The sequence below is a fragment of the Gobius niger genome (assembly GCF_951799975.1).
Source record: "Gobius niger genome assembly, chromosome: 1".
Taxonomy (NCBI): domain Eukaryota; kingdom Metazoa; phylum Chordata; class Actinopteri; order Gobiiformes; family Gobiidae; genus Gobius; species Gobius niger.
The window spans coordinates 33,707,858-33,762,009 of NC_136852.1; the positions used below are offsets into that span (position 1 = coordinate 33,707,858).

At 46.7% G+C, this 54,152-nt stretch overlaps 1 protein-coding gene across 1 annotated transcript; it reads left to right on the top strand.

Annotated features, from left to right (window-relative positions):
* Nucleotides 1-2,746: 2,746 nt before the first annotated feature.
* Nucleotides 2,747-52,888, top strand: LOC306965335 (leucine-rich repeat and fibronectin type III domain-containing protein 1-like protein). Its single transcript, XM_079559668.1, has 11 exons — nt 2,747-3,625; nt 34,068-34,317; nt 35,096-35,296; nt 36,487-36,653; nt 38,041-38,281; nt 40,827-41,039; nt 41,673-41,986; nt 44,593-44,776; nt 49,330-49,540; nt 49,884-50,054; nt 52,506-52,888. The coding sequence occupies exons 2-10, from the start codon at nt 34,075-34,077 to the stop codon at nt 49,994-49,996; spliced, it is 1,887 nt and encodes a 628-aa protein (XP_079415794.1). The 5' UTR covers nt 2,747-3,625; nt 34,068-34,074; the 3' UTR covers nt 49,997-50,054; nt 52,506-52,888.
* The last annotated feature ends 1,264 nt before the right edge of the window (nt 52,889-54,152 follow it).

Consider the following 54,152-nt stretch of genomic DNA (forward strand, 5'->3'; position numbering starts at 1 on the left):
AAGGTGCTGTGTTGATAAAGGTGCTGTGTTGATAAAGGTGCTGTGTTGATAAAGGTGCTGTGTTGATAAAGGTCTGTGTTGCTAAAGGTGTGTGTGATGCGGCTCCGTTAACGTGGAGCCGGTTGCTTCCCGGTGATCGGCCGCTCTGACACGTGGCCTGAGACATGAGGCTGAGCTGATACAGATCTGTCGTCGCTGAACAAGTGTAATGGCTCTGTGCAGGGGATGTGCTGTGCATACATGAGCTGTTGTTTTCTCACATGAGTGTGCTCTCCTGTATGACTGTCCCCCGCCCACGCCTTTATGGTGTATGCTAATGCATGTTGTTTATTTGTAGCCTGTATCTCTGTCCTCATTTACAGCTGTGTAGGAGCTGACAGAGGAGACCCTCCTCCTCTGCATACACTCACTCTTCCTCCCCCTCTCAGAACGTGGAGGAGCAGGTGTGACAGCAGCAGCCGGCACGAGTCTCTCCTCATGCATTTACACTGTGGCTGCCTTTATTATTCCCCCTGTTCACTCTCAAACGGAAGGTAAAGGTCCCTGTGCTTTAGGCCTTGGTACAAATGAAGAATAATGTACGTGTCCAGGAAACACCTCGCTGTTGCTTTGAAATAAATGAACCCCAGCAGAGAGTGTGGAAGCAAATGAAGCCAAATAAAGGCTGATACAGTGTGATGAAGTGGGTGAGCCGTAGTGCAAGTCATTTGAGCACAGACTAACCCGGCAAGAGCCAGATTGATCAATTAGCACTGATATCAGTCCTGGATCGCTCCGGCTTCAATCGTTCCAAATCCATTCAATATTCAGTTTTGATGAAGGTCACATGTTCTGCACCTGAAGATGTTGTTATTAGTCGCTACAATCCCGATTGGTTGGATCTAAACAATTTTCCAAGTAGAACTTCAATATGCAACAAGAAGAAATGGGAGTGAGACAACAAATGTAAAGCTTTTATTGAAAACAACAAATAAACTGAAATAGTCCACATTTTAAGACCACGTGCCTTTAAAAGGCCAATCTGTGCAAAAATGTGGATTCTGTGTCTTTTTCTGTCAGGTATTCACATTGTCATGACATCCTGATGGCAAAGGCAAATAAACATTCTGGTTTTGAACATGTTTTTGAGTTGCACAAGCAGGGCCTCTCACAGCGCTGAGGTAGGACGCACAAACAAAGTTATTTTTGAATTTCTTAGAAGATCCTGAGGGTTATGGGGAAAAAAAGTCAAGTGGAACACCTCAAAAAGATGTCCCCAGTTCTGAGCTGGAGGATCTGATTTGCTGGAGGATCCTCGACCCAAATGAAGCTGTTACTGGAGTGACTGAAGCCCATGTGACTGAACGGCTTCAAAAACCAAACCCGGCTCCAAAGGCCTCGTCTCCTTGAGCCTCAGAACTGTCCGATGGACTTTGCAGAGAGCACCAACCATGGGACACTGAAAGGTGGAAAGTTTTATTCTCTAATGAGAAAAAACATAACTTCATGGTTGTGATGGTTTCCAATGTTAATGAGATGTTTTCTACGAGCCACAGAGAGGGGGCGCCATAATGACCTTCAGTGGAACATGGCCTCGTCTGTAGGAACCACTGGTTATTGGGCTGCTGTCATTCCAGTGACTGCTTCAATTGGGTCCAGGATCCTTCGCCCAATCGGATCCTCCGGTTCAGAGCTAGCCTGGGGACATATTTTTGTGTCTTCCACTTTACTATTTTGTTCCATAACCCTCAGGGTCATTTCAGACTTTATAAATGACTGTCTTACTGCGTCTCACCTCAGCAGCGACGGCGCGCTGCGAGAGGCCCTGCTTATGGAGCTCCACAACCCAAACATACTCTATGACAATTTAGGCATCAGGACGTCATGACAGTGTGAGTACCTGACAGAAAAGGACACTGAAAGCACATTTTTGAACAGACTTGGCCTTTTAAAGACACGTGGTCCTACATTTTTAATAAGCTGCAAAAACAGCCTTAAACTGTTTAATTTCTTCTTTATTGAAGTTCTACTTTGAACCAGCTTGTTAAGATCCAACCATGCAAAGTGTGAAATTTTAGACATTTTTCAACTGGTCTTAAACTTTAGATCAGGGCTGTATCTATTTGGCCCAAACCAGTTTTAGTTTGGTTCCAAACGGTGGCGGTGGGAACAGTTCATGATGGATTCTCATGTGTTTGTGAACGCACAAATATGCAGAGAATTCAACTTTATTTACAAAGCATCTAAAGAACTTTACAACACTTTAAAACACAACATACATTATACAAAAATATTTACGTCTGTCTATAATCAATAGTCCACAAGATTAAAGCTTTCCAAAGGCAACTGAAAAATAATTGCATTTAAGAATTGACTTAAAACAGGTCGAGACTGAGCCTGGCGAATCTCTAAAGCTTTGATCAAAACCATCAGACACTTGTGTAACTATGGGCCTTAGGAAGAGTTCACCCTGCGTCTGAGATATTTCAACAGAATGAAAGAAAATGGCTTGAAGTTTGCCCCTGTCCTTTACTTTATTTGCCTCATTGGCGCAGATTCTGCTCAAAAGGTTCAGAACAAAAAGAAAATGGTCTCCACAATGACTGAAAAAGGTGACTTCAAAGAATGTAGAAATGTGAGCAGCGTTTGGCGACTGGCCAAAAGAGAGAGAAGTGTCCTTTAAGGTCACTGACGCCAACAGTGTCCGTGCGTCCTGGGGAGCGCCCTGAGGTGAGAGGGCCATGACTTCTCTGAGTAGAGCCTCTGCTCCTCCTCGTGTTTCTCTGTGCGCGTGTCTCTGTGCAGTGTGCGGAGGGAGATGCAAAGCGCCATTTCTCTGATACCGCAGCACATTCTTGCACATTCCGCGCACGTCTGTTCCCGCGCAGCTAATTCTGATTCCGCTGCAGCGGCGCCTCTGAGCCTCCACTTTTATATCTCTTCATCAAAGGCTCTTCCATGCGTGATGGACACGCGCCGCGCGTGACCGTGGCCAGTGAGAGTCCCGTCTGTGAGTCCCGTGCGTGCGTGCGTGTTCCTGTGGGCCGGTGCTGACGGGACATGACCCAGGTGCTGAGCGGACACAGGCCGGCTCTGCTGAAGGGTGTGTCGGCTCCTGGCTCTGTCTGGCTGTGAGAGTGCGCCCGCGCGGAGGGACAGGTGTGGGGAGGATGGAGGGATCTGCTCCAACTGTCGCTGCTGTGAATCAGGTTTCACGCATCCATCTTTTCCTCTAAAAATAGTCCCGTTCTGACGCACAGTCAGATGCTGCAGCCGCACGCCGCTCACCGAGCCTCTTTATCACCGCTTCACAAAAGCACAATGGCTTCTATTGGTGGCTTTATGGCGCTGAGTGGATTATCAGACGTGAGCCATCCCTGAGCCAGCTCCAAGTCTCTGTGGACAGACCGGGACACCGCCCGGACTCGCGTGAGAGCGGAGCACGGAGCCCTGCGCTGCGGCCACTGCTGACACTGCACACGTTTATTTAAGCACATCTTCCTCCTGGATCCGGGCTGGACCCCGCGCCTCGCCTCCGCACGGTGCCGGCCCGTGCGCGCCTGTGTCGGGATGATATGGACCTGACCGAGTCCGTAGTAGGACGTGGTGCGAGAAGGCTTGGCGGAGCAGCAGCACATCCATGAAGGTAGGATGCCGCCTGGGCTGCTAGGTGTGTGTGCGTGGCTGCGCGTGAGCGCGTGCGTGAGAGCTGGCGAAGGATAATGTTCGTTTTTGTCTTGATGAAACGCAGCGGGTCATGGATACGGTGATCGCTGCGCTCGGCCAGGGGCGTTTCAGAGCGGAACGGGGGGAAACTTGCACTTTACTCGGGGTCCACAGCGGACCCGGCTCACGGCACATCATCACTGCCTCCCGGGGCTCCGAGGAGGCACAGGCCCGGGCCGAGGAGGAGCACACTGTGTCCCTTGTGCCGCTTTGGACCGAACACTCAACCCCCCACCCCCTCTCCCCCATGCCAGCCCGCTCAGTGTTGACTTGTCTCGGGCGCGTGCACGGGGAGAGATGTGTGCGTACGCGCGCGCATGCACCGGGAGCAGATAAATAAACATTTAGAGAGGCGGCTCTGCTCTCTCCTCCTGTCTGCGTGTGTTTGTACAGCTGCCACCGCGTTCGCAGCTCTCCCGGTGTAGAATGCAGCAGCAGCAGCAGCAGCAGCAGCAGCAGCTATGGGCGGGGGCGGGCGCGCGCACAGCGGGCTGAGCGCGCGCAGAGAGGAGCAGATCAGGACCATCTCACTGTCAACAAAGAGCAGATGTTGTGTGGAGGAGATAAGGGAGGATGTCTTCAGCTGTGCGCACTGCTGCCCTCTGTCCCGAACAAGTCTGGATTCTCTGACTCTCCAAAGGACAGGCCGGTGTCTCAGTCACAGCTACATACATGCAGACAGTCTGAAGCTTATAACGCTTTCACATGACACAAGTCTCCCAAAGCGCCTCACACAGTTTGAGGAGATTTAAGTCTCTCCACATGCTGCTGAGAAGCTGCGTATGTTTCCCCTGGGGCAGACTGACATAGAAGCGCGACTGCACTTCTGTGCCAACGGTCGTCTGCCCACTACCACCATTAACTCTCTCTGTCACATGCACACACACACACACACACACACACACACACACACACATCATTCATCCCTATTGTACATGTTTTTAGTGATAGGGGAAACCGATGTACCGGAGGAAACCTACACACGGGGAGAACATGCCAACTCCACACAGGAAAGGCCCCGAGCTGAAGAAGCGACACAGCAGACACAACTCCAGGTGTTGTACTTACAATCATCTGAAGAGCTTTCAGAAGCTTTTGTTCATATCTACAACCCCATCAATAAGTGAAAGACCCTCAGCCCATGTTTATACATGTTCTGTTCCATTTGATCACACTGGTTTACCACACACGGTCTACTATTCATGAGCTGATTGAAGAACATGTTGATGCTGGTTTTTGTCCAGTGTTGCTGAAGAGGATTGTCTTCATCATGTCTCGGTCCTGGTGCCTCTGTCCACAGTTTGGGGGAGACTGAGGTCAGTTGGAACAGCATTTACATTTGTGCACTTATTTGGGTAAAAGCAGCTGTGCTTACAGAAACATACTGTATATGCAGGCTCTTAAATGATTTGATCCGTAAGTTCAGACCTTAGAGACCCGTAGTGTGATGTCCTTAGAGTTGGTCTTAACAGTTGGTCTACAGAGAGTCCAAACCTGAGCCTCATGGAGAACAGAGATCGGAAAAACCACTCAGCCCAAAACCCTGACCTGAGAGATGAACCCTGACCACCACATCTCGTATTACGTCTTTCTTTTATAACCCAGTGTAATATTGACAGGAAACTATTTTTCTTCCTAAATCATGTAAATAGAGTGGGGAGAGTCGGCGCATTGAGTCGCCTTGTGTGCGAAATGCGTGGTATAAATATAGTTGCCTTGCTTGTCTTTTTAGATATGGCAAACCCGGAAGTCTCTTGCTCTGAAAGAAGTGACACTCACGTAGAAACTCCTCCCTGCAGAGAATCAGGACGTTGGAAGTGCATTAAGGACGCTTTAGAAAAGTGCTGCTTTACGAAGGACATGTGTCTCATTAGATCCTGGTTCTCTCATGTTTATTCATCATTAGCTCGTTGTTAGTCCATTATGATGATTATCCTCAGGAGAATTGACTTATTTCAAGAAAATGTGACCTATTTCTTGATGACGTTGTGTCTGCGTACCACTAAAACATGTACAATAGGGTGTGCTGCTCAGTAACGTGCTCTGTCCTGGCTGAATGTACAAAGAAAGGAATAAAAACAGTGGAGTAGTATTTTGAAATATCCGATGTGAAACGCTGAGGTCCCAGAGACCCTGCCCTGCTGGAGTGTACGCTGTGTGTGTGGACATATCAGTCTCACTGTGAGCGAGAGCAGCGACTGAATGATGCAGGGCCCGGAAAGCGAGCGTGAGTGTCTCTAAAAGCATTATAAAAGACTAATGTAGATTAGTTTCCATGAATAAGAGAAGGTTTGAGTGTCGGGGGATGTGTGCGTGCGGCAGAGACACACCGGCGAGCGGCGGCACGGGGAGGTGGCCCATCCGTCCCCGTTTGGGGCCGTGTGCGCCCAAATGAATTTGAATGCATGAAAAATAAATACGGCATCATCACGACTCTCCGACCTGCAACGGAGGAGCCTCTTCTCCCGCCTGAGCTCACATGTGGGCCGGGCGGAGATCGTGATGAATTTTAGAACGATGTTGACGTAAAAGAGACGCCAGTGTTTCACTGTGGGCGTGTTTCACTGTGGGCGTGTCTCACTGTGGGCGTGTCTCACTGTGGGCGTGTTTCACTGTGGGCGTGTTTCACTGTGGCCGTGTCTCACTGTGGGCGTGTTTCACTGTGGGCGTGTTTCACTGTGGGCGTGTTTCACTGTGGGCGTGTTTCAGTGTGGGCGTGTTTCAGTGTGGGCGTGTTTCACTGTGGGCGTGTTTCACTGTGGGCGTGTTTCAGTGTGGGCGTGTTTCACTGTGGGCGTGTCTCAACGTGGGCGTGTTTCACTGTGGGCGTGTTTCACTGTGGGCGTGTTTCACTGTGGGCGTGTTTCAGTGTGGGCGTGTTTCAGTGTGGGCGTGTTTCACTGTGGGCGTGTCTCACTGTGGGCGTGTTTCACTGTGGGCGTGTTTCACTGTGGACGTGTTTCACTGTGGGCGTGTCTCACTGTGGGCGTTTCCTTTAGTGTAAACTCACTGTCATTTAAAGCTTTTGGAAGAATTCGATCAACATTTCTGTGACAGTGACCCGGCCGACAAACTTGTTCCTGTGAAGAATTTGGGATCAAGAAAGAGTTCGAATGCTGCTGGGACGACCAGGGTGGGCCGGTTCTCGGGGACCCATCTCCAGATGTGGAGCCAGGCTGCTCAGAAACACCTGGCTGGAGGATTAAAGGAACAGGCCACCATTCTTCCACACTGAGATATGTTCTTACCTGAGCTTAGACGAGTTTAACGTGTACATGTCTGGTCTTTGTGCCTGTGGAAGAGCTTGGTCGCTTCTAACTTCACCCCCGTTAGGAGCTATGGGAATACATTGAGAGGCTAAATGCTAACAACATCTTTGGTCATTGTGTGTGACTGAGCGCACGCACAAAGACCAGACAGGTACACATTAACTTGTCTAAGCTCAGGTAAGAGCATATCTCAGTATGGAAAAACGGTGGCCTGTTCCTTTAACCTATTGTACATGTTTTTAGTGGTAGGTGAAACCGGAGTACCCGGAGGAAAATGCAAGCTCCACAGAAGTGCTCTGACCAGGTGGGAATCAAACCTGGGACCTTTTAGCTGTGAAGCACGAGCGCTACACTGCAAAAAGTCATCTTGAAAGAAGTTCAATTTACTTAAACCAAGTAAATGTGTCCTTGCTTTGAGTCTGATTTCAAGAAATGTGTCCATGGGGCAAGACATTTGCAGGGGCAGCAGTCTCAGCAGAGATGCCCAGACTTCCCGATCCACGCACCCCTCCTCCAGCTGTTCTGGGGGGACCCCGAGGCGACACCAGGCCAGCTCAGAGACATAGTCCCACCAGCGTGTCCTGGGTCTTCCACGAGGCCTTGTCCCACTAGGACATGCCTGGAACACCTCCCAAGGGAGGCGGCCAGGAGGCATCCGGAACAGATGCCCTAGCCACCTCAGCTGCTCCTTTCGACGTGAAGGAGCAGCTCCTCCCGGGTAACTGAGCTCCTCACCCGATCTCGAAGGGTGCGCCCAGCCACCCTGTGAAGGAAACTCATTTTGCTTTAACCACGATGACTGAGAATTTACATCCTTTCATTGTATAAAGTTGTATTTAGAAACAAACCGAGTCAATGAGCCAAGTTTGCACCAGGTCCAGACCCAGTCCTAATTTTCCTACTCATTTTGATATCACCATATTTTCTAAGCAAAAGTTGAACTTTACTCTTATGATGATAAAAAAAATGTCTTTCCCCCACACATCTGCGTTTACAGTATCCTGAAGGACAAACATAGCTGGTACAGGTTCTTTAATCATGAGCGTGCTCTTCTTTCTTCAGTGTTAAAACATTTACAAAGCTTCCCCATCATTGCTATTCATTTACCTGAATAGTAATGACCTTTATTCTTGGAACTATGGAACCATGGAAATAATTGGACCCTATAAGACCAAATCTAAAAACCAGACACAGGGTTGGTGCGCACTGTTACTATGGCAACTATAAAAGTGGCTATCAATTATTAACGGCCAAACAACTCCTCTGTCAGGTCCCGTTTTCCCGGCTCCTGATTGGCGTTTGGTTTCAGTCCGACACACGTGCTGAGTCCTGGTCTGGACCCGGCTGGCAGCAGATCCGCTCTCTTAAGTAAGTGTTTGTGATGTGACTGAAGGCGCGTGAAGGAGCTGTGGTGGCGAGCTCTTCAGTGGACGGTGTGTGAGGGGAATGGATTTTGAAATGCAGTATCACCAGTCTCCAGCCTGCCTCAGAGCGTTGCGACGGCGCTCCAAAGAAAGAGCCGCACTTTGTTGTAACAGCCTTGGCCTCATTGTGTGATAATGTGCTGTGTGTGCGCCGCTGTGGGTTCGTTCCTCCACACGCAGCAGCGAGGTGTTGGGGGGGAACTCTTTGCTCCGTTAACTCCAGGTCTGGGCTCTCTGGGATTGGTCTCTGAGATTGCGGCTGAGAGCAAGAGTTTTTCTGAGGCTTCCACAAGGGCTCATTGGCGCCTTTGCAAACTGCCTTGACCTGAGCGGCTGATCATTGTATAGTTCTTTATGGTGGAATAATGTACTTTCCACTTCCGGATTACCGCCCTCACAGCGTGTGGGTGTAGAAATCCTTCCAATGCAGACAGGTCTCGGCCGGTAAATGACTCAGGGCTTTGTGTGTAAAGTAAGTTTGTCCTGGGGGGAAATGGAATTATCACATTTATCGTTTGGGGACCTTTGTGTCATCTTCTTCCATGTTAGAGCCGTATGAACCTTCTCAGCTCCGAGATCCTCAGACAGTGGGCTGCTGGTGGTGCCCAGAGTCAGGACTAAACGTTTGGGTTTTACATCAGTCTGAGGGAATACGTGAGACAGGCGCGTAGTGTGGCTGTGTTAAAGACCGGGATCAGAACACTTTGACTTAGAGCTGGGCGATATATCCAAGATACTGTATGCATATTCACGATATCCAGTTGATCTCCAATGTCAAGAAACCAACACAACTTGCAAAAAACTGCTGCTATATATTTGTATAACCTACCTGATGTGTGGTCTTGTAAACAAAAAAGGGCATTAACAGTTTTTTTCTGCACTTTCGTAGTAATTATCGTTTTCAGCCACAAAGTGATCTAGATTTAGATACAGTAATCATCATCTGACATTTTTCTTATGATTTACAAAAATATAACTTCATGATCGAGAAAGTCCCCAAAATATTGAGATACTAATTTTTGTCAATATCCCTAATGGGAACACGTTTTCTTTGATTCAATTTGTCCATTTAAAGGACTTTATCCGCTTTATCCAAAGCGCTTTACATCAAAGAACCACTCCTCCATTGACTCTCATTCACACGCCAGTGTAGGCGACACTGTGTGTGTGTCTCTCTCCTCTGCCCTCGCCACCTCCCCAGTCCTCCTCCCCTCCTCTCCCTCTCCTCTGCCCTCCTCTCCTCTGCCCCTCCCCTCCTCTCCCTCTCCTCTGCCCCTCTCCTTTCCTCCACTCATCTCTTCTCCTCCTCTCCTCTGCCCCTCCCCTCTCCTCCTCTCCTCTGCCCCTCCCCTCTCCTCCTCTCATCTCTTCTCCTCCTCTCATCTCTTCTCCCCTCTCCTCTGCCCCTCTCCTCCTCTCCTCCTCTCCTCTGCCCCTCCCCTCTCCCCCTCTCCTCTGCCCCCCCTCTTCTCCTCTCCTCCTCTCCTCTGCCCCTCCCCTCTCCTCCTCTCCTCCTCTCCTCTGCCCCTCCCCTCTCCCCCTCTCCTCTGCCCCCCTCTTCTCCTCTCATCTCTCCTCTGCCCCTCCCCTCTCCTCCTCTCCTCCTCTCCTCTGCCCCTCCCCTCTCCTCCTCTCCTCCTCTCCTCTGCCCCTCCCCTCTCCTCTCCTCTCCTCTCCTCTCCTCCTCTCCTCTGCCCCTCCCCTCTCCTCCTCTCATCTCCTCTCCTCTGCCCCCCCTCTTCTCCTCTCATCTCTCCTCTGCCCCTCCCCTCTCCTCCTCTCCTCCTCTCCTCTGCCCCTCCCCTCTCCTCTCATCTCCTCTCCTCTTCTCCTCTGCCCCTCCCCTCCTCTCCTCTGCCCCCCCTCTTCTCCTCTCCTCCTCTCCTCTGCCCCTCCCCTCTCCTCCTCTCCTCTGCCCCTCCCCTCTCCTCCTCTCCTCTGCCCCCCCCTTCTCCTCTCCTCCTCTCCTCTGCCCCTCCCCTCTCCTCCTCTCCTCCTCTCCTCTGCCCCTCCCCTCTCCTCCTCTCCTCCTCTCCTCTGCCCCTCCCCTCTCCCCCTCTCCTCTGCCCCCCCTCTTCTCCTCTCCTCCTCTCCTCTGCCCCTCCCCTCTCCTCCTCTCCTCCTCTCCTCTGCCCCTCCCCTCTCCCCCTCTCCTCTGCCCCCCCTCTTCTCCTCTCATCTCTCCTCTGCCCCTCCCCTCTCCTCCTCTCCTCCTCTCCTCTGCCCCTCCCCTCTCCTCCTCTCCTCCTCTCCTCTGCCCCTCCCCTCTCCTCTCCTCTCCTCTCCTCTCCTCCTCTCCTCTGCCCCTCCCCTCTCCTCCTCTCATCTCCTCTCCTCTGCCCCCCCTCTTCTCCTCTCATCTCTCCTCTGCCCCTCCCCTCTCCTCCTCTCCTCCTCTCCTCTGCCCCTCCCCTCTCCTCTCATCTCCTCTCCTCTTCTCCTCTGCCCCTCCCCTCCTCTCCTCTGCCCCCCCTCTTCTCCTCTCCTCCTCTCCTCTGCCCCTCCCCTCTCCTCCTCTCCTCTGCCCCTCCCCTCTCCTCCTCTCCTCTGCCCCCCCCCTCTTCTCCTCTCCTCCTCTCCTCTGCCCCTCCCCTCTCCTCCTCTCCTCCTCTCCTCTGCCCCTCCCCTCTCCTCTCATCTCCTCTCCTCCTCTCCTCTGCCCCTCGCCTCCTCTCCTCTGCCCCCCCTCTTCTCCTCTCCTCCTCTCCTCTGCCCCTCCCCTCCTCTCCTCTGCCCCCCCTCTCTTCTCCTCTCATCTCTCCTCTGCCCCTCCCCTCTTGCACTCCTCCTCCCCCCTATGCCTCCTCTTCTCTTCCTCCTCTCATCTGTACTCTTACAGAGAGTGTCCTGTCACAAAGTGCGGCTACCACATCCTCCCATGCCGCCTCTCCCTCTTCGCTGTGGTCATTGTGTTGACAGTGGACAGTGCAGCACATCTTTATGCTGCGGGAGTCGAAACATCACAGACACAGAACAGTTCATTCAATCAAGTCGTCTTTTTGTCTCGAGAAGGTTTAATAAATGAAGGCGAGACACAGAGCATGAAAACAAAAGGAATGTGGAAATATCCATTTTGGCTGCAGATGATTGGAATATATGTTTAATCATAACAAATAAATAAATGTTACAAATTTTGGACAAAATCTGAAAAATGAAAAAGTCAGGTTCAAATGAAAGGGCTCTGTGGTTCCATATTACACACAAACCCATTTCCAGAGACCTTTGTCTGACCTGTCACACACATCAGGGATATGTTCATGTGGGAGATTTACAAAATCACTATTGCTTCCTTTGAAACTCTCAACACTTTTTCAGAACCAATACCAAAGTGAAAGAAGCAGCAGCACAAAAACATGGTTTTCCTTTTCTGAGAAGGAAAAATATGCTTAGAGTTTAAAAGCACGACGAAGGTTAACCAGCTCTCACCACCACACGGATATGTTACAAGAAAGAAAACACCAAATACATGAAAATACGACAAAAAGCTTTTATAACGTTTCAGTTGATAAAGTTTGTGATAAATGTAAACCTGTGTGTTTTGTATCTGTGAGTTTCACAGACTGAGAGCTGCTCTCTAGTGATGTTTAAGTATGTTCATGAATGGTTGGACTTACGGGAAACTGTCACAGCTCAGGAGCCAAACCACTCACTGGTAAAGACTGAAGACAGAGTTCCAGAGTTCAATCCAGAAAACACATGAGGTCAGCGGCAAATTCAAAGGAAGAGTCCCAAAAGAAGCACGTGCAGCGTGGGGTTTGCTATGTAAAAACAGACGTGAAACAGGACATCAGCTGATCGATTCATTTGTTTAGGAACGCTTTTGTAATCAGTGAGTTCATGAAACACAGATCAGAGGAATCATAGTCTTATGGAAACATTTACCAGTTTAGTTTTCCTTTAGATATGGCTAATAATTATATTCTATGGGCACTGTATTAGAAGAAGAAGAACTTTATTTATATAGCGTCTTTCACAGACAAAGTCACAAAGTGCTTTACATGAGACAATTTTACATTCACTCCACACTTGTTCAGTTTCACACATCTGCACCACCATGCATTCACACAGACACATCATTTACCCTGTGCTATTGTACATGTTTTTAGTGGTAGGGGAACTGGAGAAAACCTACAGACACGGGAAGAACATGCAAGCTCCACACAGAAAGACCTCCTCGCTGTGAAGCACGAGCGCTAAGCACTGCGGCACCGTGTTAAAATCACTATTTTATTTCTTCTTTTTGTTGTTGTTGACATAAGGGTATAAAAGCATAAAGATAAAATAAGGTCTCATTTAGAGACAGCACTGTAAAGGATTGATGGATTTGGATAATCGTGGGCGGGACTGTTGCTCTATAGTGCCCTGTTAAGATAAGATCATCTTGGCGATGAATGATTCAAACATTGCATTTCCGTGTCGCACCATAAAGAAGATTCCAAACTTGTCTGTTCCTTAGCTCTGGACGTGAGACGTGAGTACATCCCACCAGTGGCCTGTCACAGTGCGTACAGTGTAGGTCCAGTCTTGAATGATCGTTCGGAGGGGGGACAGAATTAGATTGTCACTCTTGACAAAGCATCATGTGCTGGTTTGTAGCGGCGAGAGTGAAACAGCGTCAGCTAATCTGATTTTAGGATCGTGTGCTGCCAAACTCTCGGCGTAAACTTTATCGTCTTGGGCGACAGTGTTCTTTCCCAGGGACGGAAAACGGTCATTTGTAACATTTATAACCTGACTGCACTGACACTCACTCACCGCCTCCGAGTCTGAGCTGGTTTGATGTCACGCTGTGGTCTGGGCTGTAGGTGGCGCTGTGCTGTGGGCCCTGGTATCTGTGCTTCATTGTGTCAGCTCTATGGGATATAAGTGCACCGTTTGGAATGGCTCACATTTCTGCCTAAACTGGTCACTAAATGTGCTCTGATCTTCATCAAAATCACAGGAATGAGTAAACAGTGTCTGCTAAAACTAATACCACCCAAACATTTACATTTGATCAGATTTTTATTGGCCGTAACATGTAAACATTCACAGGAGAGAGGAATAAGTAAGTACACCCCCTGAATCTCACTGAACTGCAGCAGTTTTGTAAAGAGGAATGATCCAAGATTCATCCTGATCATTGTGAGCGTCTGATCTACAACTACAGAAAAGCTGTTACTGCTTCAAAAGAAGAATCAGCAGATGTTTAATACAAGGGTTCACTTACTTCATCTTTATAAACCTGTGAATTAATTTTTCTAGTGATGACATCATGTCGTCCAGGCCCTGAGGAAACAAAACAGCCCCAGACCATGATGCTCCTGCTCCAGACTTCACTTTGGTTGGTGAGAGAGCTCTTGGATGCTCCACAGCACTACTAAAAAAATATTCAGTGGACTGATGGACCCTAAGATGAACAGTTTGGGAGGAACACACAACGTCATGTGTGGAGGACAAATGGAACAGCACCAACATCTAAACCCTCTCCTCACTGTGAAGTCTGGAGCAGGAGCATCATGGTCTGGGGCGGTTTTGTTTCCTCAGGACCTGGACAACGTGATGTCATCACCAGAAAAAATAATTCACAAGTTTATCACGATATTTTGCAGAAAAACCTGAGACATTCACAACAGTGTGGAATAAGGAAGTGAACCCCTGTCTTGGACCATTCCTCTTTATAAAACTGCTGCAGTTCAGTGAGGTTCAGGGGGTGTACTTACTTATTCCATGTTCTCCTGTGAATGTTTGCATGTTATGACGAAGATGAAGATCAGACCACATTTAGTGACAAATTTAGGCAGAAATGTGAGAAATTCCAGACGGTGAACTCACTCACTCTTCCCACTGTATGAAAATGAAGATGAAATGATTTCCAAAAGGCACAAGGTTACAGATAAGACATTCCCATGCAAATCTGGTCTTAATCCCATCATTTCAAATTTCAAAATCATATTAATGTAAGAAAGGAGGATTAATGCCTCATAGCCCCAGATATGGCAAGTATCAGAAGTCTTCCAGAACTGAGAGATCTCTGGGCTGTCTGTCACTCCCTGCTCTTTGGAGGTCCATCCACAGATCTTCAGTGATGTTCAGGTCAGGAGACAGTGAAGACCCCGGCTAAACCTTCAGGCTGCAGCTCTGGATCAATCTATGGTGGATTTGGAGCTGTGTTTACCATCATTGCTTATTTGTACAAGCCATCCACTTTTTAAATTCAGCTTTGGAACTAAACATAATCCATTCTTCGTTTTGCTCCCTGTGCCACTGGCTGGAAGCTTTTGTAAGGAAGAAAGAGTGAAAATTCAAGAATAAACAAGACTTGAAAGACTCTTGGCATCTAGAAAAGTGTTTAAAGCTGTGATTCTTGCCAGACTCGGTGTCTGCTCTGGCCTTTTATACTTTCATTTTATTCTCATCATTAGACATGTTGATCTGGAGGGACAAAACTTTCGCCCCCCACTTCCTCTTTAAGTTTTTCTACAGCAGATGCACCTTTTATTTGACATGTTCTGAGCCTGACTTACAACTTGTTCAACAATGGGAACCCCGTTTTTGCTTTGTTTAAATCGGCTCTGTGGATTTTTGGGAATAATTGCCGAGGGATCTGACATTGCCAACACACGGATTATTGGACGGCAATCCAATTTCTTTTTGGCAGACGGGAACTTCTACAAAAAAAAAAGAGAAGAGAGAAGTAAATGCGGTTTGGAGTAAGAGACCTGTGCTGGGTTGAATAACACGACGGATCCTCACGACACCGAGCGCTCGGTAAACCCGGAAGTGTCCGTTTATTCCAGTCGGGCTGTGAGCGTCTCTGTTTGGAGTATGCATAATCTGCGCGTTAATCTGTGCGGATAGGGCCCAATCCGCGAGCATCTGGCCCCCTCCTGCCCATTACCCCACCCCCTCAGCCCCCTCATCCATCTGGGACACTCGCCCGCCCGCCGCTGCACCTCCTGCTTAGCCCGGCCGCACAGCCGAGAGGAGGAACAGTGTGTTTACTCCAGGGGAGCAGGGAAAACATGGAGTCGCAGAGTGGGATTATTTCACTTTACTTCTCACGAGCAACAACCGCCGTGTGTCCAAATGATACTCAGCCGGCGGTCAAGGGCGGCACGGGTCAGGGGCGGCACGGGTCAGGGACGACACGGGTCCGGCACTTTGTCAGGACAAAGGATGGCCTGTATTTCGAGCCACTGATGGACAAAAAGTACTGGATTTCATTTCTTGAGCAATAACAATGGGTCACTTTGAACACTTTCCCAGACTTCATGTGGTAAGACACTTTTCTGAGGTCACTCCGCATGTTTTAAAGTGATACTTCAGTGAAAACTGGACTCAGAGGGCCCGACCTTGTGTTTCTAAACCCAGGCTATAGTGTAACCTTTTGCGCTCCTACCAAACACAAAATGTTACGCTGCAGTGTTGCGTTTAGAAACACAAAATCGGGCCCAAAAACTGTGTCAGTTGACCCTGAGTACCACCTGAAGAAGCCCAAGTTCCACCAGAGGGACACGCACCACAGTTTGAGAACCACAGCTCCCTAAGCAGAAACATCTGACGGTGCCCCCCAGGATGAAATGGATTGAGTTTAATAGTTGTTTCAGCTTCCTCAGCTCTACACTGCGTTCCAAATTATTATGCAAATGACATTTTTCTAAGATTGTCTAAATTGTCAACTCAAATGAGAGTCAGCATAATTTTCAAGTCTTTACCTGGTAGAGGATCATTTAAATGTGGTGGAAAACATTTCCTAGTGATAACAGTATTTATTTCAAAAATAAATATAGTAAAAACCTCAAAATCCACTGTTCCAAATTATTATGCAACTCATCGTTTCAATACATTTTAAAGCTTGTAATTAACTGAAAATGGTCATTTGTTGAATTTGTAGCATTAGGAGGTCATACTTACTGAAATCAAAAGCTATTTCAATCAAAACAATATTAACAGGTCAAGTTATATTTTACCATAGGAGCCCTTGTGTGATAGCAGCTTCAAAATTCTTAAATCCATTAAACTTGTGAGTTTTTGGACAGTTTCTGTTTGGATTTCTTTGCTGGATGTTAGAATAACCTCCCAGAGCTGCTGTTTGGATGAAAACTGCCTCCCAACCTCATAGAAGTTTTTTTTGTTGAGGCTCCAAAGGTTCTCAATAGGGTTGGGGTCAGGGGAGGAGGGGGTCCACATCATGAGTTTCTCTCCTTTTATGCCCATAGCAGCCAGTGATGCAGAGGTATTCTTTACAGTAGGACATGGTGCGTTGTCATGCATGAAGAGGATTTTGTTCGGGAAAACACGGCTCTTCTTTTTGTAGCATAGAAGACAGTGGTCAGTCAGAAACTCCACATATTTTTCAAAGGTAATTTTCACACCTTCAGGGAGCCTAAAGGGCCTAATGGGGCCGACCAGCTCTCACCATGATTCTGGTCCAAAACATGACTCCGCCACCTCTTTACTGACGTCAGAGCCTTGTTGGGACATTGTGGCCATTCACCAACCATTCACTACTCCATTGAGTTGACCATCCAGGGTTACACGGCCTCATCAGTGAACAAGACTGTTTGAAAATGAGTTCTCATGTATGTCTGAGCCCGTTGCAGCCGTTTCTGTTCACCAGCTTCAATTAACCGTTTAGGGGAGGCCCGGATAGAAGGTTTATGCACAACTGCAGCCTCTGGAGGGTCCTACACCTTGATGTTCGGGAGACTCCAGAGGCACCAGCAGCTTCAAATACCTGTATGCTGCTTTGTAGCATCTGTTCTCTTAATCTGATGTGTTTGTCTGGCAGAAACCGTCCATATTGTGCCTTTATCTGCCAAACCGGAGTGTGCTCTGAATCATCCACAAATCTCTTATCTGTATGATGATTACGCTTAATCTTTTATGAAATATCGAAGGTTTTCATACCTAGACCAAGGCATTCAACTATTTTACGCTTTTCATCAGCAGACAGACCCTTTTTCTTTCCCATATTGCTTGAAAATGATGATCTGCATAATAAAGTGGAACACCATTTTTCAGTAGTTTTTCCCTTAACTGGGCTTAACCTGAAAACTAATCATCCCAGGTCTCTGAGATTAATGTCAGTGATTCATAGAGCCCCAACACACGATACCATCCATGAGTTTCATTATTATTGTTTTTTTTTTTACCTTTTTGACACAAAAATCCAATTTGCATGATAATTTGGAACGCAGTGTATGTTCCTTCTATAGCAAACTGGTACTTTATCCGTCTGATCCGAACCAGAGATCCCACCAAAAATGACCATTCCCTTATCTCAAAAGAAGTTTAAAAAAAAAAGTAACTTATATATAAAATATCAAACCTCAGTGGCTGAAGAAACAAAGTCAGATTTTTTTTTTTAGCCATTGTAAGTGAACAGATTCACGACTTTTCCCCCGCTTCATTCGTGCAACATGAAACATAAAACACATAACTTTGATAAATAATAAACTATTAAAACTTTCAAACTATAGACTATAAGGCCATGCATAAGGAAGATTAAAATAAAAATATGACTTTGACAATCTCCATAGAACAACACAACACAATGTCCCCGGGCCCCGGACCCCTCTTTGGGACATTTATGCTCGTAGTTGTATGGAAAGGGTTTAAAAACCCAACAGAGCCACTCAAGCCCATTTTCCTGCTTCCCGCTGAACTGGATGACGTCATGTGCATACCCCCTGTACCCGCCCGTTGGGGAGGGGTCAGACTGTCCACACGGAGCTCTGAAGTGTGCGAGCGAGAGCAATGTGACACACCCGTTAATCTGCCATTACAGGAGACCTGTGAGAGAGCGGGGGCATCAGAGTGTGACCATGATGTTCCAGGTCAAAGGTCCGTCTGTGAGAGTGGGCTGTGTGCCGGGGAATCCTGCCCCCTGCTGGTGCATGGCTGCATCAGAGTGTGAAGAGAAAACTGAACCATTGTGTGGTTTTAAACTGCAGTGAGCGCTGTCTCTCTGCATATTCAGTCTGTCTCCTGGCCGTGATGTCATGGCGTAGAGCCCTCCTTCTCCAGGAAGTGCTGCTCCATGTTTTTAGTCGCACATATGCACATGACATTACAACCTGCTCCCATCATGCACCTCTGTCCATCAAAACACAAACGTTCCTGAATAAAACTTTCAGAGCCATAACATAGCGTCACTGCCCTATATCTGCCACAGGTTGCGTCCTTGGGCAAGACACTTCCCCCTTCTTTGCCACACTGGTGTTTACGGATGAGGACCGGTACATTTTTCAATACGGGTCCTTTAACAATGCCAATCCCTGAATGATACTTTTCTTGATACCTTTATTGAAATATTTGTCTAGAGCCACAAAACAGAACAATAATGTGAGACATATCTGGAAATGTACAACATCGGTTCATCTCCAATGTTAAGAAATGTGTAAAAATGTGTGAATAATTAGGGGTGAAATGGGTGAAATTGTGGCACAAATAAGTAGAACTTGTGTAGAATAAAAATAAATAGGATTTTTTTTTATTATTTGAGCTGAAACGGCAAGTCACTTCCTTTAATGCTGTCTCTGGAACAAAACCATCAAAACTTGGAACTAAAGATCAAAGATTTTTTTCCCGATACTTTCATTTTTTCTATACCAACTAAACTGGTATCGTTTAATGGTCCCCAGCCCTGCTGGTGTATGAATGAGTGTGTGACTGGGTGACTGGTTCCTTCATGTAACGGGCTTTGAGCCAAATGGTGATAGAAAAGCGCCGTATAAATGTGACTGTTTAAAGTTGTTTACTTGGCACAGTGATTCACAGCCAGAGCGCTCAGCAGGGGACCTTCGGAAGAAAAACTGAAGCTAGAAATACTATTTCAATGTCATTTTTATTCCCGTCATGTTTCTCAGTCAAAGGTCTTGTAAATACAAATACATCTGAAATTCCATTTATCTCTGTCTGAATAATCGTCAGAGAGGATATCAAACTACAGCCATCAGTGAAACTTTACCATCATTTGTACCAGAGCCTTAAATGTGTCTATACACGTGACAGGCCCGGCCTTTGAAAAACACTACCATTTTCTCATTTTAATTTTTCTAATTTGACTTCCATTTTCAATGGCCGGGCGTCCAAGCGCATCCTTCTCTATAAGTGTCGATAAAGCAGTAAAGACCCGCCAGTCCTCGCCCTGGCCCTCAGCCTGCCTCAGCCCAAGCCTGAGCTGGTGCCAGGGCCTGGGACCGAGGCTGAGCCTGGGCCTGAGCCTGGCCATGTACCTGGGCCTGCACCTGGACCTGGTACTGGCCTGTGCCTGTGCGCGGGCCAAGGCGTTCAGCACCAAGGACAGCTCCGGCTCACACTGCCTGGGACTAAACACACATGAGATGTTTCAAACTCTCCCTGTGGCTCCACAGCTCCAGGCCTTATTCGTACCATGAACTGGCGTTGGGGGTGTGGCCTAGCCAAGGGGGAAGGAAGCTTGTTCTGGGAATCACCATTTTTTACTCTGTTAAGACGTTTTTTTTGGACTATAAACATATTTAGCATACACAAATACAATTTGACTGGTTTAATTCTTCCCAGGTTTCCTTTGTTTAGTCCAAGTCAGATTTTGAGTACGAGTCAAAGGTCTAAACAAATCCCATCTGCACAAAAGGCTGTGTGTAAAAATGCACAGTACAACACCGGTGCGTTGGTCAGACATTTGGTTGTAACATCCTAAGGGCAGCAGTTCAGGTCTAATATCTATCAGAAGGATTGACCTATTGTGCATGTTTTGGTTTGGTGGTGACACACAAAGATTCAGGACCTTTTTTCCTCTGAATATTCCGGTGTGCTAAACGGTGTACCTCTCCGTCGTCGCCATGTTCACCGGACTCAAACGGCAAAGTGACAGACCTGAACTCCAGCTCCGACTGAAGCTACCAACGCCGCTGTGGATTATGTGACAGCAACACGCCACACAAGTCAAGTCTGTTTTTGATTTCCGCTGAGACTCTGTTGCAGCTGTAGAGCGAGAGAGCGAGAGAGTAACGCGGAGACATTTGAAAGCACTCGACAGGAGGAGCAGGAGCGCGGGGCCGTGGGCGAGAGAGCTGTGAGAGCTGAGAGAGCTGTGAGAGCCGTGAGAGCTGTCCGGGCCACGGAGAACACACGCCGCTCCGGAGAGGAATGATGGCAGCGGGGCCTCACTGCGGAGCTCCAACAGGGAGGCAGACAGAGGGGCGCAGAGGTGCTAGCTCCTGCTTCGCCGTGAGGATAGATGATGGACGGGGAACTCACCGGGACTCGAGAACAAACACGGAGTCGGCAGCTAACAAGACCGCAAGCTCCGGCGGAGAAGTCCACAGCAGAACGAAGGCTACGGCGGAGAGGCTAAGGCAGGGAGGAGACGCTTAACTGCAATCAGAATGACTCATGCATTTCATCATCTCAGTCCATCACAGGGAGAAGTTCATCAGCACATTTCAAACATCCAAGGTGCAAAGTGGAGCTACTGCAGTCGGTCAGGCATGTGCTGACCTGAACATCCTGAATGACCAGGTTATTCCATCACGGGCATATTCCAAGATGACAAAGCCAGGATTCATGGGGCTCACATTGCGAAAGAGTGGTTCATGGAGCACCACAGAGTCCAGATCTTAACCCCATCGAGAATCTTTTTGATGTGCTGGAGAAGGCTTTGCGCTGTGGTCACACTCTCCCATCATCCACACAAGATCTTGGTGAAAATTGAACGCAGCACTGGATCTTTGGACATTAAAACGACATCACAGTGAGTGTGCTGGAGCCAGAGCTAAAGATACACCAGAGCTCAGGCAGTGCATTCACCATCAACAAAAGGCTTTACAGTGAGATACAGCACCACAGATGGTTGTATTTACACGACTCTGAAGGACTGAGCTACAAGCAGATAGTGTTGGGTCTTTAGCTGAGCATTGCCTGTGTATTCCACTCTTCTCTCAGTAAACCTGTGTAAATGCACATAAAACATTGATGTGTGTGCACTTGTAATGGAATTGTTTGAGAGGCACAGGCAGAGACAAAGCCTGCACAGAACAGACGGACTACTCCAGGTATGGAAACCTATCTGTATTTTTGACAAAAATATGACAAAAATATGACACAAAAATGACAAAAATGTGACAGAATGTGACCAAAAATGACAAAAAATTGAAAAAATGACGAAAAAATGACAAAAATGTGACAAAAAAGTTACAAAAATGAGTTAAATACTCAACAAAAAAATGATGGAAAAAAATCTGATGACGTGAGGAAAAAGATCCTCTCGGTTCAGGCGGGAGTTAAGAGGTTAATCCCCGCGAGAGGGAATTCAGGTATCCATCAGTAGCAAGCAGCAGATAAAAAGACAATACATATAAATATAATAAAAAAGTACTTGCCTGAAGTTAAACCCCCGCACATTTCCATCAGCAGTCGTCATTATGAAATGGAACAGCAGCAGGGATGAAGGATCTCCAAAAGCGCTCAGTCTTACAGTATACGACCACTGACCCCGCCCTCTTAACCAGCATGTCCAGCCTGTTATGGTTTTTTGAGATGAGATGTTGTTGCCCCAGCAGATGGCAGCATAAAAAAGAACAGCAGCAACAACAGATTGATAAAACATAGACAGCATTTGATCACACACGTCAGAGAAAAAAGCCTGCTGAGCGTTTTTGTAGAGAGACTCTGTGTTGATGTTCCAGTCTAGTGTGACCACAGTGCAACGGGTTAGGATCTGAACTCCGTGGAGACCGATCCATATCATGCTCCAGAATCCTGAATGCTGCATCGTCATTTTGGAACATGCGTGTGCCATCAGGGAAGAAGAAATCCCCTGATGGAATAACCTGGTCATTCTGGAGGTTCAGGTCATCACACAGTCTTGTTGAACAAGACTGTGTGTCTGACCTGACCGACTGCAGCAGCTCCAGGTCAGAACAGTTAGACCTGACCCACTGCAGCAGCTCCAGGTCAGAACAGTTAGACCTGACCCACTGCAGCAGCTCCAGGTCAGAACAGTTAGACCTGACCGACTGCAGCAGCTCCAGGTCAGAACGGTTAGACCTGACCCACTGCAGCAGCTCCAGGTCAGAACAGTTAGACCTGACCCACTGCAGCAGCTCCAGGTCAGAACAGTTAGACCTGACCGACTGCAGCAGCTCCAGGTCAGAACAGTTAGACCTGACCCACTGCAGCAGCTCCAGGTCAGAACAGTTAGACCTGACCGACTGCAGCAGCTCCAGGTCAGAACGGTTAGACCTGACCGACTGCAGCAGCTCCAGGTCAGAACGGTTAGACCTGACCGACTGCAGCAGCTCCAGGTCAGAACAGTTAGACCTGACCGACTGCAGCAGCTCCAGGTCAGAACAGTTAGACCTGACCGACTGCAGCAGCTCCAGGTCAGAACAGTTAGACCTGACCCACTGCAGCAGCTCCAGGTCAGAACAGTGAGACCTGACCGACTGCAGCAGCTCCAGGTCAGAACAGTGAGACCTGACCGACTGCAGCAGCTCCAGGTCAGAACAGTTAGACCTGACCGACTGCAGCAGCTCCAGGTCAGAACAGTTAGATCTGACCGACTGCAGCAGCTCCAGGTCAGAACAGTGAGACCTGACCGACTGCAGCAGCTCCAGGTCAGTACAGTTAGACCTGACCGACTGCAGCAGCTCCAGGTCAGAACAGTTAGACGTGACCGACTGCAGCAGCTCCAGGTCAGAACAGTTAGACCTGACCGACTGCAGCAGCTCCAGGTCAGAACAGTTAGACCTGACCCACTGCAGCAGCTCCAGGTCAGAACAGTTAGACCTGACCGACTGCAGCAGCTCCAGGTCAGAACAGTTAGACCTGACCGACTGCAGCAGCTCCAGGTCAGAACAGTTAGTGACATCCAGGTGAAAGACACTTTCTCTGTCGGGCACTTTAAGTTATAAATGGTGACATACAGGAGCTCCAAAAGCTGGTTTAATGTCTACAAACATTTGTCCAGGAAAAGCAGGCCGGGTGAGTTTTCGTAAATGAGAATATTGCCGAGGCCGTGCGCTTGTTTTCACATAGATCAACTGCAAAACAACTGCAGAGCCAAAATAAAACATCCACCACTTGTACATCATCTATTTTTCAGAAACGATGAATAAGTCATCAGCATGATTGTCATCAGTGGAATAAATATTTGATCTGAACATTTTCCACTAGTATCACAGACAAAGTTTATGAAATAATACTGAAGAGTCTTACATGGAAGGTGGATTCTAAAGGGGAAGTTCCTGCTGTGAGGGGAGAGTGCTTTCCCGCGGTGTCACCCGTGTGTTCGGACAGAGGGGAGGACGAGCACTGAGGCCTGTTGGCAGAAATACTCAATTTTCTGGACAAACAGAGACGAGTCCAGATCATGTATTCAAACAGAAATAAAAAAAGGTGGGGGGGTGAGGGGACTGTGGAGCCGAGATGGAGGAGCGGGTCTGAAACGCCATCTGTCTGTGGTCACACTGAGGCCCGGGCGCTCCCTGCAGGCTCCGAGGTGGAGACGCGCCAGCACGTCTAACTCAAGTAAGAGAGGAACGTCACGGAGACTCACTCCAGCGGACGGACGGATCAGTGACCGGGGTCAGAACTGCCCAGTGTTTGAGTGCAAGAGTCATGCTACGGCTACAATCTAAAAAAACTAAATACAAACCAAAATACAGATCCAATAAAGCTTTAATAAGGAGGTCCACTTCATATTCATTCAGTCCATTCACAAACGCTGACTTGTTTGGTGTCCACGCTACGCACGGAATCCCCCCGACAAGACTCTGTAACTCAAATCTACGCCAGCTGCTAAAGTATTCATTCACTCTTCACTTTAGCTCCTGCACACTCCACACTCTACAGGCTTGGACTCAAATACATTTGGAAGTCTTTTTTTTAAATTATTATTTTAGAGATATATATATATATATATAAAAAAAATCCTGTCTTTTTTGCTAAGTGTTGAACCCAAAAAACAACTAACTTTAAATTTGAACAGATTAAATAATGAGCTCATTCCAAAACTACAAGATCCAAATCCCTCTGGGCAAATCTCTGTAACTAATGTATCAACAAGATGAAAACCATATATTTAAACTTGGCCTCCAATGCGTTATTTAGAGTTTGTTGCTGAAAATATAGATAATTGGAGACATTTTTACACTTATTATTATATTAACTTTTCCTGACATTTAACCCCTTAATGCCATGTGTCTCTAATTCACAACATACCTCTTCCATCAAGAATTTAGCTTGAATTCTGCTTGAAAGCAAAATGACGTGGAACCCCCCGTGGAAGACCCAGGACACGGTTGTGGGACTATGTCTCCGAGCTGGCCTGGTGTCCCCCCAGAACAGCTGGAGGAGGTGTGTGTGGACCGGGAAGTTTGGGCATCTCTGCTGAGACTGCTGCCCCCGCGACCCGGCCCCGGATTAAGCGGAAGAAAATGGATGGATGGAGCAAAAACACGTCCAATCTGTGAGTGCGAGGCGGGACAGGGCCACACTGCTGACCCTCCTGAAGGACAGTTCCTCTCTTCTGCACACCTCCATCACTCAGACCCTCCAGCACCAAAGACCATATGCAGCCAAGAAGAGAAACACAAAAAAACATGAAATCTCTTTTATCCCACAAGCTTTAACGTTGTTTTACAAATCTGTTTTATAGATTTTTTTTTTCTATAATTGGTACATTTCAGGTTGAACATTTTGTTCTTTCCTGCTCCTTTCCTGCTAACGGTCTTCCGCCCTCTTTGTGCTCTACTGACTCTGGTGATACTTTCAAAAGCAACCTTAAGACACATTTATTTGTTCAAGCTTTTAATTAGCTACTTTTGGGCTGTGTTGTCTTGACCCTTTTCATATCGTATGTAACGTCTGCTTTTAAACTGTGCTGTGAAGCACTTTGTGGCCTTTGTCTGTGAAAGGTACTATATAAATAAAGATTATTTATGTACTATGTCAATGTTTAATAAACCTGAACCTGAAAATAATGTATTTTTTATATAATTGGAAATCAATTCAGGCGTCAAGGTTAAGTCAGTAATCTACAGCAGAAGCTTCAAATTGATCTACATTCATTCATGTTCCCTATTCGTCTGCAGCGTCTCGCCTTAAAAGCTCCTTGGTGTCCCTCAAGGCTCAGTGCTCGGACCTCTGTATTTACATACTTTTAATAGTGATGATTCTGCCAAAGATGTTCTTTTAAAGTTCATAAAAACAAACGCAATCATTCTGTGGAGAGAGACGCCTCCTCCCCCCCCCCCCCCGCCATCGGATCAGAGCTGAGTCCGGAGAGGGTCCGGAGGGAGGGAGGGAGGGAGGGAGGGAGGGGGATTTGGGTCGGGGCTGGACAATGGAGGATTGAGGGAGTTGGAAAAACAGACCATCTGGCCCTGCTGAGCCTGAGGAGCTGAGCCCCGGGCCGCGGTGGTCAGACGGAAGAGTGGCCGCGCTCTCCAACTGTAAACAAGCAAACACGGCCTCGGCCAAAGGGGACCGTCCGATGAAGATGAAGGGCTGTTTGGGATATTATTGTATCGCATTGTCAGAGCGGAGCCAGGCTTGCCAGGTTGGCTCTGTGCATGTGTGTCCAATAGGAGGCGGCCTTGAGGTTTCCATGGTAACAGCTGCAGAACGCGCTCTGTTGCTGTGAGGGATGTCAGGAGTCAATAATGATGGAGGCTGTGGAAACAGAACAACGTTTAGAAGGACATTCAAAGGAATTTCATCAGCCACACTCGTAAAGTCATCTTAAATAGATAAACATATATAACTGTACTCTACACTGGGAGTAACTCTTTGACTGCTAACATACTGTATTACATATACTGTTATGGCGTTTCTTTTTAAGATCTTCACATTGATACATGTTTTGTTTGTTATTTATGTGTCTACTGAAACAAATGAGACACAATCTGTTACTCAGTACTCACAGGACTCCATTGTTTTTTCTCTTACTAATTCATTTCATTTCTCAAAATTGATTTACTCATACTTGTGTCAGTATTTGGGCTCTTCTGGTAAACATTTATGAGAATGATTATGTGAGTAAGGAAAGTGATTTATAATCGAGTGTCTTGTGTTCTCATATATCACTTGTGGTAGTGAAAGGCGGAGTGTACCGCCCCGCTGTGGAACCCATCAAATACAGCGAGCTGTGGCCGTGTGGAATCCATTACCTGGATGTTTGCTTTCAGAGAACAAGAGATCTTTTCAGATTTGATGTGATTATGTGCGCGTGTACATGAAAATGTGATGAATATGAAGGAGAGAATAGCCTCTGCACTTAGTCAGGGGCTAATGGGGCTCTCTGCAAAATCAAATCAATCAATAAATCCCTTTTCAAATCAGAATATGTAATCACAGCCACACTGTAGCATTTCACAGGCACTTTGGTTTGTTCAACACTACTTTTTAATAAGAGTGGCTTTAACCTGAACCAATGTCCCAATGTGTGTTTAAGATAACAATAAACATATAAAACATTTTGCAATACATTTCACATTTCCCATCCTCATGTACTCCTTGTCCAGGAGTTCCACACTTCACTTTTCATACAATCCTTTCCAGTTTCCAGTTTTCCATTTCCAGGTTCTCAGGACACCATTCGTCCTCTCAATATCCATTTTCCATTTGATCTTTTTCATGCAGTTTGCACACAAAGAGTGAATACCGTGCACTATAGACCACAGCCCAACACAATCATAAACCTATTCAGACTTTTCACTATTTGAATTTTAGTGCTCTCCTGCTGATAATTTTTTTTTTAATTTGTAGTTTAAAATTAATTGTTTTTCCTTTCAAAGTAATTTTTTCATTGATTCCATGCACACACCATGGATTAAATGATCTGGAATCTGAATGTTCTGCTCTGTTGCAATAGTTTTGCATCGTATTAAGAACTGTTTCCGTGACAGGACATGAAAAAAGTCAGTTTCACCCAGAGTGCAGTTACTGTGTTTTTCCTTTGTACGGCAGCATAGGTGAAATAAAGCCCCTGATCACACTTTAAATGACAGCGAAATCAAAATTCAAGCATAAGAAAGCTTGTTCTCGTTCCTCTGTCACTGCAAATGGAACCTCACGACAGTTTCATCCCTGCAGCAGCACAAATATTCTGAGAAGCTAAACTGTTTTAGTGCTAGCATGAAGTAGACAGGTTATGGCCCGTCCGGACTCCTCTCAGGGGTGGGGAAAGGTTTATAGGCCACTGTACTTGAGGTTGTCTAGCAGAGCTGTATTTCTTAACCTTTGCTTCAGATTGTATGAATTGATTTTGGCTCATGAACAGATCGTTGCAGTTTTTCTGTAAGTGTCATACAAGACTTTGACTATTGATTATTGGATGTGTGGGAGTTCTTATCAAGTCCTAGATGTACATTTTACAGATATCTCACACTGTTGGTTAGAAAAGGCCATAATGACTGAAGACGGCTGAAACATCATATCCACTCGTTTCACTGATATTGACACGAAATCCCCCTGAGCGATGAGAGGATTAAGCTTAGCATGAGAAGGAGGTGAGGAAAGTATTTCCTTGGATCTGTAGGAGCTCAGGAGGAGCTGTCGCCCTGATGCAAAGAACAGCCACTGGAGAAGATTCAAAGGTTACTCAAAGATGTGCTCATGGCCGGACAAAACTATCGAATTCCTCCCCTCTTTAACCAGAAAGCACCTCTTAGTTTAGAAAATGATGAGGGCAGTAACAGAATGATCCAAAGTAAACCATCACCTCCTCCCCCTCACTCTTGATTGGACCTGACAGGCTGATTCACAGGAAAAGCTCGTCTCATTGGTCAATGGAGGATACTAGAGTCTGATTAGTTTCCAAGATCCCGGAAGGAGTTGCTTTACATATATATAAGTCTGATTTAGGATCGTCATGACATAAATGACGTGTAGATCCTCATATTTCCAAAGGAAACATGCCAGAAAAATATATCTAAAAAAAAGAATGCTGAAGAATTCTTCTTCTTCTTCTTTATTTTAAAGTACATCTATTTCATGTGTCACTGAAGCTTGTGCCACTTGGAGATTTACTGACTGAGTGCATTGTGCTCTTTGAGGTGACGATGACTGGAGCAGTCGGTGATAGTGCTCCAGTCCAAACAGTTTACCCTCCGGATCCGTAGCACATTCTCCAGAGCGTGGTGTGAACTCGACACCAGAGCGTGGTTGTCAGGACGTAACAGATTGCACGAGTCAACGGCACACCGGACCAGAGCTACATTGAGCTGCGTTAGAACTACAAGGCAATCCATCAGCGCAGTGTCAGCGCTGCAGGTTGGGCCGCAACAAGCTCCTCCTGTGACTGTTTCAGGGCAGTATAGTGAGGCTGCTCTATTTTTGTGCTGTTTGTATGAAAAAGCTGACTATGCAGGTGTTTAAGCCTGCCTGGTACAGGACGTGGGAAAGTTTGGACTCTCCACAGTTCCTTTTACGAGCAGAAAGAGTAACAGAAGTGTGACTGTGTCACTGAGCTCGAGTGTCCTGCAGCAGACAGCAGCTCAAATGTCGACAGCAACTAGCAGCTTTCTGACTCCTATAATATCTGCCCCGTAAGCAGCCCCAAAACCATGGCCCGCACAGCTCCAGTCTACAGTATAGTTAACAGGCTGACTGACTCCACATATTCCCTGCAGACAGTCTGGCCCAGGTCAGCTGCCAAACCTGTTCCAAACCCACGCACTAAAGGCCGACACGATTTTAGTGCTGGAGAAGAGCAGCACTGACGGCTCGTGTTTGAACAGTCCTCACTGACTGCAGGGGAAGATGAACTTCTCCCAAAAATTCACTCAAAAAGAAAAAAAACATTATTTTTGTTTTGCAAATGTAGGTATTGAATTATATAATAAATCCACGAGAGCAGGGGTCAGGTCAAAGGTGATATTGTGTATTGTTTGGTTGGTGGTTGAACTCATTAAATAGGACTGACTATTAGTCAGTTTTGATCAGGTGTTTCAGTGTGGTCTTCCCTGTGGTCTTCCCTGTGGTCTCCCTGTGGTCTCCCTGTGGTCTCCCTGTGGTCTCCCTGTGGTCTCCCTGTCCCTCAGAGCTGCTGAAGCTCTATGGGAAATCCCATTGAAGCTCTGTTTTTTTTTTTTGAAAGCAGCCTCTGATTGGCTGAGCAGCTTCAAAGCAGAGGGTAATGTTAGGGATGTTGGGAGCTTTGACTGGCAGCTCCTGCTCCGCGTCTGTGAGGGCAGCATTAGCATTAGCATTAGCATTAGCATTAGCATTAGCAATAGCATTAGCTACTGTCACTGTCAAGCTACAAGAGGAAACTGAAGCTGTTGAGGCCAAAACATGACAGAGGGACTTTATTTCAATCATGCACTTCCTGTTTTATGAAGCTTTCTAAAGAAAGTACTTTTGTGGAATAAGAAGACTGTAAAAAAAAATGTTTTTTCTGGTGTTAGCTCCTCCTGCTTTGTGCTTCATGACACAAACTCAACAGCTCAGCATTAACCCTAATGTGGATCTGGTCTCTTTGTGTAGTCTTTGTTTGGACCTGATTTAGTCCCAGGTTTTCTTTGTTCAGTCCAAGTTCTGCTTTGTTCCAGTTTAAACCCTGTTCGTGTTGTAGCTACTGTTTGAACTTGGTTTAGTCGCTGATGTAGGAATATCTCTGAAACATTATTAGGCCTAATTCAATTGTTGAATACAAACAATTTCATTTTGACCATATGTTAACAGTCTGAATAAGTCATGTTTGCACAAAAGGCTGGATATATGCAGGCTTCCCCTGTTTGAAAGACCATTAGCCGCCGCTGTATTTGAAGATTCCAAACAGGGATTTTAATTAAGGTTATGAATTATATACGGTTTATATATTATACTTATATATTATATAAGTGTTTTTGAGCCACGGAAACCATCAAAAGCCCAACCCAAATATGCCTAGACCTGTAGTTCTCAAACTATTCACTCCATGTACCCCCTCATCAAATACCAGCATACCTAGATCAAGATCAAATCAGGACCAAACTAGGTCAAACTAGATTTATCTTTTTACTGCTGTGCCTTTGCTTGAAAAGAACAAAGCACCAGACAACTATAATAACATGTCTGTTCCTCGCTATTTCTGGATTTCTGAAGCAGTCTTCTCTTGTATTGAAGGAAACGAACTGGCCGCACATTGAAATGACAGCAGAGCCAGTACCAGGCTACTTCACTCTGTACAGAACACATGGAGTACGTCAGATGGCTCTGCAGACTGCGACAGGAGCCCCCCCCCCCATACAACACCTGCCAGTTTGGTCCCAGCTGCGGCCTGTTGTTTTACGGTTCTGTACCTTTAATCACTGACCGAGTGGGATTTTACAACTCATCTGCCAAAGGGAATGTATCTGATGTCCTAAACTTTAGATTTGAATAAAGCAATAACGGAATTCGAGCGGGATTAAAGGCGTTCCCATCCCCTTTTAATATCCACCCGGCATCGACCCCTAGAGTTCCATATGGATCCCCCCATAATCCCCTCCGTGAGTCAGCCGTGAGTGTGTGGCGGCGCCGTGTGCTCCGTGATGAGAGCCAGGCTGTGCGCTGAAGGCGGCTCGTCCCCCGGCGCAGGAACAATCTCCTGGCTCGCGCCCAGGAACCGTGAGCTGTGCGGTTCTGGTCTTTGATACGTGTCCGTCATCACGCTGGGCCCATCTGCCGCCGGCTTCAGAGGAGCCACGCCGCCTGATGCTGTGGAGGGAAAAGATCCTCTCCCTCCCCCCAACATCTCCTGCTATTCGAGATGCAGCTAATGTTTGAGGGTCAAGAGTCACTGAGCACATTTAAATAATAATATGGAATAAAGGCCTAATAAAAGTCCATTGTGACTAACTAAACATCTAGGCCACGAAAACAAGGTTCAATGCCAGTGCTTCAGTAATTATGTCTGCCTGCTCTCTCAACTCATACATTTCACAAACAAGGGTCTCAGAAAACATGATGAGCTTTTTTAATCTGGCAATTTTCCGGATCAAGACCTGGTGAAATGACCAATAATTTGCTGCGAAGGTTTAATTGAGTGTGAACAAATGCCGGACAGTAGCTCGGCGCTGGCACATGCTTGGTTTCCTTGGTCAGAGTTAAAACATATCTTTGCACAGTGAGGACATTTTCCTCCAAGGCGTTTCAGATGTGGATCACAAACTCACTGAAGCAGTTGCAGTTTCCTGGGGTGAAATACCCCGGTGAGACAAGTGGCACCTCCACCACAGCCTCCAGCAAGTCCACCTTCTGATCACAGCTCCTCAGGTTACTGTCCCAACAGACTGCCCCATGGAAAAGGGCGCTGGCAACTACAGTCTGATAAAACATGTGGAGCAGCTCCTCACAAACATCAAAGGGCCTCAGTCTCTGTGAGGAAACGCTTCAGCTCTGCCCCTTCTTGTAGAGGTGTCTGTGCTTGGAGTCCAGTCCAGTTTTTCACATATTTATAAGCCCTGACAACCTCAGTGTTCTCTCCCTGCATGGAGGCCGGCTGGAGGGGCACCTTGGTTTGCCTACAGTTAAAAATCATTTATTTTGTTTTGGCGGTTTTGGTTAGTACACCACTAGCTGAAGGTGTTGATGAGACTGATCCTTAAACACGCCACAAAGAGCATATCATTAGGAACAAAGGTATTCCTGTGCTTTGACGGTGCTTCTTCTTCCGTGCTTCTGCAGTCAGGAACGAGGTGGTACAATCCCTTGTGTTGTCTCACACCGCGCTCACACCGAGCGGAAAAAAAAAGAGCTTTCCGTCGCTCCGCTTGTTATCCTTCGCGCCGCCCTCCTGTGTATTTCCAGTGGCTACTTTCCGGTCGTCCGGCAGCAGGGAGTGAATAGAAAGAAAACACTGAAATGATGGTAGCAGAGCTTGTGTAGTACTTGTAATGCTGCATAATGTCTCATTTTAAAGCAGTTCTAAGTAACTCTTGCCCCTAGAGGCCATAAGCGCAAGTGCAGGTGTCGTAGCATGTTGCGATTTTTTTACTTATTAATTATCTGTGAGAGTAAATACTACGCTGATAGAAAAGACAAAGGGACAGAGGGATATTGTTCATCCAATTACACAATGGAGATCTTTTTTTTTTCACTCAAACTTGGCTGTAAATACTGTTTAAGTGGTGCTAGCCCGCAGTTAGCTTTGCCCGTTAGCCTGTTAGCTTCTTCTTCGTGATTCCATTCGTGTGTGTTGGTTGCTCCGGTCCAGTGTCAGTCAAGTTGCAATTGTGGTTTTCTGGCCAGAGACACCAGGGGGAGATGAAAGACCCCCCCAGTCATCCCATAAACACTTGCATTACCCCCACAGGGACACAGAAAGGATTCATTAAGGTAAACAAGTTACTTAGTATTCCTTTTAAGATGCATTGGCTTAGTTGTTTTTTAATTTTGAAACCTTACTTTTTGCAAGCATTGTCTCATTTTTATGGGACCCCAGGAGATTAGGTCCACTAAGGTGGAAACTAATAGAGTTTCCAATAATAAACAAACAAACCATAGCCGTGTCATCAGAGTACTTCTGGATGCGACAGGAGTTGTAATTGAAGTCTGCTGTGTACAGTGTAAAAAGAAATGGTGTCAGAACTATGCCCTGAGGGAATCCTGTGCTGCTCAGTGTCTGACACACAGCTACCTGACGTGACAAGCTGTGGTTGTTTAGTTTGGTAGTTTGTGATGGATCCACCTTCAGCACATTGAGCTTCTGCTGGAGCATGTTGGTCATGTTGGTGTTAAAGGTGCTGTTTCATTTAGTGCATGTGTTTCACTGATGGTCTGCCTCATCTGTGTGAGAGTGCTGAGGGCCTGGAGACTGAGCACAGACGGAGAACCGAGCCAACCCTGCCGTTTAAAGTGATAGTCTGTAAGTTTGCAAAATGAGGAGAGAGTGAGAGGGAAATTTCCTGATTGAACCAGAAAGCCACTCTGAGTTTGCAAAATTTGGAGAGCAGGAACTGAATTTGGAAAGTAAACGATCAAGCTCCCTCCCCCTTTCTCCTGATTGGACCCAACACAGGAGAGCTCGTCTCATTGGTCAGTATTAGCCCGGAGATTCAGATTAGTGTCTGAAATCAGCAAAAATAACCATTATGAAATATTTCATATGTCACGGCAAATTGCAGGCCAAGGCAGTCGATTATACACAATCAATGACATTAGTAAAACATTTAACTGACAATCACTTTAAAGAAGCTCTAAACCACGTGTTAAAGTCGTTCCCTGCGCTACAGTAATGTTTCACTTTTTCACGCACTTTGGGTAATCCTCCGGTAATCCTGTTCACTTTGGTTGTTTCTTCTTCTACTGCTGTTGCTCCGATCTGCACTTCCTGAGCTAAATCAAGTCAATGGAAAACTGTCCTTTACGTTCTAGCAGTTCTAAAGGGTGTTCATTGCGCTTTCCAACTGCTGCCTGTAGAGGGCGCTCCAGGCAAACTCCTGACCAGCCCTGGCCCCCATGTTTCAGTGTCACAGAGACATTATATCAATTGTTAAAAGGCGAGGTGCACAACAGAATGTGATTGAGTGTGTTTTGAATGCGAGGTGTGTGTGTGTGTGTGTGTGTGTGTGTGTGTGTGTGTGTGTGTGTGTGTGTGTGTGTGTGTGTGTGTGTGTGCGTGTGCGTGTGCGTGTGTGTGTGTGTGTGTGTGTGTAGTTTCAAACAGCTCTTTGACACAAACAGATCTCCCTGTATAAAGCCATACCTAAATCCCCTCTCTTGTGTGTTTCAGAGGAGCCATGTTGCTGCGCCTGCTGGTGTGCGGACTCCTGTTGCTGCTGCTGCCCCCTGGTGGGCCCACGGCGCTGTGCCCGAAGCGCTGTACATGTCAGAACCTGATGCCCTCCTACACCGTGCTCTGTGCCGGCACCGGGCTGCTCTTCGTGCCTCCCAACGTGGACCGACAGACGGCAGAGCTGCGGCTCATGGACAACTTTATCACCACGCTACGGCACCGCGACTTCGCCAACATGTCCAGCCTGGTCAGTGCACAGGACAGGGTTTTCTGATAGTTTGGTCGGGTCAGTGGGTTTCACACTGGAAGAGCACGATGGGCCTAGAGCAATGAAATGGTCAAGTCATCCAATAGTCATCCAATAATCTTCCATACTTCCTACAAAGTTGTGTGAAATAAATGATCCCTGGTTCAGGATCTGAAAGATTTGTTAAAGTAAGAGTAACTTTGCTTTGAAATAATTTTACTAAAGAAGTAATTGGGAGAAAAATGTTGCACAACAATTGCTTTAGGCGACGCGGGGAGATCCCGACCCTCACTGTTAACCTTGCAAAAATACTTTATTTGGAAACCATTTTTGCAAGGTTGGCAGTGTCTGGGAACTATAATTATTTATTCCTGGACTCAAGAAGAAGTAAAAAGTAAGAGTAAAAAAGTACTAGGAACTATTTCAGTAAAAATCTGAATTACGATTCAGTCGTGACATAAATGATGAGAAACAAAACATTAAATGATGTGAAAATCCAAAGGAAATGCAGAAAAAATGTATATAAAAAAAATCTTAAAAACAAGTACATGAAACACAAACTACACTGTTTTCTGCGTCACATGAAGCTTTTGCCACTTTTAAGGCTGTCCTCACCGTTTGGTACAATGTGTGCGTCTCTTACAAGAGGCTGAATTACCAATGACGTTTCTTTCCTTTCTTATGTTTGGGACCGGAAGTACTTTACTTTGAACTGTATTACTGTAGTATTACTGACGGAGCTGGGGGTCCTCCTCTTGTGGCTCTTGTGTGGTTGCAGATCCACCTGACTCTGAGCAGGAACACTATCAGTCAGATCTGGCCCTACACCTTCGCTGACCTCCAGGAGCTCCACGCGCTGCACCTGGACGCCAACCGCCTCACCAACCTGGACGACACGCACTTCCAGGGCCTGGTCAACCTGCGCCACCTCATCCTGGCCAACAACCAGCTGCAAAGCATCTCCGAGGGGGCCTTCCAGGTGAGGTGGAAGTCCTGGCTTTGACTGGCAGTTTGAACCTGTTGTGCCTGTGTCTGGGTGGGCCTTCTCCGAGTGTGTCCATTTCTCCTATTCTCTTATCTTTCCTGTAACTGTACCTGTAAGTGAACATCACCTATCCCAGTAGACCCAGGTGGTGTTGGTTTAGCAAATAGTCTGTCTTCTTTTGTCTGAACCAGGAGAGGAGGAAACATCACTGACACAGAACAGGCAGCTTCAAATATCAAATCCCTAATGAATAGATGAACATTGGCAGCTATAGGAACCAGAGTTCTGTCTTACGGCCTCAGGCTGACCCTTGCTGAAACTTGCAGTCCTCCTCCTCACACGTACGGGGCATTTTTAAGCAGAAAAACTGTCAAACCAAATAAATGTTGCAACATATTTCCTCCAAACATCACTAATCTACTGCAATAGAATAATATCTTAAAATGTACCTCCCCCTGTTTCACCTGCAGTGTCTGGCACAATGGCACAATGGCACAATGGCACAATGGCACAGTGACGTTCACAGGGAAGATCTTTAACAGGTTCAGGTAATGTTTGAGAGAAGTGCTGCTAAACTAATCCTCCAAACTCAACTAAACTTCTCTGGTCAGAAGCATGGAGACGGGACATGGTTTTCTTTATTTGTGATACCATGATGGATACCGTTAAATGATCCCAATACGGTATCGGATAAAAAGTTTAGGTACTACAGGTTTAGAAAACAATGAAATTATCAAAGGTAGGCACCGAATAAAAATCTTGTATGTTTAGATCCAGGTTTTGATGCTGTTGGGGTGGCAGTAAAGGAAGTGACAGATTTTTCCCCCTCATTTTTGCTCAATTATAATTTGTTTTCTATATTTTCCCTTTTTCTTATTTTCTTTTTGCCATTTTTTTCCCACTACCCCCAATTTATTCCCCATTTTCAAGTATCGCTAAAGTTACTCAGCCCTAATAAATACAAATAAATAATCAGCGCAGCATGGATGTGTACAGGGGAGCAACCCTCAAGCGCTGCAGTCTGTCCGGGAGAGGAGTGTTGGTCAAGTGTGGCTCACTGAGAGCTTCAGGAAACACCGATCGAAGTCATTTTATCTGATCACACCCGTGCGTGATAAACAACACCGTTCCTGTCCTGTCTGCCTTCATCAAAGCTGTGGAGTAAAGGGCGTGTCTCTGTGCAGGACTTCCTGGAGACCCTGGAGGACCTGGACCTGAGCTACAATAACCTGGTGGAGATACCGTGGGACACCGTGGGTCTGCTGGCCAGCGTCAACACCCTGAGCCTGGACCACAACCTCATCGAGAGCGTCCCAGAGGGCATCTTCTCCAACCTGCACAAGCTGGCACGGTATGACACAGTCTGCTACTGCTGCTGCTGCTGCTGCTGCTGCTGCTGCTGCTGCTGCTGCTGCTGCCGCTGCTGCTGCCGCTGCTGCTGCCGCTGCTGCTGCCGCTGCTGCTGCTGCTGCGGCTGCGGCTGCGGCTGCTGCTGCTACTGCAGCCGTGGCTGCTGCTGCTGCTACTGCTGCTGCTGCTGCTGCTACTGCTGCTGCTGCTGCTGCTGCTGCTACTGCTACTGTAGCCGTGGCTGTTGTGGCTGTGGCTGTGGCTGTGGCTGGGGCTGCGGCTGCTGCTGCGGCTGCTGCTGCTGCTACTGCTGCTGCTACTGCTGCTGCGGCTGCTGCTGCGGCTGCTGCTGCTGCTGCTGCTGCTGCTGCGGCTGCTGCTGCGGCTGCTGCTGCTGCTGCGGCTGCGGCTGCGGCTGCGGCTGCGGCTGCGGCTGCGGCTGCGGCTGCGGCTGCTGCTGCTGCTGCTGCTGTGGCTGCTACTGCAGCTGTGGCTGTGGCTGCTGCTGCTACTGCTACTGCGGCTGCTACTGCGGCTGCTACTGCGGCTGCTACTGCGGCTGCTACTGCGGCTGCTGCGGCAACATGGATTTCAGAGCTGTTTAAAAAAAAAACTGATGTACTTGTAATGCACTGGTCCATCCACACCCTGGGCAGTTTTTTATGCCCCAGAGTGAAACAATCACAAGGGTTTTAACATTTTTACAAAACTGAAGATTTGAAAGACTTCAAAGGAATGTTTAGAGATTGATGCAATGTCAAACTTATCAACTTCTCAATATTTGACTTTACTTAATTTAGTGTAGAGAGAGAGCGTGTTGAAAATGTGTGTATCATGTGATACAGCAGCAGCTCATAAAAGAATGAAACATTTATTTATTTGTAAATCTGTCCTTTGGAATATTGCATTTTAAGGCTTCTGCTTTCAGTAAAGAAACATGCAATCTTCTCTTATTTAGGTCAATAAATAAAGGTTTAAATGAAACAATTTGGATTGTTTACAGTTATATTATATGGGTGTGTTTTACCCGCACTGTGCATACCTGATGCTGCAAAAATGAAAGTCAAAGTCATGTAAGCAAATTGATATTTAATACATTTTTGTTGTCGGAAGCTTCAATAAACACTCTAATAAAATAATAAAAACATTTAGCAGTTAATTCATGGTTTGGGCTTCACGGGGTCAAATTAAGTTTTAAAAAGTTCATGGACAGATTTCTTTTTGCAATGTAGGGAAGTAAAAGTTGATATTTATATAAGTGTTCTGAAGTGAAGTAAAAGTACTCTCCACCTCTGGTTAAAAGACATGTGGACTGAATCCTCAGGTTAACACCGAAAACCCCCTGACCTCTGACCTCACTCACCATCCTGTGCGTGTCTTTGGTGCAGCCTGGACATGACCTCCAACAAGCTGAAGAAGATCCCCCCGGACCCGCTGTTCCTGCGGATCCCGGTCTACGCTAAGACCAAAGGCTCCCCCCTGATGGCGCTGGTGCTGAGCTTCGGAGGGAACCCGCTGCACTGCAACTGTGAGCTGGTGTGGCTGCGGCGCCTGACCCGCGAGGACGACCTGGAGACCTGCGCCTCGCCCACCGACCTGGCCGGGAAGTACTTCTGGACCATCAGAGAGGTGGGTCCCTCAGAGATCCTCCAGAGAGAGGCTACGGTGGCACAGCGGTTAGTGCTCGTTCCTCACCCTGTCTGTGTGGCGTTTGCCCATTCTCCTCGTGCTTCCTCCCAGTACTCCAGTGTCCCCTACCACTAAAACATGTACACTAGATTCTCCTCCGGGGCCAGGACTCCCCTGAAAAAGCGATTCCTAAACTGAGTTGGACTTTCCTGGTTAAATAAAGGTCAAAGGTCAAATTATTTTAGATGGAAAAAACATCTGTGTTTATTGAGGACTTTTTATCAAAACAACACCACAAAATGAAACAACTTATAAGTATTTTGTGTTTATACTTAAGACAGGACTATTATTTTCTGAGCGGCTTGTTCAAAATCTTGGTGCTATTTTAATTTGTAGTTATTGTTACCCTGCTCATCTACAGTGATGAGCAGGAAGTTTCCTCTGTTTTTCGCCTGATGCTGTGACTGTCCCTCAGTAACAAGTCAGCCTGTAAAAAGAGACAACTTGGACGTCATTTTCTCTGGAATCAAATATTTATCTTGATTGGAGTAAGTCTTCTAACACCTTTTCAATGAAACTAGCAGCTGTCAGGTTTGTTTGGACTGATTACACAGATACACGGCCTGACCAGAAATAAAAAGACCAAAAAAAAAGTTTCCCCGCTCTAATATGTGGTGGTAGCCTTCATTTTTCACAACATATTTTATTGATTGATTTATTATTATTTTGTCTCCTGAGGGACAAACTTGACTTGGAGGAGAGTCATAGAAAGAAAGTCAAAGACATTACAAAGAAGGACATGACAGAAATAAACCAGAAACACCCACAGGTGCATTCACTTCTAACATGTCCCGCAGAGCAGGGGCGCAGATAGGTTTTTGAAACTGGGGGGGACAAAGCTGCTCAGGCATGACAACCTATCAAACTTAATTGCCCATCATTGCAAGACAATAATGCGTATTGGTACGGTTTCTAATCACTCACCAAGCATGCCACATGACGTATGAAAAAGCAGTGTCACTGTACACTGTCTGATAACCAAGTAAACCAACAGCTCGCGTTTCGCATTTTGACACACGCACAGCCCAGTCAACACAAACACATGAGCGCAATACCGTTTCTCGCCGCATATCAAAGTGAATGGTCAAGGGAGGCGCTGTTTCGCACATTGCAAAATGCTTGCAAGATATTTTTCTTCATAAAAGTGAGGGGGACGGATCCAGGTGAATGAAAATCTGGGTACGTCATGTCCCCCCCGTCCCCCCCGCTATCTGCGCCCATGCCGCAGAGAGGTTGGAGGAGTGGACATTGCCATGATTTTGAACCTGACAATCTGTGTCTCACAGTTACCCTAGGTTACCGAAACCATTTACAATTCCAGAACTGAGTCCAAACACTCTTCGTCTTCTTAAAGGAACAGGCCACTGTTTTTCCACGCTTAGATTTGTTCATACCTTAGCTTAGACGAGTTGATGCGTACCTGTCTGGTCTTTGTGCGTGTGCTCAGTCACACAAATAGATCACAGCATTTATCCTCTGTCAGCATATTCCCATAGCTCCAAACATGGGTGAAGTTAGAAGAAGCCGAGTTCTTCCACGTTTTCTCTATTTAAATACAGTTATATGAGCCTTTACACGATCCAAGTATAGTCGCACAACATTAAACATGTGGATTTTCTAAGTGGATTAAAAGGGGACTATATTGTAAGGCGTAATAACACCATAAGAGCACTTCGACGTCCGCAGAGTAAAGTCGAAGTGTCCTAAGTTATTACGCCTCACAATATATCAAGCTGCAGCTTATCTGCTCATCCATATCGTCGGAAACATTCACTGAAGTTTGTTCCATGTCCTGATTATTAATATCCTTGTAGTGTGAGCTTCTTTTGAACATTATCCTTTTGATGACAAATAAAACTGTCATTTGTCATATTTTGTGTTAAATATTGTATTTTCCACACAAGTTTTTTTTATTGAACAAGCCGTAGATTTGCCTTTAAGACTGAAACTATGATCCAAACAGCCCAGTAACATTCAGCGGACAGACTCCTATTTTCATGCAGTTTCAGATGGGAAATATTGAAATTCATGTTCCCTGGAATAGGCTCGCGACCCGCTGAAAATGGTCCCATGACCCACCATTCGAGAATCACTGACCAAAGGTCCACGGTCTTATTTGCACTGACTTGTAGATGATGTTTGTCGGATCATTCTGGCCGCTGATGAGGCGGCTTGAGAACAGCATTAACACAACCATGTCAGCTGAAAACTATGTATTGATTTAGCAGTGCACTAAGGCAATGGTTGGAATATAACGTAAAGAGAAATGATGAGCTGACTCCTGTGCTGCATGTTTACTTTAGTCGTCAAAACAACCTGCAACCCTCAGGCTCCTCAGCATCCACCTGCTCCTGAGGAACTCTACAGCCAGTTCTTCATGTCCCTCGCGCTGTAGAAACAGGCATGAAAGCTCAGCCTGTGGAGACTCTCCGTCGTCTTTCCAGTGATGTGGCCTCATGGTGTCTGTGTGTGTGCGCCCCGACAGGAGGAGTTTGTGTGTGAGCCGCCCATGATCACTCGCCACACCTCCAAGATGTTCGTGATGGAGGGCCAGGAGGTGAGCCTGCGCTGTAAGTCCATCGGGGACCCGGAGCCCATCACCCACTGGGTGAGCCCCGACGGCAAACTCATGGCCAACACCAGCCGCACCATCTGTTACGACAACGGCTCCCTGGACATCCTCAAGGCCTCAGTCAAGGTAACGACCCCAATTCCCCCAAAGACTTTCATTTCCCACTTTGTCCACTGTTCATCTTGTCACGGTCAAACTCAGCTGGTCTGCTGCGTACATTCATCAACAGACAACTACAATCCAGCGTGGCGTGTTTACATGCATGTGTCTCATGTGGTCATGAACAATTTACTGATCTCACAAAGGAGAAATTAGTCAAATAAAGATTTGTGTGCAATGAATAAAACACCTTCAAAAGGGGAAACAAAGAATGTAGAATATGAGAATATAACAGTCACCTGCAGGACAGCCACAAACTACATTCATATAATCTGTCGCCCCCCATGGGGCCCCCACACCCAGGTTGAGAATTACTAGTGTAATAGAGAGAACACAACAAATACCAGTGCAGTAAATCATACTGTATATAGCCTGACATGAGGGAGTATTTCCACAGTGTTTACTGCAGCATTTACAAAGTATTTCTTTGATGTGTACAATAATATTTCACACAGTTATCTTAGGACAAAGTGATTATATAGGACTGGATTTTGCCGTCAGGCCTGGGGTTGCCTAGCCCTGCCATAAACCATCACCAATTTGTTAACATGCCGTTAGCTGAACACAGCGCTCACTCTCTGTGCCTCTCTCTGCCTCCAGGACTCGGGGAAGTTCACCTGCATCGCCTCCAACGCCGCAGGAGAAGCCACGGCCCCCGTAGAGCTGGTGGTTAACCCCTCGCCTCACTACGACCCCAAACTGGACGCGGAGCCGGGGCCCTCGGACATGCCCACCTCCATCAAGTCCAACGGGAGCGGAGGGGGCCAGGCGCGCCCTGACCAACAGCGGGTCAGTGTGTCCCACCTCAGCTCCACCTCCGCCACCGTCACCTGGCCCGACCAGAGCCACATCCCGGGGGTGCGCATGTACCAGGTCCAGTACAACAGCAGCCGGGACGACATCCTCATCTACAGGTCTGTAAAACACAATGCCCAGTCCTCCTGTGGACTCTGGCCGTGTGCTAATGAGACGGCCCGGAGTTTGACTCTGAGCCGTCAAAGCCTCTCTATGAGGATTTCAGACATCACTCCATGTCTGCATGCACTGTCTGACCTGGACTCCCCTGGAGAAACGAGAGTCTCAGTGGGGTGAAGTGGATAAACAAGTAAATATTAGCTAATGGAATAGACCAGAATAAGAAAAGTGGCTCGTACCCTTTGTCTGGAAAATGTTGCAAATTTTACATTCGATTTTTCCGAGATGATTCACCCACAGGCTTTAAAACAAACTCATAATAACTATTAGAAAACACCTCTCCTTATTTCAGGGTTTTCTTGCACAGCAGAAGCAGCGCCTCCTAAAGTGGCTGTAAAATGTAAAAATGCTGCACACACACAGGAGGCAACGCACACACTGAAAACATAATAATTACAGAAAAGGGATCCTTGTTATCTTTGCAGTGCCTCTATTTAGTCTTTAGAGTGGAGTCAGATTGTGTCGCGCCAAAGTTCTTCCTTTTGTTTACACATAATAATTAACCATGTGGTGTGTCAGACCAGAGAACATGCATCTAATGTGAGCTGTACTTGGAGAGGACTGAAGAGCTACTGGTGTCTCCCAGGATGTACTTATTTATTTATTTATTTATTTGTTCTTCTATTTTCCTAAAAACCTTGAACATACGAAACATATGATTACACTTCAATGCTTTCTTAGTTTTTCAAGACAGAAAGCTTAATGAACATCTCTGAACGCCCTCCTTTTATCTGCAGAGTCTTGCCTCATTGACACAAGATGGAATAGAACAGATAAGCAGATCTTTGAAGGTGCGGACTTGGTTAAGAATTAACAACATCTCAGCTATTGGTTGCTAAGGAAACGCTCACAGCACACATTCTCCAGCAGTGGCATTGTCACAGTCTCCAGGCACAGCTTCACAAGCACCTTTAACAATAGGAAACAGAAGATTTTGGCGAACACTCAGAGTGACAAACCAGTGTAATTTGCGGAGTATCAGTATTTGTATCCTGTGGCCCTGTGCGGCCGGGAAACTCCAGAACACTGTGATGTTCAAACACAAAACAAAAGCGTTTTGCGGCTGCAGTGCTTATACTCAGGCTGGTTCTGTGTGCCAACATAAGGGTATTTGTAGTCACATCAAATGCAGGGAGGTGGACTGTAGTTATGCCAACGGAAATGAAATTAATAAAACATAACAGGGCCCAGCTCTCTGCAGGGAAATGAGCGTAATCACATGAACTCTTCCAATGGAGCGCATTTGTGAAAGAGACTGACCTGCTTATTTCTGTATTTTAACCATTTATAGCAGATGGAACTGATTAAACACAAAAAAAAAAAACATTTTTGGTTTTCACACTAAAAATAATTAGCCGTAGCAGTTGGGGGGTGTTATTTTTAATTGTGAATCCTGCACAAAGCACTGCTGTTGAAAAGGAAAGATAAGAGTAGATTTATCAGTTCATAATGTTTTTCTGTATATTACAGAACTAAGACTTTATGGATAAATACACAGTTCGAAATCAAAATAATGGATGAATCAGGATTACACTCAGGGTAATTTTGCTGATGGTTTAAGTCCTTGTGAAACAAATCCAAATTTATCCTTGTTTTTTGGAGACAGAGCTGGAATGAAATTAGTGTTTGTAGGTGCCACTGGAGATATATCGGCATTATATAAGAAACATGTATTTGGGAACACATAGCTCTTGAGGTTTCAATTTCCCATTTAAATGACATATCAGAAGAGAAAGAAATCAGAGAAACATATATAAACATAAGGTTTGTAGCGACCGATCGTCTCCGTGTGTTTAAACAAGTAGGCCTCCAGTAGTCTGACAGCAAAACAAAGGACTGAAATTACCTTCCAACCATTGAATATATGTCAGTCTCGCAGACAGCAGCCGAGCAGAGGAGACGGGAGCAGCATGCAGACGCCACACTGCTGCATGGGACACAATGCTAATTGGCTAACGGCTGTACTTGTCCAACTTTAATTAATCACTTTCTGGTGGTCATGTGTCTCTTGTCAAACCTGGTTAGCATCTCCATTAAGGCTGTTTCCCCAGTCCAGGAGCTCCTCTCTCACTGGTTCTGAGAGACTCATGTCATAATGAGTCACCGCTGGCTTACAATGTCCTTGGTATGGCTAATAACAAAAGCATTATTCTCTGTAGAGCACATACAGAACTCCTTGGTTCATCATGTTTCATAAATGTGTCTATAAATAAAGCAAAGGATTGGAGGTTATGACTGATCCTACAAATCTGCCATTTCCTTAGACAAAAACAATATTAAAACGTGCATAAAAGTGCCATGGAACAACTCTGTTAGTTGCTGGGTCACAACTTGTAAAACTCTGATCACAAGTACACCCTTTCCCTGAAAACTGGGAAATGTTGGCATCCGGAGCTCTGTGTTCAGTGTTTTGTGAATGAAAAATCACCATGACGTTAATATAAACAGTGCAGTTGCAGTGTTTGTGTGTAGGCAGAGTGTGAGAGCTTGAGCCGCCAGTTCACTAAACTGTATGTGAACTGAGTGATGTTTCTCGTGTGTTCAGGATGCTCCCGGCCAGTCACAAGTACATGGTCCTGAGCGACCTGGCGTCGGCACGGGACTACGACCTGTGTGTGTTCGCTGTGTATGATGACGGGCTGACGGCACTGACCGGCACCAGGCTGGTAGGCTGTGTGTCCTTCACCACCGAGAGCGAGTACGGCCGCTGCCACTCCATCCGCGACCAGGTAGCACCACACACACTCTATCTGAGACCAGATAACACCACACACACTCCATCTGAGACCAGATAACACCACACACACTCCATCTGAGACCAGATAACACCACACACACTCCATCTGAGACCAGATAACACCACACACACTCCATCTGAGACCAGGTAACACCACACACACTCCATCTGAGACCAGATAACACCACACACACTCCATCTGAGACCAGATAACACCACACACACTCCATCTGAGACCAGATAACACCACACACACTCCATCTGAGACCAGATAACACCACACACACTCCATCTGAGACCAGGTAACACCACACACACTCCATCTGAGACCAGGTAACACCACACACACTCCATCCGCGACCAGGTAACACCACACACACTCCATCTGAGACCAGATAACACCACACACACTCCATCTGAGACCAGATAACACCACACACACTCTATCTGAGACCAGGCAACACCACACACACTCCATCTGAGACCAGGTAACACCACACACACTCCATCCGCGACCAGGTAGCACCACACACACTCCATCTGAGACCAGGTAGCACCACACACACTCCATCTGAGACCAGGTAACACCACACACACTCCATCCGCGACCAGGTAGCACCACAAACACTCCATCTGAGACCAGGTAGCACCACACACACACTCCATCTGAGACCAGATAACACCACACACACTCCATCCGCGACCAGGTAGCACCACAAACACTCCATCTGAGACCAGGTAGCACCACACACACTCCATCTGAGACCAGGTAGCACCACACACACTCCATCTGAGACCAGGTAGCACCACACACACTCCATCTGAGACCAGGTAACACCACACACACTCCATCCGCGACCAGGTAGCACCACAAACACTCCATCTGAGACCAGGTAGCACCACACACACTCCATCTGAGACCAGGTAACACCACACACACTCCATCTGAGACCAGGTAGCACCACACACACTCCATCTGAGACCAGATAACACCACACACACTCCATCTGAGACCAGGTAACACCACACACACTCCATCTGAGACCAGGTAACACCACACACACTCCATCTGAGACCAGGTAGCACCACACACACTCCATCTGAGACCAGATAACACCACACACACTCCATCTGAGACCAGGTAGCACCACACACACTCCATCTGAGACCAGGTAACACCCCACACACTCCATCTGAGACCAGGTAGCACCACACACACTCCATCTGAGACCAGATAACACCACACACACTCCATCTGAGACCAGGTAGCACCACACACACTCCATCTGAGACCAGGTAACACCACACACACTCCATCTGAGACCAGGTAGCACCACACACACTCCATCTGAGACCAGGTAGCACCACACACACTCCATCTGAGACCAGGTAGCACCACACACACTCCATCTGAGACCAGGTAACACCACACACACTCCATCTGAGACCAGATAACACCACACACACTCCATCTGAGACCAGGTAGCACCACACACACTCCATCTGAGACCAGATAACACCACACACACTCCATCTGAGACCAGGTAGCACCACACACACTCCATCTGAGACCAGGTAGCACCACACACACTCCATCTGAGACCAGGTAGCACCACACACACACTCCATCTGAGACCAGATAACACCACACACACTCCATCTGAGACCAGATAACACCACACACACTCCATCTGAGACCAGGTAACACCACACACACTCCATCTGAGACCAGGTAACACCACACACACTCCATCTGAGACCAGGTAGCACCACACACACTCCATCTGAGACCAGATAAAACCACACACACTCCATCTGAGACCAGGTAGCACCACACACACTCCATCTGAGACCAGATAACACCACACACACTCCATCTGAGACCAGGTAGCACCACACACACTCCATCTGAGACCAGATAACACCACACACACTCCATCTGAGACCAGGTAACACCACACACACTCCATCTGAGACCAGGTAACACCACACACACTCCATCTGAGACCAGATAACACCACACACACTCCATCCGCGACCAGGTAACACCACACACACTCCATCCGCGACCAGGTAGCACCACAAACACTCCATCTGAGACCAGGTAGCACCACACACACACTCCATCTGAGACCAGATAACACCACACACACTCCATCCGCGACCAGGTAGCACCACAAACACTCCATCTGAGACCAGGTAGCACCACACACACTCCATCTGAGACCAGGTAGCACCACACACACTCCATCTGAGACCAGGTAGCACCACACACACTCCATCTGAGACCAGGTAACACCACACACACTCCATCCGCGACCAGGTAGCACCACAAACACTCCATCTGAGACCAGGTAGCACCACACACACTCCATCTGAGACCAGGTAACACCACACACACTCCATCTGAGACCAGGTAGCACCACACACACTCCATCTGAGACCAGATAACACCACACACACTCCATCTGAGACCAGGTAACACCACACACACTCCATCTGAGACCAGGTAACACCACACACACTCCATCTGAGACCAGGTAGCACCACACACACTCCATCTGAGACCAGATAACACCACACACACTCCATCTGAGACCAGGTAGCACCACACACACTCCATCTGAGACCAGGTAACACCCCACACACTCCATCTGAGACCAGGTAGCACCACACACACTCCATCTGAGACCAGGTAGCACCACACACACTCCATCTGAGACCAGATAAAACCACACACACTCCATCTGAGACCAGGTAGCACCACACACACTCCATCTGAGACCAGATAACACCACACACACTCCATCTGAGACCAGGTAGCACCACACACACTCCATCTGAGACCAGATAACACCACACACACTCCATCTGAGACCAGGTAACACCACACACACTCCATCTGAGACCAGGTAACACCACACACACTCCATCTGAGACCAGATAACACCACACACACTCCATCTGAGACCAGGTAGCACCACACACACTCCATCTGAGACCAGATAACACCACACACACTCCATCTGAGACCAGGTAGCACCACACACACTCCATCTGAGACCAAATAACACCACACACACTCCATATGAGACCAGGTAGCACCACACACACACTCCATCTGAGACCAGATAACACCACACACACTCCATCTGAGACCAGATAACACCACACACACTCCATCTGAGACCAGATAACACCACACACACTCCATCTGAGACCAGGTAACACCACACACACTCCATCTGAGACCAGGTAGCACCACACACACTCCATCTGAGACCAGGTAACACCACACACACTCCATCTGAGACCAGGTAACACCACACACACTCCATCCGCGACCAGGTAACACCACACACACTCCATCTGAGACCAGGTAACACCACACACACTCCATCTGACACCAGATAACAACACACACTCTCCATTTGAGACCAGATAACACCACACACACTCTCCATCTGACACCAGGTAACACCACACACACTCCATCTGAGACCAGGTAACACCACACATGCATCAATGCTCAGTTAAGGGAGAGGGGGTATAATGCAACCATGATGTTGTTCCATCAAAAAATGACCTGGAATTTCATTTGGAACCATTTTTGCATGTTTGAGTGAATTGATGTGAATATTTTTTTCTTTTCTTACCTTCCGATTTCTTGCACAGCTTATCCCTCCATCGCTCTGGTGCTATTCTTAACCCTTTTTTATTATTGTAGCCACGCGGCTTGTGTATTTGGTGTTAACAATAACAGTCAATATATGTCCTCTTCAGCACCACAGACACACCGACACCGAGTAATCTCCTCCTTCACCATCAGACAATACAACTTCAAATCTGATTGTTGTGGTCTCTATCTGACTCCAAATGTTTGAAAATAGAATCTCCACTTGAGGGAACTGAGATGGGGAAAACAAGCAAACTCTTATTTCAGTCATTCCTCATGATCTTTGGGTTAATCATTTCTTTTTAAAATGTGGTGCAGCTAAGTGAAGTGCTGCAGCCTCTTTGGCAGAACACTGATTTGTCCAGTCATGGATAGGAGTCCCGTCTTTGACAGTTTGCTGAGCGTCGTCGAATAAAGCCTCCCGGCTGAAAACATTGTTCGAGAGGGAAGGCTTATTCAGTCAGGGGCACTTAGTACTGGAATAGTGTCCCATCATCAGAGAGACCCCAACACTGGCCTCTTTTAAATCACACCTAAATATTGGCTCAATGAACCCCAGGCCTGTGGACGCTTTTAGCTTTGAGTTGTTGTTATTGCTGTCACTTTTGTAATGTTTTGTATCTTGTCAGCGTCCTAGTGACTACAGATGGAAACTAGCGCCCGTTATATAATACACAGTGAATGTTGCAGATGTCCATTAATGTTCACTGCCCCAATGAATAATATACAGTGATGACTAAATATCAGTAAATGTTGAACATACTGAAACATTTCAGTGAAACACATCTTGGGGGTCTCTTCTGTAACACACGTAGCATGACTTTGTGAAGTTGCTCTCTATCATGACCCTGTGCTTTCTTCTGTGTCAGTTCCTGGGAGGGACCATGATCATCATCATCGGGGGCATCATCGTGGCCTCAGTGCTGGTCTTCATCTTCATCCTTCTGATGAAGTACAAGCTGCACAGTCAGCACTACAAGCAGAAGGCATCTGCGCCCCACGCCAACGTGTGCTCCCAGACTAACGGGGGCGGGGCTGGGGCGGCGCTGCCCGTGCCCCCCTCCTGCTCCACAGGGCCAGGTACAACTCTACTTGTGCTACAACTTTACAGTAGACTCCTGGTGCCCCTATGGACTTTTTATAGATTATATACATGTTTCTGCTTCTGTGATTCAAGATTACCACAACTATGTTTACAAGTATCCGAGACATGATATTTGTGTATGACCACCAGTCGGTGCATTTCATTTGTAATACTAAAAGTGCTTTGAGTGACCCAATGTGTCCGTTTACCATTTAAAGCACGCAAACGTCTAAGGAACTCTATAGAAAACAAACTTTTTGGATCCTTTTTTAATTTATTTTTTATTATATTAAACATTAAGTTAAGCGTGTGTTAAACATGTGCTGTTACTGTCGACAGGTGGGGGCCCGAACAGAAACTCGTCTTCAGCCGAAGGGCCCGACAGCTCCATACGGGGCACCACAGTAGTGGACCTGAACCCCAGCAAGGAGCAAGACCCCCTCTCCCAATGAGCTCCACCACCCCCACCTCTGGACTGACCGCTTCCTTGCGGCTGAGGGGCGCTGACCGGTGAGTGGGCATCAGTCTGTCTGCTTTTCACTGTTAGATTAGAGTGTTAGACCATGACAACCCGCTATATTATAGACAGCGGCTGCTCCAGACATTTGTCCCAGGAGGGGCTTAGGGGGGCTGAGATCTTTCTTGCATGTTTTCTCACAAAACATGCACATTTTGGGCCATTAGACAAGATAACACTTCTAATAAATGCACACGCACATTTTCATAACTGTATCTGAGTGAATGGAACAGCTCAGTGTGGGCTGCAAAGGCGTCAGGAGCCGTAGAAGTGCTGTGTGGTGGAGGAGGAGGACCCACTCTGGACCTGCCTTTAACTCGCACTGAGGAGCCCCCTTGAGATGGTTTTATGTCGACCCCGGGAGGAGGTGTGGCCATAGGAGCAGGTCCTCATGAATGTGTGGCTCCGCACACTCACGCCATAAGCTCCCCTCACACCCCGCTTCTACCACAAAATGCCCACAACTTCAATCAGTCACCTACTACTACAGCACCCGCTGAACCAGTGTGCAATGTGAAAAAACAGTTTCAATACAAAATATAAAAAACATACATTTCACATGTGCAATTAGCAGTCAAAAGCAGATCTAAACAGGTATGATTCAACCTAGCTTTAAACAATGTCCGGTCAGGGATGGCTCGTAGCTCAAGAGGCAGAGTGTTCACACCCACATAACGTGCATTACAATAGTCAATGCGGGAGCCTTCTCTTTGTCAATCTGGCTAAGGAAAGGTTTTACTTTGGCCAGAAGACGGAGCTGGAAAAAGCTCACCCTAATAACAGTGTCAACCTGTCAAATTTCAGTTGGTCGTCAAACTTAACCCCTAAATTTCTCACCGCTGCTTGAGAAAAAAAGGGGCAATAAGTCCCAGAGAGAAGGGCAACAAGCCCATGAGCTAAGTGAACTTTTTACCTCTGTTGTGTCATTTTCCACTGGAGGACTTGGTCTGTTCCTGTTGTTTGGATCAAAGGTGCATGATAATAATTGCTGATTTCTGTTCAGAGCCAGGGAAGCAGCGTCTGACTTTATAACATCGGCTGGACTTCAGCTCGTTGATCCAATCTTGTGAACAACTGTAATAATGACCTTAGGGGCATTTCCATGGGAGCGGACCAGAACATTTTGCAGATGAAAGTGAACTGCTCCGCTCCCAAAGGGAGGTCCAAAGTGGTGACATGTCCCCCACTCCCTTTTCCCCAAAGTGGTCCGGCCAGCAAACCGCTCCAGACCCCAGGGATGAAGTGGTCCGGTTTGCCAGCTGGACAGCTTTGGGGGGACATGTCACCACTCTGATTGGTCAGGCATTTGACAGTCAGTAGTCACTTTCATATTTAAAGTCATCTTTCTCTTTACAATTTTGAAATGTTGATGTGAACACATTAAATAAAATAATACATAATAACAAGCCTACTCCTTTTAGGCATGATTTTGTTTTCTTTTCTTTCTCAATATCTGTTTTCCTGGCTCTTGAAAAAACTTGAGAGAAATAAATAAAAACAGACTTACCAGCGCTTTTATAGGCTTGGAAGAAACAAATAAAGGCAGGCTATATTAGAGTCTATTTTATTCATGTGTTTCCCTCATTGCTATTCACGAATGTAAAAGACATAATACAGACTAATGACATAAGTAGATGAGCACTCTGCCCCACCTAACCTTTGCATATACAAAGGTGTTTTGATGCAGGCCCACAGCACAGTGGTATCAGGCTGTTAAATGCATATTGTCCTTGACCGCTCCCATAACGACCCAGACCACTTTACCCTAAAGGCACTTGAAACACCCTCCCTAAATGAACCGGTCTCAATTGAACTGAACTGGTCCGCTCCTGTGAAAAGGCCCCTCTTGAGTCAGTCTCAGCCCGACTCCTGCTGCATTAACGTCACTGAGCCTCAAACAATGTGCCCTCCTTTAAACCTGTCCTACTCACCCCTTTGACTGTGACGTCCGAGGAATGTTTCTAGAGAGAACTAGTGCTCCTTGGATGTAGTGGCTAAAATCTTTGGTGGTGCTGGGTCCTGGTTAGAGATAACCATGTTATTACCTGTTAGCTCACACAGGGTGGTGCGCCTCTGTCAGCTTCACTGCTCACCTACATGCCCAAGGGTTTATTGCTTTTGCTTTTAGCTTCACTCTCCTTTGTGCCAGTAGAAGATTTTGTGAGCTCAGAAATTATATTTTAACCACACGTTATTGGTCAAAGAGCATATTTGTACTGAGTTATCCGAAAGTATTTCTATAAACTTCATTCCTGAGTTGAATTACTTGTCATGATAAGTCCCTTTGAGTAGAGTGTTAGGTAAAGATCAAGGTTAACTTTATTGTTATTGTATTCTCAGCACTTCTGTCATGTGCCGAAGTGCTCATAGTGTGTTATGTGCTCCCTCTGACCCTGACTGGTGAAATCGTTCTCTCACAGTGCTGTCCTCTCTCTGTCCTGCAGGAGGCAGCGTTTCTCAGTGTGAGCAGCGTCGGAGCAGGAGTGATGGGGTGGACAGAGGACATGTCATGGACACAGTGAGGACATGTGAGGACATGTGAGGACATGTGAGGACATGCCACGTGCACATGGCCCGGGCTTCCAGTTGTACCAGCAGTGTGCACAGAACTCACACAGAAACTCCACATGATGGTGCATCCTCTCAAATGCAACACTATGTTCACTGCAAGTACTCGATATCTACGTGAGCTGAACAGGGTCTGAAAGCAGAGTATGTCTTTGTTTTGAGTAGTTTTCACTTGTTCAGATGTACTCCGTTGTTGGGTCTACCATTTCGAACTAGTTTAAATGTGTCTGATATATTTCAAGCAAAGTTATCCATCCAAAAATGTTTGTGAGTGTTTCATTTGTCGCCTCACATACAGACGTGCGTATATGAGATGGAGGCAGCACTGCGTAACTGCTATGGGCCGCCCTGACCCACCCTGACCGGCCCAAATCCACTCTGACCACCCTGACCCACTCTGACCTGCACATTCCGGAGCTAAGGGAACCCTACACAGACAGAACAGGAACAGTAACAGAAACAATCCAGGAATCAAGATTGTGTAGCTTGAAAAAACATTATTATATAAAAAAAAATGAGGGGAGCAAAAAATATCTTTAAAGGACTCATATCTTCATGACCTACAAACTAAACAAAGGCATTTCCAGCTTCATGTCTGGCCTGCAGACTGAACCATAGAAACAAAAGGGGGAAATGTTTGGTCTTAAAGGGGGGGTATTATGCAAAATAGACTTCTTCAAGCTTTACATCATGTTATGTTGTCATTCCCTCATTAAAAACATGCCTGAAGTGTTGCCTTGGCACATTCACGTATTTTTGAGTAATCTGTAAAAACTCTGATGGCGGCCATTTTAGGGATAGGTTTGCCTGAGTCCTCCTTGGAACGCCCCCACCTCCTGGAGACGCCTCCGAGCTTTCGTCTCCAGCCGAGTAACCAACCACTGCTCCTCAGCAGAACCCCCTCCCCACTGATGCCACAGACAGCGTGTGGAGGGGGCGGGGCGGAAAGGGTCAGAGGTTCTTAAAGAGACAGAGGCCTATTTCAAGACATTCACTACAGCCATTTTGAGAGAGACATTTTATACAAGGCAGTTATTCTAATTTACTGCATTTACAGACCAACAGAAGGTTTGGTCATCATTGTAGTGTGATATAGACTGGTGCTGTGTGATTGAAAAAAGCATAATACCCCCTCTTTAAGTATGCCAACAGTTAGCAAGTCGGCTACTCTGTGAGCTCAATGTATGTTTCCTGTAGCCGTTAGCATTCAGCCATTTACCATCAAACATTTACGAATGACCCAGATGTTTTCAGCTGTTCTCAACCCTGCATCCACCAAGCCTCATTATAAATCTTTATAGAATGTACCGACCTTTTGACATTTGACTTTAGAGAAGAATAAAGTGGTCTCAATGCTTAGCAGTCAGACACACATCCAGAAAAGTCTTTTGTTAAGGTGAGTTAATGATGGAGAAACTATAGAAACACAAACAGAGACATGCCATTCCTCGTCATACATGTCCGGGAAGCTGTTTAGCTAACCTAGCTAAACCTAACTGGCTTAGATAGCTAACGGCGCTTCT

Excerpts from the sequence above, each read along its gene's own strand:
- LOC306965335 (XM_079559668.1), top strand. The coding sequence starts at position 34,075 with ATGTTGCTGCGCCTGCTGGTGTGCGGACTCCTGTTGCTGCTGCTGCCC. Across the intron at positions 36,654-38,040 it reads AACCTGCACAAGCTGGCACG|CCTGGACATGACCTCCAACA; the intron begins GTATGACACAGT and ends TCTTTGGTGCAG. Across the intron at positions 44,777-49,329 it reads GCCACTCCATCCGCGACCAG|TTCCTGGGAGGGACCATGAT; the intron begins GTAGCACCACAC and ends CTTCTGTGTCAG.